This window comes from Trifolium pratense, linkage group LG2 (assembly GCF_020283565.1).
Source record: "Trifolium pratense cultivar HEN17-A07 linkage group LG2, ARS_RC_1.1, whole genome shotgun sequence".
Lineage (NCBI taxonomy): Eukaryota > Viridiplantae > Streptophyta > Magnoliopsida > Fabales > Fabaceae > Trifolium > Trifolium pratense.
The window spans coordinates 32,257,511-32,328,855 of record NC_060060.1 but is presented as its reverse complement, the minus strand read 5'-3'; the positions used below and the strand labels follow the sequence as shown (position 1 = coordinate 32,328,855).

Below are 71,345 nucleotides of genomic sequence, written 5' to 3'. Positions count from 1 at the left end.
ATTTAACCCTCCCTAAAGGCATCCTACTAGATTTTTTTTATTTTTTTCATCCGCTACTTAGGTAAAGCACAGTTTAAAATCGTCTGCTATTTAAATAGCGGATTGTCAACATATATAAGGAACTCACCACCTTCCCTATTATTCTGTCAGTTTCAAAAACACTCAAAAAAAGCTTCAAAAATCATCCCAAAACTCAAAATCAACTTCAAATCCACCCATTTTTTTTTGCCATTGTGCTTGGAATCAAGTCGAAAACAACTTCAAACAACTTAATTGAAGATTTAGTTCATTTGTTCGATTTATTTTTAGGTTTTTTGCAGCTTTTTTTTTTTAATTGGAAATCTGTTACTTATATAGCGAAGTAGCGGATTACCATGATAGATGTTCTTAATCCTTAAATTAAACTTGGCTTAATGCAGTTTTAATCCTCATATTTTGAAAATTTTGATCCCCTATTTTAAAAGTCAACTTTTTGAATTTTAATCCCCAACACATGTCGAACACCGAGGCTCTCTACTCATGTATCGCCGTATCGGCTAAAGAAAACCTTCAACTTCAACAAATTAATTTCTTGTTTACTCGTTGCACCGTTAGTATCTACAAACAACAAAATGATTAGCCTCCAAAATAGTGGCCATGCAATAAAGAAAACAATTGTAAAGAAAAAGAAAAAAAAAATCAAGCGGGACACAATTGGTGTCCCTCTACAAATTTTCTCACCATGAATGTGAAAGAATTAAAAAATTTAATCCCCAACCTAATATTTCTAATAGCTTACCATTGCCCCAAAATTTATTCAAGTTGTTTCAATTGAAATAATATAAGTTTGATTGCTTAAAAAGAAAAAAGTTAAAATTAAAAGACTTAAAAAGAAAAAAATTAAAATTAAAAGATAACCGACTAAAATAAATTTTAAGACAAAAATTATATATTAGCTAGCTTATTATTCAGAAGAAAGATATTGAAGGTTTGTGAAAATGGCGCAGCAAAGCAAAGAGCCCTGCAAGAAGGAGGCTTGCGACATTCAAGCTTGTCTCTCGAAGAACAACTTTCTCCCGCAAAAGTATGTCTGTCTGTCACCCTAACCCTCCCTATTTATCTATCTATGCACTTTCAATCGTGATAATAATATGTTTAGATTTTAATTTTTCTCATTCATGTAGAGATTGAGGAATCAATCTTTTACTAATCATTTGATGGGTCTCGTCTTAAATAAATCTTCCTTGGACTCAGTTTGTTAATTAAGGATATACGTTGTTTGTGTATTTATAATAATCACAAAAATACATCTCTTAATAACATCGACCAACCGAATCCCTAGTTAATAGCAACTATTTTTATAATCACATGTTTAACTCCTCCTCAAACTAGAGATTACTAATCTTATTTTTTTTGGTTACAATGGAGCCAGAGAGGATCAAATATAGGACCTCCTGCATACTACTCAAACCCCTCACCACTAGACCAAACCCAGTGGATTACTAATCTTAGCTTGTTAGAAAGTAGAAAAACAAAAACTCTAGCAGTGTGCACTGTAGCCGCCGTGTGGTTATACTGTAATGAATGACTAATGAGGATGGTAGGGTTTTCTAGAGGATTCCATAGATGGTTGTTGTGGTGGTGGTTGACGCGCATCAAAGTGGCCTAAACCTGTGGCTGATCCCTTTAGGGTGACAGTTTGACTTTGGGGTCCTGAGTTAAGCCTTGGCTAAACCTTGGAAATCTTTGAGGTTTGGTCAGCCGTGGCATTGCAAACGCAGTGGATCGAGATGTGAGAATAGACGGACACTGGAAAAGGGCCGCAGGAGAATAGATAGGGACACCAACAGTGTAGCGAATCACATAGAAATGTCACAAAATCAAAACTACCTTTTCATTGTTGTCAGACTGTTGTAAATCTGTTAGTTATAACTTAGAACTAATCTCTTTGTCTATAAATATTGAATTGTAACAGAGTTAGAATAACTCCACCTCCTTCCCCACCACCCCAAAACTCCGATAAACCTTCATCTCCTCTGCTTTGTGTTCTACCATCAAACTCTCACCACAAACCTATTCCAGTGTACTCTGTTCCGGCATAACTCCCGTGACTTTTTTGCACTCCATCTCAAATAAGTTGGATGAAGAAAGAAAACTTTCTTCTGAGCTGCCCTGTAACAGAGAAGTAACCTATGTTGCATAGGTATGGTACGGCACGGCTACAAGAATATGGGGATTTATAGAATATTAAGATACGGGTACGCTAGCTAGATTGGTTGGTTTGGCGATTGTATTAAATCATGACCTGCCCGACTCAGGTTCGATTGCCGGCATGAATGAATGACGCACAAAAAAAAAATGAATTTTGTTATATAATATAATATGAAAGAGCTAAATTCTTTAATTCACAACAAAAACATCACAATAAAAGTTTAAAAAAGTAAAAAATTGTGTTAGGTTACATCAACAAAGAAACTCAAACACACAAATAATATTATATTAATACTATGATAAAACCACAAATTTCACTCGTAACAATAATAAGGAGAAAAAACAGAATGCCAGACAAGTACCGTAGGCGTACCCAGTGGAACGGGTACTTCGTCTTACAAGTAGAATAGAACAAACAAAACAACTAATACCTCATTATATTACTAGTTTGTGTCGAATACTTATATAGCACAACCAGTATATGTATAAATTTAATCTAATAAGACTGCTACTGCTAAGATAACAAAGATTCCAACAAGTATCATGTAAATGGCTATGTGGAACACGATGCCAATATTAGAAACTGAAATTGTAATGCTACTAAGGTGGTATTGGGGTCCATTGATATGATTTTGATTGCGCTTCTGTATCCTCTGGACATTTACGAAATAAAACATTTGGACTGAATTGTTGTCTGAAGTTTCTTTTAACACTGCCAGGTGCCTTAAAGTAATTAAATTGCTGGACTCCTGCTGCTCAAGATGTGATTATAATTCAACTCACTGTGCTTCGCTCTCTGGACTATTGAAGCAAAATTCCAAGTAAGTGATGGGTCATACTTTCATTTTTCACTGTTTCCGATTCATATCGATGACTGGCTTGCATATTCTTGTTTCGTCTGCAGATTACAAGACTCGGCCAAGTAATTGGATAAGTAGTTGAGGATACAACGACTTATTTCTAGTCAAGACTATTGTTTCTATTTTGAGTGTGTTTTTTTTCTTTGATAATGATACAATTTAGATTAGGGAGGTACACCCTCCATGTAAATGTAGAGAGAATCACCAACCTCGAATAACAATGGAATTCACATATACTTACCAATTGTAGAATTTGAAAATCGACTGATGAAGAAGCTTCTGTTATTCTTGAAACTCAATTGGGTTCAAAAAATATGAGATACCAAGAAGCATGAGCTGATGCAGAGAATCTAGAACAATTCGCGTCTTACATCTCCAAACAACAGCTGAATAAATATAATAGCTAGAACTAGAAGTGTTGGGCAACCTTGTCACACCCATTCTAAGGGTGCCCCCTCCGAAGGTCTCTAGTGTAATCGTTTTAAATAATTGTTATGTTTCATTTCTTTCTTTGGGGTGCCTCTTGTACATTTTTTTAAAAAAATTTATATATTTATGAACTATAGTCATAGGATGGGGACATCTTGAGATGCTAACTTAGTTGGAATGTCTCGTTGTTTCCGGATGTTTAAATGCTCTTGATTCAGTAAAAAAAATAATATGTAAATTGATCTTCAAAATAAGTAACTGTCAAATCGGTTCTTCATTTTTGTGAATTGACAAATACATTATCAAAATTTGAAAATATGTTAATTCAAAATGGTCTCACTGTTTACTTCTATCAACGAAGATTTTGACGTGACATGTTAGTTGGACATGTCATCGTATATGTTGATCTCACATTAACGTTAACTCACAAAAGAATAATTTATTTTTGAAAACTTATGTCGTCTTAAAGACAAATTCATTAATATATACAACAAATTACTAGCAAAGAAAGATGATCGAAATTTTATATACTACCTCCGTTCATAATTATAAGATCTTGTTTGACCAGTGCACGTACGTCAATGCACAATTTTGATCACTAATATCTTTAATTGTCTATTAGTAAAAATTATAAAAATTTAATATTTTGAAAATACTCTTCAAAACAAATTGAACAAGATCTTATATTCTAATATTTATATTTATATATTATTAAAAAAATATGGTCAAAATACGATAAATGAATAATACATTTTTGTCAAACTGGGTCTTATAATTAGGGACTGAGGTAGTATAAAATAGTCTTTAGTGTGATGACAATCTCAAGAAGAGGGCCAAACAATTTATTTATTTTTATTTTAGCCTTCACATGACAAATTAAAAAATGGCCACGAATTAAACACATATGATCGAATACTCCACATCAATTATTAATTATCACAATTAGTCAAACATGTGTCACATATTACTTATCACATAAATGTACACATAACCTAATGCAACTCTAATGCTTCAACTTCATGAATGTCACCCTAGACATTTCTAATGCATGTGGTACCATCTTCTTTATTAGAGTATCTCACCTCTAATATCCTTCTTTATCAGATAAATATAATCCGATATACTTCTTTATTGGAATATCCAATATCCTATATAATTCATGAATGCATGTATATATATATATCATGAATTCACTCACATTTAGTTAGCATATAGCTCTTCTTCATTTATTAAGTGAATATAATTCAACTTACTTCTTTATTAAGATACCTCAATCTTAATATTCTTCCTTTATACTCATCACACAACATCGACAAATAATTGCATAAGAACACAATTAATCATACCATCAACATACATCGTTTATTACATACAATGTATTCACTTGCATTTTAACACAATACCAAAAATATAAGCTAATTGTATTAATCATGCATTATCTCACAAAACAAACTCCGGAATCGGAATCTACGCGAAAAATCGAGTAAAATGGGTTTCGGGTACATAAACCATCAAAAGTCAAAAGTCAACAGTCAACCAAAGGTCAACGCAGAAATTGACTGAGCTGAGCCAGGCTCGGAAAGAACAGAGCCAGGCGCAAGGACCAGCAAGCTCCCCAGAAAAGCTACGCCAGGCTCAGAAAAAGCTGAGCCAGGCGCAGGGACCTGCAAGCTAGCCAGAAAAGCTGCGCCAGGCTCGGAAAAAGCTGAGCCAGGCGCAGGACGCAGAGTAATTTCGAGTTTTCTTGAGCAAAGACCAAATAATCACTTATTTTCACATATAAGCACTTATTATGACCCAAAAACACACATACATCATTTACCACATTTATATATGATAAAAAACACTTAAGAACAACTTGTTACCATCTATAATCACTTATTTTATGATTCAAGACTCATTTTTTACAAAAACTCAAAAATCTACTCATAAATCCCATTTTTCTTGTTATAAATCTCAAATGAGTTTGATTCCACGTGTAACCAACATGTATAGACTCAAAAGGACGGTTCATTTTATAGATCTACATCATAAACATCGAAAAAGTAAGAATTGAACACTTTTACTCAAAAATCTCAAGAACACAAAGTTCTTGAGTTTAATCTTTCATAAAACTCGTTTTTAACCATTAAATTCGTTAATTCATCATGTTAAAAGCATATTAAGCATGTTATGAACCTTAGAATCAATTTCCATTAGGAAAATCCATTCAAGACTAAAATGAAAATGGGGTGGAGGAAGTTCGGGTGAGGAGAAATCGACATTCTCCCCTTCCTCGAGTCACCCACGATTATGAAACCTACTCTCATACCTGGATTCGAAGAAAAACTCGAAGATTGCTCTTGAATCCCTTCCTTTCTCTATGCCCTAGCTCCTCTTCTCTTCCTTCTCTCTAACTTCCCAAGAACATGAGAAAATGAAATGTTTCTCTCTTCCCCTAGGCCATATGGCGCCCCCTCACAAGTCCACAAGGCCCATTGGGCCTCAAGCCCATTAGCTTGGCCCAATTCGTGTTAACACTCACCACTCACTTAATAACTAAAGTATTCGATAAATAATTCAAGTTACTAACTTATTTAAAATGACACGTCAATAAAATATTTTAAACACACTAAAACGAATAAATAAAAAAAATTGGGTCGTTACAACTCTACCCTCCTTAAGGAATTTTCGCCCTCGAAAATTACCTGGAAATAACTCTGGATACGAACTCACCATCTTGCTCTCCAATTCCCAAGTCGCATTCTCACCGGCGGGTCCTCCCCATACCACCTTCACCGAGGTGATATCTTTGTTTCTCAACTTCTTCACTTCTCTTCCTTCGATCCGTAAAGGTATAGTCTCGACGGTTAAGTCATCCATCACTTGAACATCATCCGATTCAATCACATGTGACGGGTCTCTGACATACTTTCTCAATTGTGACACGTGAAACACATCGTGCAAATTCGCCAATGATGGCGGTAAAGCAATCCTATACGCCACCTTCCCCACTCTTTTCAAAATTTGATAAGGACCAATAAACCTCGACGTCAACTTCCTCGACTTCAAAGCACGTCCAATTCCGGTAGTCGATGTAACTCTTAAGAAAACATGATCTCCCTCTTGAAATTCAATGTCCTTCCTCCTCTTGTCATGATAACTCTTTTGACGACTTTGAGACGCTTTCATTTTCTCCCGAATCATTCTTATCTTTTCCGTAGTTTCTTGCACTATCTCCGGACCAAGAATCACACTCTCTCCGGATTCAAACCAACAAAGAGGCGTTCTACACCTCCTCCCATACAAAGCTTCAAAAGGTGCCATACCAATACTCGAATGAAAACTATTGTTGTACGTGAACTCGATCAACGGCAAACACGAATCCCAACTTACTCCTTGTTCCAAAACACAAGCTCTCAACAAATCTTCCAAAGATTGTATTGTCCTTTCCGATTGGCCATCCGTTTGAGGATGATAAGCCGAACTCAACCTCAACTTAGTCCCTAAAGCCTCTTGTAAACTTTCCCAAAATCTTGAAGTGAACCTCGGATCTCTATCCGAAACAATACTCGACGGAATACCATGCAACTTCACAATTTGCTCCACATAGATCTCGGCCAACTTAGGCACCAAAGTACCTTTCTTAATAGCAATAAAATGTGCGGCTTTCGTCAAACGATCTACTACCACCCAAATCACTTCGTAACCTTTTGTAGTCTTGGGTAAACCTCCCACAAAATCCATCGCAATACTATCCCACTTCCATTCCGGTATAAACAAAGGTTGCAACAAACCAGACGGTTTCTGATGCTCAATCTTCGACTTCTGACAAACTAGACAAGCGTAAACAAACTCGGAAATTTGTCTCTTCATTCCTGGCCACCAAAACAACTTCTTCAAATCTTGATACATCTTGGTTACTCCCGGATGAATACTCATTCCACTTCTATGACCTTCTTCCAAAATCATCTTCTTTAATTCGGGCACATCGGGCACACACACTCTTCCATGAAACCTCATAAGTCCATTCTCGTCAACTTTGAAATTAGCCTCTTTTCCTTCCTCAACTACTATTGCCAACTTCTCCATTAACTTCTTATCCGTCTTTTGAAATTCTTTGATATTCTCTAGAAAAGGATTCGTCAACTTCAACATTCCCAATTTCACACTCTTAGGAGTCACTTCACACACTAGACTCAAATCTCGAAATTCTTCGATCAACTCCAACTCTTTCACCATAAGTGATGACATGTGCAACGACTTCCTACTCAACGCATCGGCCACCACATTAGCTTTTCCGGGGTGATAACTCAACTCGAAGTCATAGTCCTTCAAAAATTCGAGTCATCTTCTTTGTCTCATATTCAACTTTTTTTGGTCGAATAGGTACTTCAAACTCTTGTGATCACTAAAGACTTCAAACTTCGATCCATACAAATAATGCCTCCACACTTTCAATGAAAACACAACTGCGGCTAGCTCAAGATCGTGTGTCGGGTAGTTCCTTTCATGAACCTTCAATTGTCTAGACGCATATGCTACAACTTGACATTTTTGCATAAGCACACCTCCTAGTCCCATCTTCGAAGCATCACAATACACAACAAAAGATTCTTTAGCATCAGGTAAAATCAACACAGGCGCAGTAGTCAACCTCTTCTTAAGCTCTTGAAAACTTTCTTCACACTTCACATTCCAAACAAACGCTTGATCCTTCCTAGTCAACTGCGTCAAAGGCAAAGCCAACTTCGAAAATCCTTCAATGAACCTTCTATAATAACCGGCCAATCCAAGAAAACTTCTTATCTCAGAAACAGACTCAGGAGTTCCCCATTGCAATACGGCATCAACTTTCGCTGGGTCAACCGCTATTCCTCCACTTGAAATCACATGACCTAGAAAACTTACTTCCTTCAACCAAAAGTCACACTTCGATAACTTGGCATACAACTTCTTCTCTTTCAAAACTTGCAAAACAATCCGCAAATGCTCTTCATGCTCTCCTTCGGATTTTGAATAAACCAAAATATCATCAATGAACACCACAACAAACTTATCCAAGAATGAATGAAAAATCCTATTCATGTACTCCATAAAAACACCAGGTGCATTGGTCACACCGAAAGGCATCACCGAATACTCATAATGACCATACCTCGTCCTAAAAGCTGTCTTTGGTATATCCTCCGTTTTCACTCTAATCTGATGGTATCCGGATCTCAAATCAATCTTACTAAACACGCAAGCACCAACCAATTGATCCATTAAATCATCTATCCTCGGAAGTGGATACTTATTCTTGATCGTCACTTTGTTCAACTGACGGTAGTCAATACACAACCTCATACTCCCTTCTTTCTTCTTAACCAACAACACAGGTGCACCCCACGGCGATACACTAGGTCGAATAAACTTCTTCTCAAGTAGTTCCTCTAGTTGCTTCTTCAACTCATTCAACTCTGACGCTGACATTCGATATGGTGCCATAGATATCGGGCTAGTACCAGGTACCAAATCAATCGTAAACTCTACTTCTCTTTTCGGAGGTACATCTGACACATCTTCCGGAAATACATCGGGAAATTCACAAACAACCGGCAAATCTTCCATTTTAACTTCACCTTCCACCTTCAAGGATGCAAACAACGCATACACCTCTACAGGTTCCTTCAAAGATTCTACTACTTCTTTCTTACTCATCAAATGCAAACTCTCCTCCGGTTTTGGAAACACAACGGTCTTCTCACAACAGTTGATATGGACTCGATTAAATATTAACCAGTTCATACCAAAGATCACATCTATACCACTAAGTTGGATACACACTAGGTCCATACCAAAGTGTCTACCAAACACGGTTACGGGACAATCACGACATACAAGACGGGTAGTTACGGAACCACTAGCAGGAGTTTCTATTTCCATACGACCAGACATTTCAGATACAGGTATACTAAGACGCTTCACACAATCAACAGATATAAAAGAATGTGTTGTCCCCGTATCAATAATCGCAATTAAAAGAGTGTTATAGATGAAACACGTACCTCTAATGAGATTATCCACTCGATCCGCACCATCTCCACTTAAAGCAAACACCTTTCCCATAGTCTTCTTCGGCTTCTTGCACATAGGACTCTTGTGACCTTCCTCACCACAATTGAAGCAAGTCACCTTCACTTGACAAACATCTGACTTGTGTCCCAATCTCCCACAATTGAAACACTTGTCCACTTTCTTTGGGCACTCATAAGACTTATGGCCCATCTCTCCACACTTATAGCATTGTCCACCACCTTTCTTCTTCCCACCACCAGTTTCGGCAACTTTCTTTCCCTTGTCTCCATAAGGCTTCCCACGGTCTTGACCTCTTCCTCTTTTGTCACTCATGGCCTTGTAGTAGTTAGTCTTGGCCTTTCCATCATCATCACAAATACGGCACTTGTCCACCAAAGTTGCAAAGTCTCGGATTTGTGAAAATCCAATAAGATGCTTGATGTCCGGGCGCAACCCACTTTCAAACTTGACACACTTGTCATTCTCAGCTTCCACGGTGTTGTAGTGTGGACTAAACGCACACAACTCCTCAAACTTCACGGAATACTCCGCCACAGACATGTTCCCTTGCTTGAGCTCCATGAACTCCACCACTTTCTTGTTCCTAATATCAGCCGGAAAGTACTTCCTCAAGAACTCTCCCTTGAACATCTCCCAAGTGATTACCACACCACCAACTCCCATCCTCAGCTTAGCATTCTTCCACCACTTGTTAGCTTCCTCACGAAGTACATAAGTACCCAAGGTTAGCTTACTCTCCTCGGTACACCTCATAGCCTCAAAGACAATCTCAACCTCCTCTATCCACTTGACAGCAGCTTCCGGAGCATAGCCCCCAATGAAAAGCTTTGGATTATGCTTCATGAATCGCTCCAACCTCATCTCATCTTCCCTCCCGGGTTGATGATCTCTAGCCACGATATTAGTCAAGGTAGCTATTGCATCTGCCATCTGATTGTGACCCCTCTCATTACCTCTTCCAGCCATGATCCTGAACAACCAACCAATCCAAGAACAGACTTAGAAAGGTAATATCAACAGTGTTATCTCTACACAAGTTGAATATAAATGGGCAACTAATCCTAATTGGTTCCATATGAACCGACCTTGCTCTGATACCACTATTGTAACACCCAAACCCCTTAACGCAAATTTATTGAATATAAATAAATAAAACACTTAAGAAATTAAGGCGTCACGATTTTAATACAAAACCACAACAGAATTAATTCATGCTAGCGCAGCGGAAATTAAAATCAAATATAGTTCATTGTGCATATCATACAATAACCATATTGTTCACACAATATCCCTAGGCTCTAGGCCATATCAACAACAAGGATATTATGTTTACAACAAAAAGTAAGGATTAGCAAGGTCAAATATGCCATCATGGGCTTAATACAATTCAAGAGAATAACCCGACACGGTAAACACCTAATCAGAGCAATTCTAAACAACCCATCAAAAGATATACAAATATCTACTCCTCACCAAAAAGTGTGCTACACTAAGCACAGCAACGCCTCTAACTCTGAGCCGGATCCTCAACCTGAGAATCTGAACCCCCAACGGTCCAGCACATAACACAAAACATGAGAGTTAGATCACATAATCAAAGTATAAGTGTAAGTAAAACGGTACTTAAACACTCCTTCATAATACATGCATAAATCACAATTATACATATACATCAACATCTATCATTCCATTATAGGTTATTAAACACATATGATCGAATACTCCACATCAATTATTAATTATCACAATTAGTCAAACATGTGTCACATATTACTTATCACATAAATGTACACATAACCTAATGCAACTCTAATGCTTCAACTTCATGAATGTCACCCTAGACATTTCTAATGCATGTGGTACCATCTTCTTTATTAGAGTATCTCACCTCTAATATCCTTCTTTATCAGATAAATATAATCCGATATACTTCTTTATTGGAATATCCAATATCCTATATAATTCATGAATGCATGTATATATATATATCATGAATTCACTCACATTTAGTTAGCATATAGCTCTTCTTCATTTATTAAGTGAATATAATTCAACTTACTTCTTTATTAAGATACCTCAATCTTAATATTCTTCCTTTATACTCATCACACAACATCGACAAATAATTGCATAAGAACACAATTAATCATACCATCAACATACATCGTTTATTACATACAATGTATTCACTTGCATTTTAACACAATACCAAAAATATAAGCTAATTGTATTAATCATGCATTATCTCACAAAACAAACTCCGGAATCGGAATCTACGCGAAAAATCGAGTAAAATGGGTTTCGGGTACATAAACCATCAAAAGTCAAAAGTCAACAGTCAACCAAAGGTCAACGCAGAAATTGACTGAGCTGAGCCAGGCTCGGAAAGAACAGAGCCAGGCGCAAGGACCAGCAAGCTCCCCAGAAAAGCTACGCCAGGCTCAGAAAAAGCTGAGCCAGGCGCAGGGACCTGCAAGCTAGCCAGAAAAGCTGCGCCAGGCTCGGAAAAAGCTGAGCCAGGCGCAGGACGCAGAGTAATTTCGAGTTTTCTTGAGCAAAGACCAAATAATCACTTATTTTCACATATAAGCACTTATTATGACCCAAAAACACACATACATCATTTACCACATTTATATATGATAAAAAACACTTAAGAACAACTTGTTACCATCTATAATCACTTATTTTATGATTCAAGACTCATTTTTTACAAAAACTCAAAAATCTACTCATAAATCCCATTTTTCTTGTTATAAATCTCAAATGAGTTTGATTCCACGTGTAACCAACATGTATAGACTCAAAAGGACGGTTCATTTTATAGATCTACATCATAAACATCGAAAAAGTAAGAATTGAACACTTTTACTCAAAAATCTCAAGAACACAAAGTTCTTGAGTTTAATCTTTCATAAAACTCGTTTTTAACCATTAAATTCGTTAATTCATCATGTTAAAAGCATATTAAGCATGTTATGAACCTTAGAATCAATTTCCATTAGGAAAATCCATTCAAGACTAAAATGAAAATGGGGTGGAGGAAGTTCGGGTGAGGAGAAATCGACATTCTCCCCTTCCTCGAGTCACCCACGATTATGAAACCTACTCTCATACCTGGATTCGAAGAAAAACTCGAAGATTGCTCTTGAATCCCTTCCTTTCTCTATGCCCTAGCTCCTCTTCTCTTCCTTCTCTCTAACTTCCCAAGAACATGAGAAAATGAAATGTTTCTCTCTTCCCCTAGGCCATATGGCGCCCCCTCACAAGTCCACAAGGCCCATTGGGCCTCAATCCCATTAGCTTGGCCCAATTCGTGTTAACACTCACCACTCACTTAATAACTAAAGTATTCGATAAATAATTCAAGTTACTAACTTATTTAAAATGCCACGTCAATAAAATATTTTAAACACACTAAAACGAATAAATAAAAAAAATTGGGTCGTTACATACTAATTTGTAAAAATAGAAATTCAATTTGACTAATTCTTACAATTTGGATATTATAAAAAAAAATCTCACAAATTCACAATTTAGAGAATCATTTTCTTTTTAAAAAAAAAGAGTATATATATTTTTTTTAAAACAAACAAACTTAAGTCATATCATTAACTAATAAATGTTCAATATATAAAGGAATAATCTCAAATCTATGAAAACTAGCCCAAACTTTGGCCGCCCTAGCAAGAGTATGAGCAACCAAATTCGCTTGTCTCTTAACAAATTTAACCTCAAAGTTTACATTTGGAGATGACATAAGAAGAATAATGTCATTAATAATTGAATTAAACTCGGAATTGCATGGTCTTCTCGAATGGATAGCGTCAATCAACAACATTGAATCGCTTTCAAATTGAACTTGCTCAAATCCACAATGAATAGTCTCTTTCATTGCATGTAATAGAGCCCATGCTTCAGCTTCCACTACTGAGTAAACAAGTTGCTGCCATTGAGTCAAATCAGCCACAAATTGGCCATTGGTATTGCGAAAACAAAGGCCCATAGAAGTCACACCGGATCCACCTACAAATGTTGCATCAACATTATATTTGATCCATCCCACTCCTGGTTTCTCCCACCGAACGTAGATAGGATCCCCAACAGGAACAGTAAACCACTTGTTCCAAACGGCAAACGCCATTCTTCAAACTTGGCTCGGTGTCTGAATATTGTCATCCCAGATCTTGTTGTTTCGATTATGCCAAATGCACCAAAATAATGATGCTACTCTCCCTACCGTCACACTGTCCTCGTTTCTGCATATTTCAAATATCATGTCTACTACTGTCCCGTGCTGGTACGCTGCATTATGAAGAACCTGTGAGAGGCCTGCTGTCGACCAACACTCACGGGCTGCTGCACATTCAAAAAACACATGAATGCCATCCTCGACCTCAATATCACACACGGGACAACTTAGTTCACAATCTACACGACGTTGGGAGACACCCTCTACACAACCACCAAAGTAAGTGACACGCTTTGTGAGAAGATTGAGCTTTCCAAATATCATTTCAATTACCCGCTACACGGTGTTTATCACTTCGAATAATACATCTCATGGTTAGATTGTATCCGGATTTAACCGAATAGCACCCATTATTTTCTCCTCCCAAACCACTTTGTCCTCTTTAACCGAACTAATAAGAGGAGTAACAATAATCGTTTTTTTTTTGTTACAATGTAGCAGAGAGAATCGAACCTAGAACCTATTGCATATTATCCAAACCCCTCACCACTAGACCAAACCTAGTTTATAATTTGTTCGGTTTTGATAGTAGGTTAAGTATGGTAACAGATTTCACCAAATAAGTATTATCATAACGTATAAGATTATCTAATTTTTTTTTAGGACAAAACTTACATGCATTTTCATACATGGATTTCTTACTTTTCCACTCACAAAGAGGTGGTTATTTGTGTTTTTTCATTTTGAAAAAATAAAAGAAAATTATTTTTTAATAAAAAAAACTACCTCTTTGTGAAAGGAAAAATAAGAAATGCATGTATGGAAATGCATGTAAATTTTGTTTTTTTTAAAATTAAAAATTATAACGTTATTTGTGCATCCTTACAAAAAAAAAAAAAAAAAGAAAGAAGAACACTTGTGCACGTTGTGCTTAAAAAAAAGGAGTTGCCAAGAGCTGGAGTGACCACTAAACTTTGATGGTGAGAAAGGATGCCGCCGAAAAGGAATCAGAAACAGAGCCGAAAGCCTCAGTCCTCATCCTCCTCCTCCGCTCCGAAGCTACAAATTTCGGCAGAAAATGAGAACCGCATCCGCCGGCTATTGCTCAACTCTGCCCGCCCTACCCCTGCGACGGACGATACCCTAACAAAGGATCAGAAAGCGAAGAAGCTGAAAACTGTTTACGAGAAACTCTCTTGCGAAGGATTCACTGATCATCACATTGAGCTTGCTCTCTCCGCTCTCAAGGTACCTACCACCAATACCAGACTCGATTGGATTTGATTGATTATTTTTGAGTTGGGAATTGGAATGGCTAGTAACTGTTTTGTGCCTATTTTGTAATTAATTTGTAGGAATGCGCTACATTTGAATCAGCTCTTGATTGGTTATGCTTGAATTTACCCGGGAATGAACTTCCACTCAAGTTTTCCAGTGGGTCTTCCTTTCATTATACTGAAGGTGCTGTGCGTATTTCTACTTCCCCTGATTATCATTATATAATAACAACACTGTCTTTGTTTGCTTTGAGTCCATAAACTATTAGAGATTGATCGTGTGCTTATATTATTATTATTATTATTATTATTATTATTATAATAATAATGCATTCACAGGGGGTTCTGTTGGTGTTATATTAAACCAACAAGACAATTCAACTCCCTCAGTGGATCCATCCATCACAACTAAGGACCAAGCTCTAGAATCTCCGGTTTTAATCAAGAGACAGTTAAACGATGATACTTTAGATTCTTGCCAATCATCTCAAGCAGATTGGATCAGGCAATATGTGGAGCAGCAGGAAGAGGTAACTTAACCATGTCATAGTAATCGGATTAACTGAGATAGTAATTTATCACTAATATATACAGCTTCTGAGTATCCTCTTCATTTGCTACTGTCAAGTGTTTGCTTATGACAATGTGTGGTAGAGAGAGGAAATGTAATGGATAGAAAGAAAAAGAATCTGTGTTTTCTGATTATTGATTGATTTGAACCTCATATATAAAGAAGTATGCTGGGAATAGATAATCTAGAAGCTAGCCATAGTGATACAACCCAATTAAAGTAGGTATCACACTCCAGAATTTAGAGGAAGAGACTAGATAATAAAAAAAGGAAGGAAATTGATTATATTTTTCATTACTTCATCATGAGGCTCTACAATGTTTATATAAGCTAGTCATACTCGTAGTAAGATAGCTATAGCAAGTTAGCAACTACACAATAGCATTACTCAGTAACTAACTAATAGAATATGCCTAAAAGATCCCGTCTAGAATAAACTAGATGAGTCATTATTCTCTTAGTCTTCATGATCCTATCATTACCAGCCCCTTCAAGATCAACCTTGTCCTCAAGTATGATACACAGGATTCCCAGTTCCAGAGATGCTATCATTGTTAGTGAGGTACTGAGGTGAAATATCATGTAAGTAGATGAAACTCTGAAGATTATTGGCATTAAGCTTCTCATTAAGCTTCTCAATTTCTTTTGAGTTGAAACGAGATCAAAGATGACAGAATAAGAAGTGATGGTGAAAATTGATGCAACAGAGAAGCATTAATCAGAATTGCGGTGTGCACTGGAGGAGGTGGTTGATTTTGATGATCGTGATTCTCCATGGATCAGTACCAGCTCGATGATACCATGTTAAAGTGAAAGAAATTGAGAGAAAGAGAGGGAAACATTATTTACTTGTACTGTCTTATAAACTTGTTTTCACATTCCATAAACAAGTAATAGTTTATCATTTATCCTGCATCATTTTCCTTTTTCAAGCACTTGATTGCATGGTGTTTGATCTTTCACTTGAACAAGGGCATTTTATAGTGAAACTGGCCGTGCTTCGTTTCTGTTGAAAATATACCAATATTAATGGCGTGGTATTTGCAGGATGATGAAAATAAGACTTGGGAAGATGACATTTTTGATGAAAGTAGTGCCACAAAGGTATTTCTCTTTTTTCTTTTGAAGATTAGTAAATATTTGGCTGTTCATTTCAACCTTAACTCTTCTCCATGATTTGCATGGTTTATGTTAATTGTGTTGTGATACTATGAAGTTCTGTTCAAGTACATGTTGCATTCTATGGGTTGCATCTGTTATGATTCTAGTGGTTTCTGTATTGTGTTAATACTTCAAGTAGCTTCTGCCTTGTCTTAATAACGTGCTGCCTGTTGCACAACATATTTTAGAGTTAAATCATTCAATGTGTTTTTGATCTTTAGAAAATTGACAAAATTTGATTTTGGTCCCTTTAAAAATTTATTCTTTTTTAGGCCTTGCATTTAGCAAAAATAGTGTGTTTTTAGCCCTCATCAAGGGCTACATGCACACATTTTTTGTTTTGTATTTTAGGTGCTAAAAACAAATGAAATTTGTGTAGGGACTAAATTCAAAATTGACCAATTTTTCATTGTCTGTTATAGTTAATTGCTAACTGTTTGAGTTACGCTTAGTAGTTAACATTTGGTAGGTAGGTAATTTTCGTCGTAGTAACAAAACTCTAGTTCACTGTATATGAACCTATACTTACATAAAGGTGCAGCTTCATTACCAAAAACTATTCTGAAATAGCGACTCAAATAATATTAACTATAAATTCCCCTCTGCACATTTCTCACCCTTTCTCACACTAACTCACCTATTAAAAATTTTAATATATTGTTTATTCAAATCTCGTTATGCCTCAAATCCTGAATACAGTTAAATTTTTGCTGCAAAAGTGAGAAAAAAATGTACAAACACCATGCTAACAACTTAAAAGGAGGTCATCCTTTTGGGAAAAACTCAAGTCTCAGATTGAAAAGAGATAAGACATGAAAATAGTTTATAAAGAGTGACATCCCTCACCTTACAAGTTGTTATTGTACGGATGAGTTAGACCCAATTCAAAACCTAAAATGATATCAAAACCTATTCATTGGGTGACCCACCACATTATCCATGCATAAAGTGGCAATAATGCTGGGCGAGAGAGGGTGTATTGGAAAAATCCAAGTTCCCACATTGAAAAGAGATAAGGCTTGAAAATAGTTTATCCAGAGTAACACCCAAGACCTTACAAGACGGTTTTGTATAAGGATGAATTGGACCCAAATCAATATCTAAGAGGCCCTAGCCACTGGCTCCCACATGTCAAAATCTAGTGTCATGTAAAGGGTCAAAATCACCTTCCCTGGTCCCTCATCCACACACTGTACTTGAAAGCGTTACATGAAATTAACTGACTATTCATTCATTCAAATGGTAGGCCCTCTCAAGGTACAAGACAGTTTTGTAAGGATGAGTTAGACCCAATTGAAAATCTAAGAGACCCTGGCAACTGACTCACACCCGTCAAAAACTAGTTTCTTGTAAAGTGACAAAATCACCATCACTGTTTTGTCAATCGTCACCCACACACTGCACTTGAAAGCGCGGCATGGAATTAATTGATTTTTTCATTCATTCGTTATGGGATCTTACACACCGTGCCCCCCGCACCACCCAGCTATTCTTATTTTTCAATAACTAACTAATTTTAATGATAAATAGCAAAACGTTACTTTGGAATCAAAATAGACCTAAAAAAGTATTAACAACAGCATGTAATAAGACATGAAGAGGAAATGGAAATGGAATTAGATTAGGAATAGGAATATAATACTTCAATAATGGGACATTCATCGGCCAAAATAAAGAACAAAGTGATATTTTCTGTTGGCGTTAACTGAGTCCATTTCTCAAAAGAAATGGAGAGTTCCTTTTGGAGAGAGATAGACACAAACAAGTTTGAATTATTTTAAAAAATATTTAACGACGATGAGACTCACTTGATGGTGGAACCGCTATCTAATTTTTGTGTCTATCTCTCTCCAAAGAAATGGAGAGGATCCTAACTTGCGTTAACTAAGAACTGTAGTTTAAAAAAATTCTCAATTCCTGAATTTCCATAAGATTCAAATTCTTTATATTTAAACACCATTTGGAGTGATTCATTTCAAAACTAAATTATGTACTTATTTTGTTAAAAAGCCCACATATCTCTCAACATATGATCTATCCAAAACGCTGAGTTTTTAAACCACTTTCTGTTGCCCATAAATACACGTCTCTCCCTTATGTGGTAAGTTTAACTACCAGCGGATATACATCCATTTCACCAACTGGTTTAAAAATCAATCAATCCAGTGAATAGTAAATGGTCTGGTTAAAAACTTAAGGTAAATATCCAGTTTTTTAAAATTGGTTTTGGTTTGCAAACTACACATGCTACAATCCCACCATTTATGATCTTCACTCCCTTTCTCGATCTTAAATAAAATATCGATTTTGACTAACGTTGTCCTAAAAGTTTATGATACATTTTTCTCTCTTATTAGCTTCGCGAACCCAGGCCTTATGATGTTATTGCCAAGGAGTATCTTGCTGCAAGGTTGGAAGCTACAAAGGCGAAGGAAAAAGGGGACAAAAAACATCAGGAGCTGGCAAGCCGTATCATACGAAAACTGAAACAGGAGCTGTCTGCTCTAGGTTAAATTGAATTTTATTTTTTTTATCTTTATTTCAATATCTTTTGTGATATTCAATTCGTCTTAGTTTATTGTAAAATATATTGAGCAGGATTATCAGATGATACTTTGGCCTTAGAATACGACCAAATCAGTACTAAACATGCATCTGAGGGAGCTTCCATGGGCCATGAGCCTTTGATAGAAAATGAGCCAAGCGATGTAGAAAGTAATTCTGCCGTTATTTTGCCATCTAATGTGGCCGCAATAAACGGTAGTGATGTGGAAAATCATAGCGCAGATGAAAATCTTGCCAAGTCTTGCTTACCAGCTGTACATGTTGAAAAAGATTCTGCACAAGGAGTGGCTGGAGACATTGAGCTTGGTGGTTTCTTCTTGGAGGATATGCCATCTAATGAAATACACCCTGATATTTTGAAAGCACAGAAACTAGAAAAAATTAAAAGATTATCCGAGAAGAACTTAGATAAGTTAGATGGCATTTGGAAGAAGGTAAGTTATTGGCTACATTTCATGACTATCTTGATGAAGTTTAATGCAATTCATGTGTCTTCCAATTATTCTCAATATCTTTTAGCTACACTGGAGTTTGAAGAAACACAATAATTACATTGGTTGGGCTTTGGACATGCAAATGCTTTGCTGAAACTAGTATACAAGTATCAAGGAAGGCGAAAGGGATGTTTTCATGAATTTGATATGACATTTCCCTTTTTACATTTTCTTATATTTATTTTCCAATATTTTCGAAATAGTAAAATAAAATGCTACATGAACCTGCACTAGAATTTAGACTTCTTGTTATGTGATAAGATTATATTTTTGCTTCTATTTGGTGTAAATCACGGGCTTTTTAATGCGGTTTCACTAACCAGATATGACGAGGGATTGGTTAGTTTTGCCCAGTGATTTTATCTTTTCATTTTGGGTTGGTTTCTGGTTTGGTGATTTGTTTGGGAGGATTCCTTATTCCCGCATGTAATTTTTTACTCTTCATCTTAATGAGCTTGTTCTTTTGTAAAGAATATAATATAAAATAATTACACATGTCGTTTTTTCTAAGCATTGGGTGGATAACAATGTATTCTATATATATAAATCTTGCCATGATCCGACAATATTCATTTCTTACTTGTTACAACTTATTTATGGACAGGGGGACCCTCAAAAGGTTCCAAAGGCTATCCTTCATCAGCTTTGCCAGAAATCAGGATGGGATGCTCCAAAATTCAATAAAATACTTGGCAGAGGAAAGAGTTTTTCCTATACTGTAAGCATATTGCGTAAAGCTAGTGGCAGGGGCAAGAATCGAAAAGCCGGGGGGCTGGTCACACTTAAGCTTCCAGATCAGAATGAGGCCTTTGAATCTGCTGAGGTGAGTGATCCATATGCACGTATTATGATTCTATGGTTGAGAAAAAGGTGAGAGAAATTTAATTGGAAACTGGATTCAATGCTCCTTAACGAATTGATAGTGTAAATAAAGCTTTTGTAGACAGGTTATGGTTTACCAGGAACAACAAAGCTGGTACAACCAATTACCCAACTTAACATCAATAGTTACAAATAGTAAAAAACAGAGTTGATCTTAATATTTTCTTAAAATATTTTGAAGAATGTGCTAGATCTTAAAACCTTTTTCTATGGTGCAACCTGGGTGCAGCCCATGCATCCCAGTTTTATCATTTATGGGAATTGTTTCCTGTAGATACAATATTTGCAGTGTTTACTTGATTGCAGGATGCACAGAATAAAGTGGCTGCATATGCTTTGTTCCAACTATTTCCTGATTTCCCAATTCATCTCCTAATTACGGAGCCTTATGCTTCAGTTGTTATGAAGTGGATGGAAGGTAAGCCTTTTTATTTTTTTTATTTTTTTTTTATGTTTTGTTGAACTTTGTTTCTACCATTTTGTAATGCGACTGTCATGTTATTGGTATAATTATTTTGATACTTAGGTTAAATGTTTTTAGTCCTAATAAATCATCTCATTTAAGTTTAGTTCTTATAATTTTTTTATCCATTTTTAGTCGCCAACTTTTACAAAAACTGAGTGGTTTTAGTCCCTAAATAAAAGCATGCAGTTTTTGTAAAATGTGAGCACTGGAAATTAATGATTTTTTGTAAGTAATAAACTTAAAAGGTGATTTTATAGAGACTAAACATATTTAACACTTTATCTCTTCAATATAAAAGTTTCTTAGAAGATATGAAATTTAAAACTTACAGGGGAATCATTGACCAAGCTAGAAGACAGTGTGGAAGATCATAAGTCTCGTTTTGTGGAGTCAATATTAAGTGGCGATGGCTCTGGTGAAACTGCATCTGCTGATGTTATAGACTATAAGTTTCCTCAAAACAACGGTAGAATTGATGAAAATAAAAGTTCAACCATTGATAGTCATCAATCATTTGCTCAGAGTAGGTTATTCCACTTATCTAAATCAATTTGGATTTGGAATCTTAGTTCCTTTTCTTTTCTGCTTATTTTTTGTGATGATGTTTTTTTAAATCAGCCTGGCCATTTTTGAAACTAAATGTTTCTTGAAGGTTGGTAATATTAACATCTACACGTGTTCAGTGTTTGAAAGAAACATCTGGATTTCATAAGTATAACTGGTTTACTTAGAGCCCGTTTGTTACGGTTTTTTTTGGTGAAAAAAATCACTTTTAGAAGTTTTTACCTGTTTCTAAAGATTTTTTAAAAAAAAATGAGAATCTGAAGAAATACAAAAAGTAAAAACTGCTTCAAACTAGAATCTGTTGAGTAGTTTCTCTAGAAAATCATTTCGATAACGTGGTTTTTAAAAAATAATTTATTCTCATATGATAAACAAACATAAAACAAGTTAAGTTTTTTTTTTGTTAAGAGTAACAATCCTCACTTTACAAACCGGTTTTGTAGGGTTGAGTTTGGTCCAACTCTCAAATCTCTAAAATCTAATCTCTATTATTGAATATCACAATCACTTTATTTAATCTTTAACCAATGGCCCTTAATTACTCTATAAACTATAACTGCTTATCAATATATTTGTGGGTATTATCCGTAGCCAACCTAACTTTTCCATCAACAATGAATACAATTAAAGGATAGGCTTTGGGGACAAATCAAGAACACCATATGGCCATTCAGGAGAATAAAAGGAATAAAAGTACAAATAGCAAGAAAATAAATGGGAATTGTGTTTTTATGAATATAATGAACTTTCTATAGATGGTCCCCTAAATCCCGGCGTAGGATTTATTGTGACATAACTCTGTCAAATTTGAAGGTGTTAGATGAAGTATATTAGAAATATATAAAGTGAAAACAAATGATAGAAAGAAGACAGAAACTGAGTTATCTCATAACCAATAATATATTATGTTTTAAGTACAATGAACACTAAGCATAGGAAGCAGAAGAATAGAGAATCTCAAAAGCTACTTAACCCAATTTCCCTGAGATTGTTATTTTGATATGTAAGTTTTATATAGCTGCTGGTTAAATATGCTATTGATACACTTATGAGACATGAAAGATCTTTTACGAGCGAAGACTTTGATACCTTTTGATTTTGATTGTAATTGAATAACATTTTACAAATACAATGCTTAAAGTTTAAGTGGGTGTCACCTTTTGATTGTCACGAATTTAGAATTATATTTTGCAGGAGGAACCTACAGTAAGGAATTGGAGAGTACTAATTTGAGACAGGCGCAATACATTAAAATGGGAACACAAAGATACCAGGTTAGCACGTGTTTTGTTTGATTTCTTATAACGACTCTGATTTTCTTATTGCTGTATTAGTACTTCATATCTGTGTTGTGGATTCAGAGGAAAAAGTGACAGAAAATATAACGACTCTGATTTTCTTATTGCTGTATTAGTACCTAGTGTGAAAAACTCAACTCTCACATTGAAAACTGATAAGGCCTGAAGGTGTATAAAGAGTAGCACCCCCACCTTAAAAGCCGTTTTTGTAAGGACAAATTAGGCCCAATATAAAACATAATATGGTATAAGTGTGTATCCATTCGGGTCACTCACCAAATTATCCACACATCAAGCCCAATACTGCTCTAGACGTGAGGGGGTTTATTGGGAAAAATCCAAGTTCCACTTTGAAAAGATACAAGGCCTGGAAAAAGATTATAAAATGTGACACCCTTCACATTACAAGCCGATTTTGTAAGGATGAGTTAGACGCAGTATAAAAACCTAATATTAGATTTGGATGGAACGTAAGATTGCAACACAAATCATAAGATCCTACCTAAAATGCAAAATTAAATGTGCACAAAAAATAACATAAAAGAAAATAACCTCGAAGTCACATCATTAAATTAAGTTTATTGAAAATTCAAAATCATAAGATTGCGATCCAAAACATAACACTATTCGACGGCACAAGTTCATAATCTCTACATCTCTAGAAACTACAATTCTATATATCTAGTCTAGTATATTAATCAATTCCCATTTGGGATATTCATGATCATCCTCCATATTATCTTCATTCTCATCAGTGACATTTCCATGTCCATCTTCATCAACATTAGGAACCTCAATTCATTTGCACCACCACCACTAGCTTCTCCAACTTCAACCAAGTCAACTACAATTGGACCATCTATCATCATGCACAACCCAATCAGCATAAGAAGAAAGCTTCTCAATATTATAGTCAATTGCTTTTCTAACTTGCTTGTGTTTATTCTTGAATTAACCATCACAGATGCCACATCATTCATGATCTTTTGCTTTAAACAGTTTTTTTTAATTTATTTATGTTTTGTTAATGTGGACCAATAATTATAAAGTCAATTGATACATAATAAACCAAGAACAAAATACAGATTATTTTATAAATTGGGGGGCTTACCATCTGAAAGGCACTCCAATTACACAACAATCAGATGAACTATATGTCAGATTCCATACTCTTATAGCAAACATTGATTTACTTTTGGAATCCTCAATCTAGAAATCAATATGACTTATTTCGTCGATGTCTTCCACCATCCTTTCTATATAATTGTATGATCCTTTCTTAACTTCATAATCATTTTCAAATCCACAAGTATTATGAAACTTGGGGTTAAAGTAATATCCTGCACCATGCAAGGGGCTATTCAGTTGGTCATCACATCTTTGACAAGGAAAAAAATTGTATTAGTTTCCAAATGAAGTCTTTAAATTATAAAACCAAACATAGAGAAGATAAGCACCTTTCGTTATAATCAACTGAGACACCATGGATCCATGCCACATTACTCTTCAATCCTATATCATTTAATTCACTCTAGTCCTAGGCCCTTCACTTCCATTACTGCACCTTCAACATTTCCATCCTCCCTAGGCACAATTGATTGACCTTTATTTGGAGAAAAATATCAATTTGTACTAACCTAGATATATTTTTCGTTCCAGGATATGTTGAAGTTTAGAGCTACACTTCCTATTGCCACACTAAAGGGTGATATATTGCAAATTCTAAAGGAAAATGATGTTCTTGTTGTTTGTGGGGAAACAGGCTCTGGAAAAACAACTCAGGTAACATTTCAGTTGTAGGTTGTGATTTTTTGACACATCATATCAAAACTTTATGTCGTCAATTGCATTCTTCTTGCTTCAGGAATTTGAGTATAGTTGATTGTAGATGGCAAATTCCCCCTTCGAGTTAGAGTGTTTGCATAATATTTTAAGATTGACTTTAATGTAGGTTCCTCAATTCATATTGGATGAGATGATTGAGTCCGGACATGGTGGACACTGTAATATTATTTGCACACAACCAAGGAGAATAGCGGTAAGTACAAAATCTTCTACGTGCATATTTGGCCAATGTATATCTTCTGCAATTTTAAACTGTAAATTGACACTGCCATTGTTGAAAATAAGATTAAGATCCATGCATTTACTGTATAGGATAGATATGTATATAGTCTCAACTAACATTCAATTAGTTGTTATATAGTGAAACAACTTGTAACTAATTTGTAACTGTTAAAACTGGTTCTGTAACAGTTTGACAACTCTGACTAAGCTTCATGTAGAAGCTTATTAGAATTTGGGTTGAGCCTAACTCAACTTTACAAAACCGGCTTGTAAGGAGAGGATTGCCTCCCTTATAAATATATCTTTAGACCATTTCTCATTCGATGTGAGACTCTTTAACATCAAGGTATAGTATATTGATTGGGGAAAACCTAATCTCCAAAAAGTAAAAAGTGAAATGTTGCAATGCCAAGTGCAAAAACATAATATTAAGCCAAGGCATTAGCGATTTGTGAGTTCATATTATTCAAACAGCTCCCTAGGAGCTTAGATTTGGGGAGGCTACACAAATGACACTTATTTGTGATAGTTAAGTTGCAATTCATATTGCCTCAAATCCAATGTTTCGTGAGAATAATCACATTGAGATATATTGCCATTTTGTTAGAGATTTTGTTTGAAGATATAATCGCTAGTTTTGTCAGTTCAAAAGATTTTATCTGGATATATCATCACTAGCTTTGTTAGTTAAAATGACCAATCGGAAAATGTTTTTACAAAGTCTTTGAGTGGTCCTCATATAAGCTATATATATATAACTTGAAGGGGAGCTTAGAAATAGTGAAACTATGATAGCCAGTATTTTAAAAAATTTAAATATGGTAACTATTATTCTTTGTGTGTTTATTAGGATTGAATATCCATATATATAATATAGCTTTTTTTTTTTTTTTTTTTTGAATCAAATATATATAACATAGCTTAGTTGTGAAATACATGGGTTTTTTTTGCTTCCCACCTCCCCCTATCTCTCTCTGTCTCAACATGCTTATAATTTAAATTTTGTGATCTCATGTTTTAACTTTCTTTTTCACATGTTAGATTGGACTTGCTTACAAGCTTATTATTTGTTGTTTATGTTTTAGGCTATTTCCGTAGCTGAAAGGGTAGCCGATGAGCGGTGCGAACCTTCACCAGGTTCTGATGGCTCCTTGATTGGTTATCAAGTTCGTCTAGATAGTGCCAGGTGTTCATTTGTCCATTCAACATTTTGTTTTAAAGTGATGGATATAATTAACAAATTGTTTGCCATTCAAAAAAAAAAAAAAAAAAATTAACAAATTGCTTATTGAACCAAATAGGCCAAGCATGAAGCCCTAGAAAAAAGCTCTGGGTACCACATAACAGTGTCTTAAAAAATGCTATAACAAAGAATACTTGCAATACTGTGTGAGATAGAAGAGATGAGAGAAGTATTATACTCACTCTTATCAACTTGTAACTGCCATTCATCAAATATTTTTATGTTATGCTACTAAATACCCCTTTCAGTCCTTTTTATAAGAACAAAAAAAAAAAAAAATCACCAAGGCCAAGAAAACACATTGTAAATAGTTGTCTTCATTTAATACTCCTATAAATTTAAAGTTATTCCCTGAATACCCCTATTTAATCACTTTTAATTCCACTAACTTACTTATTTTTAATATTCTCTCTCATAATAAATAAGGGCACAAATGAAATTAAACATCTAATACATCTAAAAATTGGTCAAAGTTTCTTATAAAAAGGACCAAAAATATTTTCACTTTTTTTTTCTTATAAAAAGGACCGGAGGGAGTACTATTTTTAGTGTTTAAAAGGTTTTAAGATTGTTTAACAATGCACATGCAGTACCTTGATCCTTTTGTATAGAAAATTCTTAATTAGTGACATAAAGAAAGTATTATGTAATGGAATGCTAATTACATTGTATATTTTTCCCCCACCCCATATGCCGAATGTGAGATGTTTTCTCTCTTTGTTATGTTATATACGACTTATAAGTAATAGTTTATTGACTGCTTATTTTCATGTCAGGAACGAAAAAACAAGGCTTCTGTTCTGTACAACAGGCATCCTTCTGAGAAAATTAATGGTACATTATTTCTTTTGAAGAGTTTAATAGGTTTATTATTATACAAAAACTATTCAATGAGAAGAAACTTGAAGAAACATTCAGTTATTCAAGAAAAGCATAGAAAACAAAGAAAGATACGATTCTTATTTATATGCTGATAATATGGAAGATTAATCAAGATTTAGTTATGGGAGAATAGTTAACCACAACTAACTACATTACTCTAATGGTAAATGTTGAAAGTACTCTATAATTTCAGAGTATATTTATTCCAATGAAAGAGTGCTCCTTTTATAGGAGATAGTACATAAAGAAATTCCACAAATTAAGAATGAATGATTTATGGAATAAAAATAAAACTCAATAAATATAAAATAAATGTTGTGACTAGTGGTATGTTCATACAAAAGTCAACGCACTCTATTTTCAATACCGAGCTATATTTGTTTTTATATATTGAATTTAAAGTTATTATTTACCTTGTTCATTTGTTAAATTTTATGTTATGATTTACCTTATTCATTTTGCAGGGGAACCGAAGCTTGACGGGCATTACTCATATCATAGTTGATGAAGTTCATGAAAGGTCTTTATTGGTCAGTTAAACCAATTAGGATGGTACACAAAAACATTTGCGTGAATCTTACACTGTGACATGGTTTCCATTATTTATGCCTTATCTGACTTGATGTGTGGTTCTTTGTAAGACATCTCTTAGAATTTTGAGTTGAGCCTAACTCAACCCTACAAAACCGGTTTGTAAGGTGATGATTGGCTCTACTTATAAACCCATGTGTTCAGGCCATCTCACATCCGATGTGGGAATCTCAACAATATCCTTGAATTCCATGCATAAGTATTTAAGTCATATATCAATCTAAGGATGCTACCATTGATAGGTGAGAAAAACTGAAATAGTTTTTGGTAGGGAACATATAAAAGAAAGAAAGAAAGCAGGCTTTTAATATTATTTTGTGTATATATAATACAACATAATCATCCAAAAGTCATATTCATACTGATATTTATGTCAAAAACTAATGTAGTATTACTAGTGTAAGCTAAGTGAAATTACCTAATTTGTAACCTTAACTTTTCCGAAATATATTTTGGTTTATAGAGGACTCGCGGTGCTTTATCTCTTCACCATCTTATGATAATAATCTATTCTTTTTCTTAGAAATATGTTAACCTCATTTTTTATTTTTTTTTTAATTTGTTACAGGGCGATTTTATTCTAATTGTGTTAAAGAATTTAATTGAGAAGCAGTCCAGTGAAAGCTCTTCAAAAGTCAAGGTCATTCTAATGTATGCTTTTAAGTATTTAAATTTGTTCCAAGAATTAGTAGTCTATTTTAGGCTTTTTTTAGCTCAACTTCCTTTTTATCTTACAACCATAATGATCAGGTCAGCAACTGTGGATTCAAGTTTATTTTCAAGATACTTCGGTCATTGCCCTGTAGTTACTGCAGAAGGCAGGACTCATCCAGTGACAACATACTTTCTTGAGGATATATATGATCAGATTAATTATCGACTTGCTTCAGATTCACCAGCTTCTTTAACATATGAAACATTTCCCGAAGGACAGGTAATCTACAGCCTCTTAAGATCATTTTTGCTGAATTGAGTTATAATTTATCTGATTTATAGTTGTTTAACCATTCCTTCTAGCTAATAGAACTAGACCAGAGAAATTGGTATCTATATTGATAAAATTAGTAGAAACAACAATTTATTTATAATAATCTTTGGACTGTTAACTCAGAACGGTGAATGAGTTCTTTTACAATACAACAAATTAGGAATTAACTCATAAACTAGGAAAAGAAATAGTTTACTGTTACAAGGGGTCTAACAATATAGCTCCCCAACATTGGATCCAGGATAAAAAGGGAAGTGTTGAGAGTCCGACATTGGATGAGACATGACTTGAAAGTGTGTTATAAGTAGGAGCTTGTTTTGCTTGCCACTAAAATTATCTCAGCCTGATGATCATTCCAGCTATCTGGCTAAGCTATTGTGAACCTTGTGAATTTGCAAAGCACCACTATATTTCTCTTTTTGTTATTTGTTCATGGTAAACCATTGTTAACTTTGTGAGAATCTCATGGATTCTGAGAGAGAACTCTAAAGTGATTCAACTGAATCTTGATCAATTTTTCATTTATGAATTCTGTTGCTATTACAATGCATGTGAGATCCATTTATAGATCCTTTGTAAGCTTTACTGCACTAACTAATTCTGTTAGTTAGTTTCTGATTTTCAGGGGATAGTTACAAGGAAATATTACTGTGTGGTGAGGGTATACATTAGATAACATAGGCACTAGCCTAGACGAGGATATCTCCACTAATTAATGTGTAGTTGGACCTATCCTTTAATAACCATCAACGTCTTTTTTTGTTATTTGTAGTAATGTTTGGGGTCTAATAAAATAAGCACATTCTACAACAAAAAATGGTTCATCACTTTTAAGGAATAGAGGGAGTGTGTGTGTGTGTGTGTTTCCCTTTCACAGCTGTGTAGTTCATTTTTGTTATTCATAGTTCAACTGTAAATCCACACAAACATCTTCAATCTTCTGTAATTCAAGTTGACTCCACACTTTGTAATAATTAGATTGCTAATAAAAATTGCATTATTGTCTGGCCCGATTTTAGAACTAAGGATATTTCTTAAAAAAATGTACAAATTTTACATTGAAGAATCAACCCAGATGTTATACAGATTACCCTTACTCAATTTAATGAAATGCTGCAATTCAGAACTTGCAGAGAGCTCATGTGACAAACAACAGGGGGAAGAAGAATCTAGTCTTATCTGCATGGGGTGATGAGTCTGTGCTTTCTGAAGAACTTTTTAATCCATATTTTGATCTTAGTTATTATCAGTCATACAGTGAACAAGCCCAAAAAAATCTGGTGAGTCTCTTTTAAAATGTGAATCTTCATACTACCTATAATGTAACCTCTAATTTGACCATTCAGAAAAATTATTCAGAAAAGAGTAAATGAGGATGTCATCGATTACGATCTTATTGAAGATCTAATATGTTACATTGATGAAAGTTGTGGTGAGGGTTCCATCCTTGTCTTCTTACCGGTAAGACTATTTGGTTTTCATTTGAGCTGGTACGCATACCTGTATTTTCTTATATAGTAATATATCTTCATTGTAATTTGACTTGTTAGGGAGTGTTTGAGATAAACCACTTACATGATAAGTTAGCAGCGTCGTACCAATTTGGTGGGCCATCTTCTGATTGGATTATTCCTTTGCATTCGTCAGTTGCGTCAACTGAACAGAAAAAGGTGTTTTTACGCCCTCCAGGAAATATACGCAAGGTGAGTTTGATCCATACAGTATATTAACTAGTACTATAAAACACTAATATTGTAGTAATCTGTTAAAACTCATTAAGGAGAACTTTGCAAATACCTTGCTCGAGGGTTATTATACCTTGGAGCATATGTATAAGAATATGCATACAATTACTTTTGTTACATATAACGTCAATCTGAGGTCATGATACCTTGGGGCATATATATAATAATATGCATCCAATTCCTTTTGTTACATATAAAATCAATCTGAGGTCCTTGTAGAGATTTCATGAAGATATCGGCCAATTGATTATTGGAGTTCACTGAAGAGGTTTAATGATGCCTGATAGGATCTTCTCTCTGATGAAGTGCAATCACTTTTATGTGTTTAGTCCACTTATGAAAGATGTGATTTGAAGAAAGATACAATGCCAACTGATTATCACACATATGTTCTATAGGTCTTAGTTCACAAAATTTCATCTCTTTTGAGTAAGTGTTTCAAACCACAAAAGTTCACAAGTAGTGTGGGACAACAGCCTGAAGTAGACCTATCACCAGTATCATCTACCCATTCTGCATCTGCATCTGCATATCCAATGATATTGGTATGACCTCAATTTATATGAATAAGCCCTTTCCTAAGTGACCTCTTAATATACCTCAACATCTAATCTACTATATTCCAAATTTCCAATGGCTATCACAAGGTGAATTTAGAAATTGACCCAAACTGACAACAAACGAGATATTTGGTCTGCTCAAAGTGTTAGATTATTCAATTTTTCCACTAATCTCCTGATTTGGCTTGGGTCAAGATGTGCCTCCTCTTGATTTTGTTGAAGTTTCACATTAGGGTCCATAGAAGTTTCACATTAGGGTCCATAGAAGTTTCACATTAGAGTCCATAGGCAGTATTTGGCGCACTTGTTTCCATCGGCAATCCAATTTCAACAAAGGATCTTCTTGATGGTCTTTTGGAAGAAAATCATGTCGTCATCATGTCAATCACTGTTAGTGTTGAAGCTCTCCATGCTCATGAAGCAACAGTCTAGAACACTGCAAACTCATGTCTTCAATTTGCAAATTGTTTACTATTTATTTTAGAAGGGTTAAATAAATTTTTGGTCCCTATAAATGTCTCAAATTTTGTTTTTAGTCCCTCTAAAAAATTTCAGCAAGTTTTGGTCATCCAAATGTTTTCCGTCACCGCTTTTGGTCCCACTTTTAAGTCAATTCATGTGTATCCTTCAAAATTTTGAAATATTTTTTGCAGTCATATTTAATACATTATAGAAATTTCTCTTTAGAATTTTTTAATAAGAGATGAATTAAATATGAATTTTGTAGTTTTTGGCGCTTAAAAAATTCATATTTAGTTCATCTTTTGTTTAAAAATTCTAAAGTTTTGTCAGACAAATTCTTATAATATTATAAATATGAATACAAAAATCATTAAAAAAATGTGAAGAGTACACATAAGTTGACTTAAAAGCCTAGACCAAAAGTCGTGATGAAAAACATTTGGATGACCAAAACTTACTGAAAGTTTTTAGAGGACTAAAAATAAAATTTGGGATATTTGTAGGGATACAAAATTTATTTAACCCTTTATAAAATATAAGAAAATATAATATATTTGATCTTATGTTAGATTATCAGATTATTTAGATAATAATAGTTATTTTCTTATACTCTAAAAACTATAATGGTTTTTGTTTATCTTTGTATATCTTAAATCATGTTTTATTGTACTTCTAGGTTGTTATAGCCACAAATATAGCAGAGACCAGCATAACAATAGATGATGTGATATATGTAATTGACTGTGGAAAACATAAGGAGAATCGTTATAATCCGCAGAAGGTATGCTCTTGTGGCGTCCTTTTAATAATTTCTTTGCTTGCTGTTTTACCTTATGAATCTTTACACTCTCTGGATCAAAATCTAATGCGCTAAAAGACAGACAGTTTTATTTTATTTTTTTATTTTTAAAAAAGAGGAGTAGCAAAGAATTACTACCTCAAAATATATATAACCATGAAAGACAAGAGATATACAAAAAAAGGAGGGGGACTAGAAAACAAGGCTTACCCAATCTATTGTCAACAAAAAAGGAAGAAATTTGAGGGGGAAGCTCATTCCAAAAAGTAAAGCTATTCAAGCCTAAACCAATGTTAGCCAGTCTATCTGCACATTGGTTTCCCTCCCTGTAAACATGAGACACCACAAAAGACAGACAGTGTATACATGAATAAATTATTTAGAAATCAGAGTCACTAAAACATAGTATGATACTGATATCGTACAATACGGATACAATTATTGGGAAAAAATTAAAAATTATAAGTCCTGATATAACTATAGTGCAAACACATAAATTTTTTGTAAAATTAATATTAATTTGAAAACACATCGTAAGATACCAATAGGGTACAATAATTAATATTAAAACACAAATATTAAATTAAAAGAGAGAATCAATAATTTTTTGGGTGGCAAGAGTCATTGTTGAGATGATAAGTTTTTCTCATGTATTTATTTTTATGGTACTGGTATACAAGTTCACTGAATGGAAGTAAGAACATGTGAAATACAACTGGAAGTATCCGAAGGGTCGGGGAAGTATTATACATGAATATAATACAAATTAAATCATAGATTCCTAATCTAAGGTCTTACACCTGTTGCAGTACTTGGGATGCAATGGATCACCTAAAGGAAATAAGTCTTGAAATGTTCCCATCCTCATTGTTATTTTTTAGTTATTTTGCTGGTCTAAATAAATAAATAGTTGAAATGGAAGTGATCTGTTCTATTCTACTATTTTTATTGTTTACCGATTTCACTTTCTTTTGCAGAGCTAGAATTACAACAAAAAAATTAGTATTAAACTCTTAACCAGGGCTGGTCCCGATTATTTGGAGGTCCAGCTCTGAATATTAAAAATGTACCTCTTAATAAAAAAAAAAACGCAAAAAATTCGAAAAGAATAATTCTCATTTAAATTGTAACTAGCATTAATAACTAGCAGTTTTTGCAGCAAATTCATCAATCAAATTTTCATATTGTATATTATTCAAGTGATCATTCTCAATTGCTATCAATGCGAAGTCATTAAGTCTTTCTTGTAACATGGTAGACTGCAAGTAAGACTTCAAATTGAGGCCTACTACCATTTTTATTTTTTAAATCAACCTTTCAATTTTTTCTAGAGGCCTACTACCATATACTTTTTTTTAGGCCCCAAAAAAATGGAGTCCGGGCTCCATAGGACACCTTGCACATGTTACAGGCCGGTCTTACTCTTAACATGCGTGGAATGAGAAAATAGAACACCTTACTATCTGGTTTGATTTTATGGTTGATATTAGAAATTGTCTAGCATGGTTGAAGATTGGATTTCTCAAGCAAATGCAAGGCAGCGTCAGGGTAGAGCTGGACGTGTAAAACCTGGAATTTGCTTTCGCTTGTACACCCGTTATAGATTTGAAAAACTCATGCGTCCTTATCAGGTATACATTTTGAAAGAAAATGCTTAAAAGAATACTTACTAACAGAATTCTTTTACTGATAGCTTTAACTGCTTATGACAGTTACAACTATTTTTGTGACTTACTCACTGATGTAACCTCTCACATTAGAATGAACATTATTCAGATTATATATTTCAGATTCTCTTGATTACTATGTTTCTTTGTACCGTGAATTCTAAAAATATAGATTCTTTAATTTGAATTTAGTTTGCTTTTATGTTTTCATTTACTGTTGCTATGTTTTTGTTGTAAATATGGTTTTTTTTTTTTTTAATTATTTGTAACAATTGTCTTTTTCCATTAATCAGGCCAATTAGATTTAGAATTGTCTGTTTGAACAAATTTGTGTTTGTATCCTAATAAAATCTTTTGAAATAATTTTTACAATATTATTCCTTAATTCTACAGTTTTCGCTAATAATTTTAAAAAATGATTCCTTATTTACATTTTGTTTCCCCGTTTCATAATTTTGCAACAGAAAAGAAAGCAAAATGCAAATCACGGCTTTTAACTTTTAAAATTTATAATTCTAAAAATACCCAGTCTCCCTCTTTTTTAAGATTTTGAGAATGAATTGCCAAAACAATTGTCTTTTGTTTTGTATTTCCATCATTCTAATATCCTTTATTTTCCTTGTGTGTCCATGTTATATTGTTCTTATCCAGGTTCCAGAGATGCTTCGGATGCCATTAGTTGAATTGTGTCTGCAGATTAAGTTACTATCTCTTGGATATATCAAGCCATTTTTGTCTATGGTAAGCAATTTTTTTTAGAATTTAAAAAAATTATGTGATCAGTTTATCTGGACAACTCTTTACAATATATTTCCATTAACAGGCTTTAGAACCTCCAAAAATTGAAGCAATGGATTCGGCAATGTCTCTATTGTATGAGGTACTCTGATCTTTTTTATTTTCACTGATTTTGATGTGTTAGAATTAAGTAAATCTGTGGATTTTCCTTTAAATGTAAACTTCCTAGATTGATTGTTAATGTTTCTATAGTATACAACTTCCTAGGTTACTGCTTACTCATTAAGCATTAAATGTATTCGATGTAAACACCATTATAAATTAAATGTTATGTGCTCTGACCTCTGAGTATAGGCACAGAAAATTACACGAAGGAATTATTTTGAGTTTTTATTTTTCTATAAATTTTGTTTCCGATGCCTTTTTTTACAAGGTTTAATATGTTGGAGGGATTAATCTAGGGTTTGCCCCTTGTAAAGGGGTAGTTGCCTAAAGTTTTTGGGTGGGCGTGTAGTAGTGAAATCATAAACCCTAAATTTTAACCGCAGAAATGCAACTGCGACGGGAAAAGCGGTTGTGCTTTACTTGCAACGATAAATTCTCGTGGAAGATATAATATATCTTATCAAGATTAGCCCCTACAAAGATTTGCATCAACGTTTAATCCTTAATTTGGTGTTTTTAGATTCTAAAATGTGAAAACTGAATATTATTATATTTCAAGTTATGAATAATGTACAATCACTAATGTGTTTATATAGGCTATTCCAACCTAATGGGCTCATGAGCCGAATACATATTACTAAAAAATTGTTATTCAGCCCCTTAGTTAGTTGATCTGCAAGGTTGCCTTGGGAAGAGACATATGGAGTCCAAATTATACCACTATCTAATTTTTCTTTTGATAGAGACCCGAGTATGAGGGATAAAGGAAAAGGGTTATTATTGTAATAAAGAGTATGGTGAGGTTATATGGTAAATAAAGAGTGGATTAAAAGATGCTTAGTTGGCAAGTTTGTTATGCCTTAGTAGTATATAGTGTGGGATTATGGAAGATTTTAGTTGGAAACATTATGGTTAGGCAAAGAAAGAGTGTTGTCTTTCTTTGAGGAGCTTCGCTCCAAGGGTAGATTGAAATTCATTTCCTTCTGCATTTTTCTTTCATTTTACTACAGTATTTTTTATTGTTCCATTTTCAGTCAATAAACACATTATTTGATATACTTGCATTTCCGGGTTCCAACAATGAATTCCAATCTACCCTTGGAGCTAAGCTCCTCAAAGAAAGAGAGCACTCTTTCTTTGAAATCTTCCGTAATCCCACACTTCCCTTACTCACTATATATATATATATAGTATACTACTAAGGCATAACAAACTTGCCATCTAAGCATCTTTAATCCACTCTTTATTTACCATGTAACCTCACCATACTCCTTATTACAATAATAACCCTTTTACTTTATCGCTCATATTTGGGTCTCTATCAATTATGATGTCATGAATGGCTGAATGTTTATCTTTCTCCTCCAACTCCCTAATTCCTATTTGATCTATAGAGACAAGGAATTTTGAAAATCCTCATTAACTTTGGATATAATTGTTCTTTTGATAGGTCTTTGGTTTCTTAATGTGGTTTTCTTTATCTGTTTATTAATAAACCAAAGAATTCAAATGTGGTTTTCTTTTTCTGTTTATCAATAACCTAAAGAATTCAATTGAACTCAGTTCCTTTTGTTTTTCTGAGAAATTTTCAAACTCCACATCAATATCTTTTCTCATCCATGTAGTTTTTTTTCACCAGAAACAAATATTCCATTTCCAATTAGCCGTGTGTGTGGAAATATGTTTATAAATAGTCATAACATGTTTGCAAAACTATGTAATATGATAGATAAAATGTTTCCTGATTTTTGTATATGTTTTCTTATGATGAAACCAAAATGTTGTAGGTCGGTGCTCTTGAAGGGGATGAAGAGCTGACACCTCTTGGGTATCATCTGGCGAAACTACCTGTTGATGTATTAATTGGGAAGGTGTGCACAAATTATTATTTCCTCTTATCTTCAAAGGATTAAAAAGTTTTTTTTTTTATTTTCCTGTTTTCAACGCAGCCATATCTCTCTATAATACATTGATTTTTATATGATGTTTGTCTTTTTGTTTAACTTTTCAAGTTTCTTCACCTAAATTAAAACTATTGGAAATTAAAACATATTAATACTCCATTTTTCAATTAGCTAAGGTTCACTGTATAGCGAGTAGATTAAGTTCAATGTATCTTAGAAAATAGTGTTGGATTAATTACTCTCGTAAATTGCTTTTTCGTTTATTATCTTTATAATTACCAGGGTTATAAACATGCTGCTAAGTGTAAAGTAATTCAAGCACATTCAGAAAAATTATTCTTTCTATTTTTCTCCCTTCTATCCAAACATTTCTACCACTAACAATCTTGCATCAAGGGTCTTTGGGTCTTTTCAATGTGAGATTTGAGTGTTTTTTTTTTTCAATAAACCCCTCATGCCCTGTACTATTGGGCTTGATGTGTGGATAATTTGGTGGGTGGCTCGAATCGATAGGTTCTAATACCATATTAGGTTTTTATTTTGGGCTTAACTCATCCTTACCATAATAAGCAGATTTGGTTCTCGTTATTATTGTATAGATTTGTCTCCTTAGTTTCCTATAATTAGAATGGATTTGATTTATTCTAATTTTAGTAAAATCCTTTTCCTTATTTAGGGTAGACTCGATAGCCTATATATTATTTACACCTTAGGTACTTGAAAATTGGAAAAATAAATTTAGACCTTATGCCTACTATTATTCTTCTCTTTTCAAGTGATATAAGGTTGCTATGCCAGCCACTAATGATGGTGTTTCTGTGACTGCAGATGATGGTGTACGGTGCAATTTTTGGTTGCTTGTCACCTATTCTTTCAGTTTCCGCATTTTTAAGTTACAAGTCTCCATTTGTGTATCCCAAAGATGAGGTCTTCTATCTTATTAGTTCTTTGATAAATATTTAGTCTGGTTAACTATGTATTTGACTTTGAATTAAATGTTGCTGGTCTATCTTCAGAGGCAGAATGTCGAAAGAGCAAAACTAACATTGTTGAATGATAAGCAACATGGGCCCGGTGACGGGAATGATATTGATAGGCAATCAGATCATTTGCTTATGATGATAGCATACAAAAGATGGGAGACTATTTTTAATGAGGTCAGTATGTTATTCTGATTTGTTTTTTAGGCACGACCTCGGTAATTAATTTTAAGATCACCTTGGTTGAGGCATGTACTATCTTACGTATATTGCCTTCTCACTATTACTAATGCTCTAAAAAATGGGATTGCATATGAAGCAGCCTTATAAGTAGAAAAGACTACCATGCATCTTACCAATAAGTAGTGTCCTTGTGAGGGAAAATAAGTACTCCCTCTGTCCCTAATTATAAGACCTTTTTACAAAAAAAAGTTTGTCCCTAAATATAAGACCCTCTATAAATTTCTAGATGCATTTATTACTCTTTTTCCAAATACTACCCTTATTAATACCACCAATTTGCATTGGAATTTGAAAAATCAACTTTAAATACATTTTCCACATAGTAATATAGTAATACCCGCACATATTTTCTTAATACCCGTGATTTTTGTTAGGGTTCTTATAATAAGGGACAGATAAAATAAGTAAATAAATAGAGAAACTGACCTTGCTTATCATAATCATCATGAGACTTAGCTGTGGATATACTTAATTGTTAGCCGTAAGAATGCATATGAATCTATGCATAAGAGCTTGTTGAGAAGTCACATTGGATGAGATATGGCCTGAAAATTTGTTATAAATGGAGGTAGACCTCACCTTACAAGCTGGTTTTGTAAGTTGAGTTAAGCCCAACCCAAATTCTAAGACCATCTCTAATGGGGAGTTCCTATTTTTTAAGCATTGATACCTATTAGGTACGCCCATTGGAGGAAAACAAAATTGAGTATATAATAGGTACAACTTCTACAATAAGCATTTTATCTCTCCTCATTAAGATATATCTTCGTGGGACCCATTTATAATGATGTAGAGTTATTGGTGGGACCCATTTAGAGGGTGTTGGGTTGGAGGGATTGAATACTTTTTTTTTTTTGAAAACTTGATATCCGGCCTAAGGACCGACTAATCTGAGGGGTCCAATCCTACTCTCCACTTGCGGGGTTCCCATTTAAAGGTAGAGCAAAATTTTGTATGGACTAGGCCACCAAAATTGGCATAAGGGGAAATCGAAACTGAGACCTTGAGAGGAGCAAACTCCAAGGTCCCAAGCCAACATCATTAGGCCAGCCCAAGTGGGTGGATTGAGTACTTATTAAGTACTATTATTAAAAAATTATAAATAAGTGATGTATACACGTGAGACAAGTACCAAAAAATGGAGAGCTCCATTGTGGATGCTCTAAGAGAATTATCATATTTGCAAGACATATATTTCATCATAGTATTGCCTTCTTTCAAAAAATACTTTATTACATTGACATTTGCAGAAAGGACCTAAAGCTGCACAGCAATTCTGCGGTTCATATTTTCTGAGCAGCTCTGTAATGTTTATGATAAGGTATATGGTATTCTATTTTATTACTGCATCTTATTCAAGAGACTAAACTCCAAAAAAGTCTTTTGTTTATTATATGTTTACTCTTGCATCTAACCATTTTACTATTTTTCATTTAAGACATCTCTCGGCTACCTCTTAGTATTCTTTCTTCTCTCGTTCCTTAACAATTCTTCTTTATCTGCCCTCCATTATATTATTTGATTAGTAATGTTATGTTTCCTATAAAAAAAACGTCCTCCACCATAAAATAAATGGTATATGTAACAAATAAGCAAAAAGGAGAAATGTTGAATTGTTAGTTTCATCAACACCAAAGGTTGAATTTACATACAATGGACATATAAATATTACAATACAATTTGTGATCCTTGTTTCCTGGTTAGAATAATTATATATTTTAGGATTGGAGAAAATGTATTATTTCTTAATGAAATCAGGATGGAGATACAATAGGTATTGCTACTCCTTGATGCACCATGCAACAGAATTACCCCCAAAATATTACAGTTATGTAATCATTAAAGGAAAGACAAACTGAGAGAAAGTGAGAACCCACCTTGTGTGCCCCACAGATTCTTTGACGGAGATTAGTCACCGTGAAATGGTGGTAGAAACTTTGTACCTATAATAACATGGCAACCCTAAAATAAAAATCGACAAAAAATTCTCTATTACTTAAAAACATCAGTTAAATCTTACAAATACTTGCACCTTGATTTTATTCAATTTAGAACAAAAACATCATAAAGCTACAACAATTAACATAAAAGATGGAAAACGAAACAACATGAAAGCTGGTGCACGACACGGGTTTTACACCCTATACTTATATACGCTGTTTACTTAAAGGTGTATGCTCTATAATGTTAATATAAGTACATGTGTAGGGGTCCCATAACATGCACCTTATTTTTAATATGATGTGATTTATCAGTAGCAATTAAGAGGTGGCTTTTTCTTTGACAAAATCTAATGTGGACTATAAACTCATCTTTAATGTGTCTAATAAGTATGGAAACTTGCCAATTTATTCTTCTATTATACCATGATACACTCAAAGAAATTTACTCAAGTATATTGAAATGGTGATTTAATGTATAATTTATTTGGGTCTCTGGAACCTCAACATTAATGTATGTCAAGGACATGCCAAAGCTTATATTTTTAAATTGTATTTTCTTTAGCAACACTTCATAAATACATGATTTATATGTATGTCAGGGAGATGAGGATACAGTTTGGAACTTTGCTAGCAGACATTGGTCTCATCACTCTTCCAAAATTTAATCAGGTTTGTTGCCTTTTCTTACTAAGTATTGTCTATGAAGTAGGATGGGTAACCAAGACTCCAAGAGTGCTCCACTTGGCAGGTACTCCCCACAAACCTGGGGTACTCCTCTAGGTCTCGGGTGGAGTGATTCTACTCATGTCTCAATACACTTTCTATTAAAGGAAATATTGATTTCATATCATTATTAATCAAGAGTCTTATATGCTTACACTGATGGTATATTTGTAATCACCCAACAAAGCCAAACATGCAAATAAGATATTCCGATTCCTATATAGAAATAATCCCAAATTTTAAAATTGAAATACTTTCGACAACCTTTTAAGAATAACGAATAGATACAATTCCGCTATATGTTTGTGCTCTATCCTAATCCTCTCTATGATGTATGACTGTTTATCTTCATCCTATGTCTCTGCTTTGGATGTACTCCTAAGTCTACATGTAAAGCCATGGCTGATCCCAGCTGGCGCTAGGCAATGCTGGCTGAAATGGTCGCATTACAGTCCAATGGCACTTATGAGTTATGACCATGTTCCCTTACCTTGTGACAAGACTATCTTTGGTTTAGATTATGGAGATAGCCATGGTTGTCAGGATCGGGATCCCACTAAAGATCGTTGGGGTACAGAAAGATCGTAAATCATAGGATCGTAACAAGGATCGTAAGATCCCACAAATTTTCATAAACATAAAAAGTTTATTAATATTGAACATAATCAAAATATAAAAACTTCATTAATCTTTAACATAACTAAAATAGCTTAACTCTACTTCCAAAAAAAATAAAAAAATAGCTTAGACTTTTAAATGATGATTATGAATAACTATGAATAATTAATGGAATTATGAATAATTAACGAAAATAGCATAGAATTGAATGATAATTATGAATAATTAATTGGATTAGGTAGCAGGTGAGTGAATTAGGGAGAGAGGAATGCATTAAACCCACCGATTCCCCATGTGAAATAATGCGTATTCCTATTTCGCTGCAAAACGAGAAGTTTCCGAGTTGAAGCGGGTCGTTTTCGGGTTGGCTGGTGGTTTTAGACCCGGGTCAGAAACGAGTCAACCGGATCGGGTCGGTGCGAAATGGGTCGCGCCTTTGACAGAACTGATCGGAACGACACGAGGAAGATCGCTGTGCCCACGATTTTACGCTCTTCCTCGGCGATCCCACCGCTCCGGCGTTTCTTCCGATCTCTGGACCGCTCCGGCACGGTGGACTGTGTTTGTCGCGTAAAATCGTACGATCTCACGATCTATAGCATGCGTTTAACAACCATGGAGATAGCATTAGCCTCTTCACCAACTAGATACTAAAAGTGCCTTCTTGTATGATACTCCGCCGGAATTATATAAGAAAAAATTGATCAAATCACGCATATATAGAAAAATAGTTTATCACATTTAGTTCATGCAATCTCAATAAAAAAAAATTAAGTTCATTGCCTAAGTTACCCTCCATAAGTAATACTCCAGTTCATTGGAAATACAAAAGGTTAAATTAAATGCGGTGTATTTTAGAGATACTATCATTAAATAGGATAGTAGTTAATTTTTGCTGATGATTCATTAAAGAACGAGTAAATTATAGGAAGTAGTTGATATGGACCAACCTCTAGGTTTTATTGTCTTCGGTGACTCTCTCCTTGCATGTCCGCTTTATCGATCATTCTATGGTTTGAAGCAGTCTCCTTGTGTCTAGTTTGAATGTTTTAGCTTGCTTCAATACAGTTTGGCACGACCAAGTGTGGCTGATCACTCTGTTTTCTTCATTTGTTTTCCTTCCGTTAGAATTCGTTTACCATTCCCTACAAAAACAGAAAGATTTCCCTCTACTTTCCTCCCCCAAAAGCCCTCACTTCCGCTCCCCTCCCCTCCAAACTCGCAAACAAAGTTGTAAAACCCAGAAGCCAACGAGGCCAAAACAGAAAGAAGAAGCCAACAAGCACAATGGAGGCCTTGATGCCAGCACATGGACGTCATGGGCTAGGCCGGCAAGCATCTGTGCTTGTGGAAACATGTGTGGCAGCAACACTTTGGCAGCCGACCGGTCAGTGGTATTCAAAACGTTTGGCAGTTCTACTTCTCACATCAGAGATTGGATATACAAGTGTCCAACGCTCAGATCTACTAAAGCCCTAAAAACAAAAATTGTGAAGAACCAAAGATCTCTGGTACCAACATAAATGTGAACATTTTCCACTCATCATTCACATTGTATTTACTAGTATATATGCAAGAAAGCAAATAGAAACGTGATTCAGCCTAGGCTATCTAAGGAAACTATGAAGGCCTGATGAACGGAAAGAATAACAATGTAATAAATAACAAATATTAAATACAAAATATATTTACTGTCGACAGTACTTAGAAAGTTGTATTAGAGTGTTTACATTAATACAAATATTCCTATACATGTCTTCTACGTTAAGTGTTGTCAAAATTTTGATAAGACTATAAGTGAGAATGCTTTGTTTGTAATTTTCTCTGATTTATAATCTGGACGACCACTTCAGATGGATGGAAAAAAGATAGGGATTCTTGACAGGTGGCTTTCTGACGCATCACAACCATTTAATATGCATGCACATCACTCGTCAATTCTGAAGGTATGGTTTGGATATATTTAGTTGTAACTTTTAGGCAATGCTTGCTTCTTTTTCACCAAAGCTCTAATGTAAAATAACTACAAATGTTACTATTTACAGTCTAATATTTACAACATATATCAGAGATTATTTGTCACTTTGTCCCTTGAGATTGGAAGTATATTTCCTTTTTTACCATTCCAAATATCCCTAATTTAAATCTCAGCTTTAATTGTTATTAGTTTGCAGCATGCATTGAAAGGAAAGTAACAATTAAATTGAGGGATTGATATAAGTAATCATTTTACCGCTTAAGTGAAAGGCTTGTTACATTATCCAATTGTTATTGGGTCTTTCCATGATAATCTGAATATTTATATCTTTGTTTGGATTTCACTTTGTTTGTCCCTGAAACTATTTTTTATGCAATCTGTCTTCCATATCTAGAATACTAATAGTAGTTCTTACTACATATCATTTGAAAGAGTAATCCATTTGTCCTTTATGGGAAATGCTTGTTGGGCATCACTTATGTGTTACATCATTTATATTATTTTCTGAGACAAGGGTCAGTCCTTGTGCTAGGCCACTCATTCTGTAGACCCTCTTATTTCCTGACCTATCATATACAGAAGTTAGTAGTGATATTGAAGTAATGATAAGCAAATATAACCATCAGATATTCTTTCAAGCAAAGATCTCTAAGTGTACCCTTGCAGGCTATACTATGTGCAGGTTTATACCCCAATGTAGCAGCTGGTGAACAAGGTATTGTTGCGGCAGCTCTCAGCAGCCTTAAGCGGTCTCCTAGCTCTGCGAATTCCAGCCGTACAGTCTGGTTTGATGGAAGAAGAGAAGTTCATCTCCACCCATCTTCTATCAACAGTAACACAAATGTATTCAAGTACCCGTTTCTTGTCTTCCTTGAAAAGGTTTGTGAAGTTTTTGCAGAACTTTGTTAAGTTTCCTTTTTAGCTTAAAATATTTCTTCTCATAATTTAGAAATGTATTATCTCTTTAGGTTTGTTCATTTATTTGTTGCTTTGAAATCAATGTCATGTGATAATATGTATATGGTATTAAGCTTAATTGCATATTTGGTCCCATACGTTTATTTTAGGTTTCAAGTTGGTCCTCTGTGTTTAAAAAGTTCCAAGTTGGTCCCTTACGTTATTGATGTCAACATAAGTTCGTCCTTTCCGTCAAATCTTGAGTTAATTTCGTTTAAAACTTCCACGTGGCACCCTCCTAAGTTGTCCATGTATGCAACTTTATTAGCCACGTGGACGATTTAAATAGAAATTGGACTAAAAGGACTAACTTACTGTAACGTAAGGGACCAACTTGAAACTTTTTAAATGTAAGGGACCAAATTGAAACCTAAAGTAAACACAAGGGACCAGATATGCAATTAAGTCATGATATTATAAGAAAATATCTTATAAAATGTTAGATATTATATTAGAGAATCTTAGTTTATTTCTTAGGATTTGTTTATAACCATATAAATAGGAAACTTAACCATTGTTTATAATCTTAGTTTATTTCTTATTATGTTAGAGAGACCTAATTTCTCTATTTATTTAGGATTGAGTCTATGTATCCTTATAAATAGGGATTTAGCGTTTAGTCTTTTGTATCTAGTTATTAAGTATAAATACGGATTAGTGTTCACCCTTTTATATCAAGTATATTTAATTTAGATTTTTTTTTATCAAGTTATTAACTATTATATTCAATGTTCTTATGTTTTCTTTCCTCCTTTTGTCTAAAACTCATAATTTCATCATGATATTTAGAGCTTGGTTCTATCCTCCGTTACTTGTCTTGTCACTAATTCTCTTCCCGAATTTTTGAAAGTTTGTGAATGTAGTAACAGTTGTATTTAAAATTTACTCAATTGAACCCTCTTCCTTTTTTTGTTATTTCAACCGGTCATCCTTTTTTCCCGGCGTGTTTCATGCCTCCTCCAATGCCATCAGTCATTGTCCGCCGCTGCCAAAGAATTTTCCAGCAACTGATACCACCACTTGCAAGAATTATTTTCAGTGCGTTCAATGCACGCACCACCCTCCGAAGCTCCGTTTGCAATACCGTGGTGCCATTCAACTTGCTAGTGCTTCCTCGGTTCATTTGGGGGTCGTTTATCTAATTCATCCACTCGATCAGTGTGGTTCTGCTGCCTCCTGATCAGCGTGTTACTGTTTGTGCCTCTCTATTTTTGGTGTTTCTGTTGCTGCTCGGTTTTCTAAACCTCAGCCTGGTGCTTATTTGGTGCTATCGTTCTGATTTGGTTCAAAGGCGTGATGTCTTCGACATTACCATCAGGTTTAATTTTTCGTTAGGCTAGCTCTGGTATAGTTAGCACTGATCCAGTATTGTTTTAGTTTGCTTTTAAGATATTGCACCTTCTAGTTGGACCTTCAGCTGCGGTTAACCCTAGCCCAATATCATTTTAGGTTTGGTTTGAAGGATTGGCATCTTCTAGGTTAGGCTTTAGCTGCTTGTAAGGATTTGCCTAGTATAATTTCGGTTTGGTTTGTCTGCTATTCACGAAAGTTGGTAGTGGTTTCTTTAATTGATTTTTCGGTGTTTTTTTTGCACGCCTTTTGTCTATAACACACAACAGTATGTATTTACAATTCTAAAATTATTGAAAATAAACCCTTAACTACTTTGGATGTTCCTTCTAGAGAAATTTATGTGCATGGGTAACTTTTCTTATAATCTCAAATTTGATATGTTGTGAAAGTGAATTTCTGTCTCAATTGCATATATCAATTACACGCAAGAGAATGTATAAAGAGACATAAATACAAGGATTTATTTTTTCCCCTAATTACTGGAATTGCATCATTACCCTATTTACACTAATTCCAAAACTCCCCCTCAAACAACATATAAAATATATGTGTCAATCTTGTTACATTTATAATCAATCCGATTACCTGTCAGTGACGTAAAGTTAAAATTGTCAGGTTGAAACGAACAAAGTATTTCTACGAGATACTTCAGTCATTTCTCCATACTCAATTTTGCTCTTTGGAGGGTCAATCAATGTTCAGCATCAGGTACATGTTCTGTTACTCTATTCCTAATAAATGATGCTTATGGCAATGCTAAGATGGACCCCTTATACCTCAATTGGTGGTCCACCAGGAACTACATTATTATATCAGTTTTGTTATTATTTTGAACTTTAGTTTTCTAAATTTATATAGGGCCCGTTTGGATTGACTTAGTTTTGAGCTTATGCGAAATAACTTATGCAAATAAATAAGCTTTTATGTATTATTATAAGTTTTTTAAGGTAGTTTATGATAAAACAGCTTATAAAGATACAATTTTTGTTAGTGAAAACTTATGAATTAACATAAAACTTTATTTATTTGTATAAGCTATTTTCATAAGCTAAAAAATAAGCCAAATCCAAGCGGGCCCATAGTCTTCCTAAAAATAAACAGGAAAAAGTATCTTTTATATATTGCTGGTCCACCATGCTGCTCTTTCAAGAGTGCAATTCTCGTTTGTTTTTAACTTTCTTTCCTTTACGCAATAGACTGGACTGGTCATCATCGATGGATGGTTAAAATTGAATGCACCCGCCCAAATAGCTGTGTTGTTCAAGGAGCTACGATTGACTCTACATTCCATTCTAAAGGAGCTTATTAGGAAACCGGAGGTACCATTTTATAGCTACATTCCATTTCTAATGATATTTTGAATTGTCTTGAAGCCTTCCCATTGCCCACACTGTTTCTCTTATCCATGTTGTTGGATGCATCAAAGTCTACCTTAATCTTATTATTGTTTCGGTTGAATTAACTTCAAGATTATATTCTTCTGTCACATGTGCAGTATGGTAACATAATGCTGTTTGTTTTGTTGTAGTAACAATACCATTATTTTGTTTACTTTCAGAATGTGATCGTTCTAAATGATGAGATCATCAAGTCTATCATCAATCTGCTTTTAGAAGAAGGCAGTGTGCCTAAATGATTGTGTGTCAGAGTCACGTGGAAGAAAGCTGTATCTGCTCTGAACAAGTTTTTGCTAGGTGAAGCATGGGTGAAGATCTGTTTAGTATCTTGTAAAACCCTATAACTGATGATAAATATATAAACTAACTATATTATAATATTAATAATTTAATTACTATGCGACAACTATATAATAGTTTATTCAACACAAAAAACAAACATATAACAGTTTTATACAGACATTTAGTTTTAGTCCATGTAGATATTTGTGCAGAAACTTTAAGCAGTTGTAATGTGACATATTAGTGCAATGTGATAGGTTGTTTTTGTGAAAACCATCCATTAAAATTGGATCAGATTGATCAGTCATACTGGCTTGATCGGAAATCAAATCTATAGTGGGTTTGGTCATTATAATGGACGGATTGTGTTAGCAAACTCCTTATTGTTTGGTTAATCTTTATTTAAAAAAATCATATGATTCATGGTGGGAAAAGTGGTCAACCTTAGAAAACTCCATGTATATATGCTAACTTAGAAATATTTTGAAAGTTTATTTAAGCACAATATATATTTTTATTACAAAATATGATGTTTTAGAAAAGAAAAGAAATTGACATGTGGTATGGTGATAAGTCTAAAATGAAGTGAAAAGTATATAAAATTGAGTTTGGTAAGGCTACTGCTTGGTAGATAAAATCTGTAGAATTATTTCAAATTCCAATTGCATCGAGCAGCTGGGAATGCTGAGACACTGAAACTAGTGAATTAGCTACAATTGCGCCACTGGCAGCAACAGCAGGGACTCCAATGCCAGGAAAAGTGGAGTCACCACAACAATAAAGGTGTGGGATTGGGGTTGAATGTCCGGGAAAGGTATCTTTACCAGCTTGCATAGCTGGTCCATATGTTCCTCTGTTCCTCCGAAGAAATCTTTGATGTGTGAGTGGACTTCCAACTAATTTCACTTCACATTTTTCCCTGCTGAAACCTGTTCCCACTGCTCTCTCCACTGCTCTCCACATTATCTATAAATTTGTTGTTTGCAATAATTAATTAATAATCATTAATAATTAAAAACACAACTCAAATTTCGTCTTCATTCGTTCAATTTCATATACACACCTCTGATCTTTGATCTTTAAGATTTTTGTATTCAGAACTCCTACGATCAAGTCCTTCCCACAACTCAAATGGTTCGGTTCCTGGTAGATAAGCATGTAACACATGTTTCCCAATAGGTGCCAGATTAGGACTAAGTACACTAGGCACTGATATCAACACAACATTCTGATCTGCATCAACTCCTCTTTCCCAATCATTTACAACTATATGATGAATTCCCAGATCACTGCGTATACCCTGCTCACTCAATCTTGAATACTTCAAACATATGCCAACTGAAATATATAAGTAAATAAATAAAAGCAGTCACCAAAACCTCACCTCAGCATCAAATCCCAAATGGAGATGCATGAATGATTCACACTGACGAGTTGTGTTAATCCTATCTGAGTAAGATTTTGAAATAACTTCTTGAGGTAGCAATTTTAAAGTATCCCACATTGATGCATTGCTCACAACAGCCTTCTTAGCACGTATAAACTGCAGCATGCATAATTTGAACATAAAATTCATCTTTTCACATTTTCTCATCAATATTCATATTCAAAATTAATATACTGCTGCACTCACTTGACCACTTCTCAGCTTCACTCCAATGGCTCTTTCATTTTCGACAACAATCTTTTCCACGTGACTTTGAAGATAAATCCGTCCACCAAATTTCTTTAGTCCTCGTACGAGAGCATCAACAATACCTGCAGCTCCATCAAGGGGGTACTCAAGACAGCCACCTGGTTTGTACCATTCTGCAAACATGTAAACCTGGGGGAAGTGGGAACAATTGTTTTGTCGTCAATGCAATATTAGCAACAATGTTTCCCTAATGCTTCAACCAGCACTCTTTCATTAAATTTTTATTCTATTTTACTGCTACTTTTAGGAGATTTTTTTAAAAATGAAATTGATCAATCAATCTTCTACTGTCTGTTAAGTTAACAAAAATCCCTTTAGAGATTTATGTGCTATGCATGCTGTTAATAATCTATTTGTATGAAAAATGAGAAGAGAGAAACTTGTTATTATGGTCATAAATAATATAATCCTCATTTATAATAAAAAAAATTTAAATTGACAAGCTACTGGTTAGATCATAAGAACAGGGTTGCTCAAGAATTAATCATGGTAATGATGATTTGAAATGTGTGAAATATATATATATATAGTACCATCTCTGCAGAGAGTATACTATCGGATTTGACCCCAGCAAGCAAGAAAGAGAGTAGATCAATCCAATTGCGTATAAAAGGGTGTTTGAGTTCCAAAGAGTCAAGTATTTGGGAGAAAGGTGAGAGAAGCTGTGTGGATCGAAGAGCAGCCTGAGGACCCATTTGGAAAAAGGTGTTGAAAAGAGAAGGCGCATATCTAGCAGCAGCTGTGTAAAGAACACCGAAATCTCCTCGAACAGATAGAGGGGGAAGAGCCATTGCAGCTGTAGACATGGGAAGTACAGCATCCTGTGGAAGCACATATAGATAGATACATAGGTAACAATATTATTACATTATATACCTAGACTAATTAGCAGGAGGTAGTAAGAGAGAAAGGAAAAGTACTAGTACTGACTAAAAGCTTTTGCCATTCTCGAACAGCTTCAGGACCGGCATAGTTTTGAAGGTCCTTTAAAAACTCAGTAGGGCCAATGCGGGACAAGAAATCAGCCTCAGGTACATAGACCATCCATGAATCATAAGTAGCGCATGGAACAGACTCTCCCAATGCATCAAGAACTTGAGCAAGAGGGTTAGCCTGAGGACCTCTTGACTGCAAACCAGAGAATAATGATGGACCTGAATCAAACTTATAGCCTTTGACATCAAAAGAATGAGCAGCACCTCCTGCAACGTCGTGACTTTCCAAAAGGACAACATCTTGTTCATATCTTGCTAACATTGCTGCACAACTCAGTCCACCAATACCACTCCCAATCACAATTACATCTGCTTCTGCATCATCATCACCATCATCTAATTTGCTGCTACTGTTTCGCACCACAAAGCATTTCCTCATTGTTCTCCCATTATTATTATTGTGAAAAGAAGAAGAATGATGATGAATTCTTGAACACTGTCTTCTCACTCTCACAACATTACAAGGAAACACGCCAACACCCCTCATCGTATTCATGGCAGGGCACATGAACCACCAAACCAAATCATCAATCTTGTATTGTATTGTATTGTTGTTATTTCTTCTTTTCAAGTTGTAAACTCCTGTCTTCAGTTTAGCCACGTCACTACCCAATTTCCTTTGTTACAATATCCTCTCACAATCATGAAACCATTTAGTGTATGAGTTTCTTATTTTGACATCAAGTAGACCACACAAAAATACAACATCATCAACTTTTTTACTCATAACACGGATACCAATACAAGCAAATAATATTAAAAAAAAAGTAAAAACCCCGTAACTTTGTTGTATTTTTGTTTGAAAATTGTGTTTAAATAACATTTGTGTTAGTTTATATTCACTAAATATAAAATCCACTCTAATATGATAGAATAATGTTTTAACAATTAAATAATAATGAAAATTGCTAACTAGTTAAGCAAACTCAATATAGTCAAATTTTATCAAAAATTGTGTAGTCAATATTTTATATAATATAAAAAAAATGTTATTTTTAATGTAAAATTAGCCTTTTTGTATCATGACTCTAAATAATTTATCTGTTAAAAAAATAATAAAAAATTATTATTATATTAGCTAATACATTGATATTTGTGTTGTGATAAAATAATGAAATATAAATTCGTGTATGAGTAAAACATATTTATATTACGTTATTTAAACTAAGTGTGTTAAACCTTCTTATAAAATGTGCGACAATTATCATTTCATCTTACATTACCCATAAACAAAGGTTAGCTCGATTGATAGGAATATTGCACTATATATATATATATATATATATATATATATATATATATATATATATATATATATATATATATATATAAAGACTATGGTTTGAATTCCGAACTCCCACATATCCATTTTAAGAATGAGATTTCTAGTCATCAGTCTACTTGACAAAAAAAAATATGCATGTACTTAGGAAATATCATTGTGATTCACCGAATTGTTTGTACTTTGTTATTATTAAGAAATGTTTGATGACTCATTAGGCAAATTTTTAATTTTGATGAATCATTAGGCCAATTGTTTGATCTATATGTCATAGACATATAACTATTTTGGCTAAATATAAATAGTAATGGTTTATTAATTTTCCATATTTGAGTTATTGATTTTTTTTATACAAAAAGAGGGCAAAGTTCAAAGACAAAAACTACGAAATTAAACGAACATTTCTAGGAATAAGACTTTGAAATAAATTCTTTGTTAGACTATATGAATGAAGCTAACTAATCAAGAGTAGCCCCATTAGTCTTACAATTATTTGTAACCATGTCCACTAGAAATTGGGAGTCACTTTCCACAAAAAGATGCGAAAACTATGGCGTCTAGCTATCTTTAATCTCTCATGCATTCTCCACATTTCAGCTTGAAGAGCATCACATGTTCCGATCTTTCGAGCATAACCTGCTAGCCATTGATCGTCAAAGTCTCAAATAAGGCCCCCCATATTACCTACAAGGTCCAATGACTTCTTATAAGCTTCGTCACAATTAAGTTTAATGCAACCTCCTTATGGTTTCTTCTAGTCAACGGAGACAGTCTCAAAATGTATCGACCCTCCTCTTAGGTGCAGATGATCGCCCATATCAATGACTCGAACCAAATCAAGAATGTCACGAATAGAATCAATAGGCCGATAAAAGATCTCCTCAAAAATAGAGTATTTTTTTTTACTTTAAAAAATAAAAGAAGCATGGGAAAGTAGTGTTTAATTAGTCCAACTTTTTTTATCATGAAAGTTACTTTGAACTTAAGTTAAAATTGTTTGGTGATTTTAGTTTTTTTATTTTTGACAATTTGTTTTATTTTATTTTAGAATCTGTTTTTTTTTAAACAAAATGTTGACCCTTCTTCTTACCCTTTTAAGAAGCAATTAAAAAAGGCAGGACAAACAAACACGGCGGGATTGTGCTTGCAGTTTTGGCGCTAATTGTGGCAGTAGCAAGACACAGTGAAAACAGTGAGTGAGTGAGTGAGTGGGTGAGTGGGTGGATACAGCAAAGGATTTTTCACAAATTCAATTCATCACATAAATAAATAAGGTGAGAAGATCTCAAAGTAAGGTGAGTGGTAAACTGAGAAGAAGGATCCGAAATAAACGGTTACCCACAAAGTTTGAAATAATAATTATTTGTAATAATAATACATAAAAATAAGAAGAAGAAGAAGAAGAAAAAGGAAACTAATCCTGTCCGTAAGGTTGCAGTATGCCACGCCTTACTTCCCGGTCTCTGTTGATAGACCCTTTCTTTCCATCATTCATTCTTTCTTCATTCATCTTTCTTTCTGCTAATGCTAATTCTATTTTTCAGTTTCTCTTTCTCTATTTTTTTCAATAAACACAATAATAATAATAATAATAATAATAATAATAATTACCGAAGAAAACTATCATGATGGGAGATGACCGTATTGAAGACGATGAGAAGGAGTCGTTGGCCGGTTTGAGCTCCGTTCCACCTCACCGGAAAGCCCATTCTTATAGCCAACAGCTACGTGGCCCATCCACTCACAAACGCCACCATCAAGTCCGCAAGCACAGTCTCGACGACAGCCGTATATCCAACAACATCATTGAGTCTTTCTATGAGGAGTCTGATTCTGATGACGACTTTTTCCCACATTCAAATCCTTCTGCTGCCGATGAATACATGGAAGGTGGTGGCGGAATTTCTGATGATTTGTCACAGTTTCAGCCACTTCAAGAATTTATTGGCAGTGGTGGCGGTACTGGTGTCTTTAAGGCTCCCATTAGAGCTGCCGTTCATCCCGGTAGACCCACATGCCTTGAGTTAAGGCCTCATCCTTTGAGGGAGACTCAGGTTGGTAAATTTCTCAGAAACATTGCATGTACCGAAACACAGTTGTGGTCTGGACAGGAATGTGGTGTTAGGGTGTGGGAGTTTAAAAATGCCTACGAACACGGCTGCGGTCTTGGTGGAAGGGTTAGAAGGGGAGACGAAGATGCCGCCCCTTTTTATGAATCTAATGATACCTCTCCTACATTATGTCTCACCGTCGACAATGGTAATAGGTTGATCTGGAGCGGCCATAAGGATGGCAAGATTAGGTCTTGGAAAATGGATCAACAATTTTCTACCCCTTTTAAGGAAGGTCTTTCTTGGCAGGCACATAGAGGTCCCGTTCTTGCCATGGTCATAAGTTGCTATGGCGATCTCTGGTCAGGTTCTGACGGTGGTGTTATTAAGATCTGGCCATGGGAATCAGTTGAAAAATCTCTTTCCCTTTCTCCAGAAGAAAGGCACATGGCAGCCTTACTTGTTGAGAGATCATTCATTGACCTCAGAGCTCAGGTCACCGTCAATGGTGTCTGCAGTATATCTTCTCAAGAGGTTAAGTGTTTTCTGTCTGATCATATTAGAGCTCGCGTCTGGTGTGCTAGCCCTCAATCCTTTTCACTCTGGTTAGTATGTTTCTTCCTGTTCTCTTATATTGTTTCAGTTTTTTATGTGCTAATAATTGCATCTCCATTCTGTTGCATCAACTCATTGCTGTTACTACTGTAGTGTTTGTGTTTCATTCTACTCGCATTGACTTCGAATTAATTTGAATAACAACTTGGAATGCATCATTTTATAGGGATGCTCGCACAAAGGACCTTTTGAAAGTATTTAACATTGATGGTCAGGCAGAAAATCGAGTTGACATGTCATCAGTGCAGCAGGATCAAGCAGTAGAAGACGAAGTGAAGGTAAAGTCCGTTTCCAACTCAAAAAAGGACAAGTCCCAGAGTACTAGCTTTCTGCAGAGGTCACGTAATGCAATCATGGGAGCTGCAGATGCTGTCCGTCGAGTTGCAACCAAGGGAGCTGGAGCATTCGTTGATGATACTAAAAGAACAGAAGCCCTTGTGCAAACAAACGATGGGATAATTTGGAGTGGATGCACAAATGGCTTACTTGTGCAATGGGATGGCAGTGGAACCCGTTTGCAGGATTTTAATCGCCACCCTTGTGCCGTCCAATGCTTCTGCACTTTTGGAACACGGATATATGTAGGCTATGTGAGCGGTATTATCCAAATACTGGACTTAGAAGGCAATATAATTGCAGGGTGGGTTGCTCATAATAGTCCTGTGCTTAAATTGGCTGTTGGCAATGGTTCTGTTTATAGCTTGGCAACTCACGGTGGCATACGCGGATGGAATATTGCATCTCCAGGTCCCATTGACAACATAATAAGATCAGAGCTAGCCGCAAAGGAACTTACTTATACAAGACGACACAGTATCAGAATTTTGATTGGCACATGGAATGTTGGTCAAGGTAGAGCTTCTCAAGATGCACTTTTGTCGTGGTTGGGGTCTGTTGTATCAGATGTTGGCATTGTTGTGGTTGGTTTGCAAGAAGTGGACATGGGTGCTGGTTTTCTTGCACTGTCGGCGGCAAAAGAAACTGTAAGACTTTACTCACATTCTTAATTATGCATTTGGACATTAAATATTTTGTAAAGCCTTCTTTGCTTTATATGTTAAACTACCTTATTGATGGACGATTTTGTCTTGGAAACATGGTTTAGACTTGTACTTATTTCTTATATTCTGATTAATTTATTGACCTGTGTTATCTCATTTTATCATCACAAATTCGTTTCCCTTATTTATTTATTTATGTCAAACTAAATTAATCCTTACTCTTATTGTACACAAGGTTTATGTCTGTTTGTTTGTTTGTTTGTTTGTTTAAGTCTATGGTTCCTCTATGATTAATGTGCACCTGATAAATAGCCATTTACCTGATTTATCCCTGATGGAGAATGGTGGGAGGAAAAGTTTGTTTCTGTAAGTAAGCAATCACTTGGTAGAGCTATTTTCCATACTGCCCAAAATATGTGGATTCACCAACAGGATTGGAAGGTTAATAATCTTGCAGCAACCAAACAATTGTTTTACATAATAATGTTTTAAAAATAAGAGGTAAATTGGAAGAAATAAATTATAACTCATTTCATTCCATCTACTATCCCATGGTCATCTACCTCTACCGTTATTTCGTATGATGAATTCAAGGCACTTGAAATGTCAGACTTGTGGTATTGCATGTTCTCCAATCTTCACCCCTAAGCTAAGACTTGTGCCTCTCTTGCTAAACTTACATTCCCCATACTCTGTTTACTTCTACTTATTCGAAACGGTGGTTCCAATGTTTGTCTGCATGTCCCTAACTATGATATATTTCTACTCTTTACTCCGCAACTAAAGCTGTATTGTTTGGAAAAGGCATGCATTGCTCTTGTGTATGTTCAGTAAACAAGTTGATATTTGATGCATATTTATAGTTACATGAAAATAAGAAAATCTTCTGTATCTTCAACTTGTCTTGTCTTGTCTTCTCGTCGATAGAAATTAAAAAGAAAATACATTCTTTAATTTTGAAAATTATTTAGATAAATGAAAGATTGCCGTGTATACTTATGAACACGTGCAGATCATGTGACGAATGATTTTGTTCAGTTGGTGGACAAAATCGTCTGTAGGCAGGTTCAAAAAGTTTAAGGACCTCTCAGACTCTCACCGGTTTAAAATATTTATGCTGGCCATTTTAAGATGAGGTAAAATTTAGAGTGTTGTATATTTTCCCTTGTGCTTATACCCTATAACCGTGCCATATTATGTTTGCAGATTTTGATTGTAAAACAGTTTTGTTGAAGTTGAAATCATAAGAAGGAATTTGGTCTAGTAATATGTTTGTTTATCTTAGCATTCTCATTAAAGATAGCACTGTATACTGCTACTGTCCAAGTGGTTGCAGCTGTAGCCAATAACAATTTTACCGTCTCTGTTCCTTTCTTATGATAATTGAAAACTATGTGTAAATCTCAGTAAGAATCTTGTGTAGTGTGTATATTCTACCCATGCATTTACTGCTTATATCACAATTGTAGGTAGGTCTAGAAGGAAGTGCAATGGGGCAGTGGTGGCTGGATACAATAGGAAAGGCCTTGGAAGAAGGAAAAGCTTTTGAGCGTATGGGTTCTAGGCAGCTTGCTGGCTTGCTTATATCTCTTTGGTGAGTGAGTGTAAACCAACTGGTGTGATAAACCTCCTGCTTCTATTCTCTTCTTTATGGAAAGGCTTCTTAGTTCTACCTATAATGTACTCTGCATTTCTATCTTTGATAATGTTTCCATGCTTATATTATGAGTTGATGTTCCTCAATTAGGGTACGAAAGAATCTTAGAAAACATGTTGGGGATATTGATGCTGGAGCAGTCCCATGTGGTTTTGGACGGGCAATCGGTAACAAGGTTTGTTTCAATTTCCCTGACTTCTTGATATTTGTTTGATGAAAACATAGTGCTCTAATTCTGCCATTGAAATCCAGTACTTGCCTGTTAAATATTCTCAGTCATTATCACTCCAGCCCTTTCTTCCAATGAACGTCAATAATTCAACTGGTAATATTTAAATATATTTGCAACATTATACAGTATATCTAATGATAAGTTAAACACAGAATGTAAGGAAAACAAGTCAAGTCAAAATTTAAATTAACATGCAATAGTTGTATTTTAAGTCTTGTAAACATTTATAGTTGTATAAATAATAATTATAATAGTTCACATCTATAGATCTTTGTAATTTGGCATTGTAGTTTTATTTGGCCTAAAAATCATAATTAAATAGAAAATACCAAAAAATTAAAAATAGAAACTGACCGGTCCAAATTGGTTCTTCACCAGTTTTCAGCTAGTTTTGGTCTGATTTTGAACTGGTTCAACCAGTTCTCACTGTTATAAAATCAGCTAGTTTATTTTGGACTAAACGGTTCGTGATTCAATCGACAGGTCTGGCCCAATTTTAATAACAATGACAAACACATATTGCTTTTTCTGTTTATTCCACAATGCTGGATGGAATGTTTGTGCAGTTTTTCTTAAATCTTTGTTATTGCAATAATAATTACCTCCCTTTGTAGTGCTTTAAAAAAGTATTTGTTTGTATGCAAGTATAATTTGGATGATTTTTTCCCTTCCCTTTTTGGGCTAAATTTAACCTACTTTATTGATATAGTAATAGTCATGTTGATGTTATTTGTCCTTACTCTAGGTTGAGATAAAAATACAAAAAAAATGCATTGATAAACTTCTTTAATTATGAACTTTTTTCCTCTTCATTGAAATGAACACTTACATGGCAAAAATTGATCAAACAGGGAGGAGTGGGTTTGAGAATCAGAGTCTACGATAGGATAATGTGCTTTGTGAATTGTCACTTGGCTGCACATTTGGAAGCTGTTAATCGGCGAAATGCCGATTTTGATCACATTTATCGGAATATGGTTTTCAGCCGATCATCCAATCTACTTAATACTGCAGCTGGTATGGTACCATACCTGTTCTTGTCTTGCTCTCTTGCCTTCTCCACATATTTATTTTGGCTACTTTACTCTTGTGGCTTGCCATTCGTCCTGTCTGTTACAGCAGGTGTCTCTACTTCTGCCCATATGCTTCGTGGTACAAATGTGAGTCCATCCTTAGTTGCTTACAGCTTTTGACAATCTCCTTGCCTCTCCATCAATTTGATTACCAAACAGTTACATCGTCTTCATTGTATCATAGGCTATGGGTGTCAGCTCTGAAGAAGCAAAACCTGAGTTATCTGATGCAGACATGGTGGTATTTTTTGGTGATTTCAACTACCGCCTTTTTGGTATATCATATGATGAAGCCAGGGACTTTGTTTCTCAAAGATGCTTTGATTGGCTTAGAGAAAAGGACCAGCTCAGGGCGGAGATGAAAGCTGGAAAAGTTTTCCAGGGAATGCGGGAGGCAATAATCAAATTTCCTCCAACGTATAAGTTTGAGAGGCACCAAGCAGGTTTAGGAGGTAAATATATGGGCATTGTCAAGACTAGTGGTTCCCATTTGTTACATGTTGATTTGAATATGGTTCCTCAGTATCAAAATGTATTAAAAATTGGCAACACAATGAATATGACAGTTTCAATTTTGCCTTCTGTCAATATGGATTTAACAGATTGTTTCTTGGTTAAAGTGACTAGTATTTTGCATAAGAAACATGACAATTGGGTAACTTCCATACATTCTTGCAGGGTATGATTCTGGGGAGAAAAAGCGAATTCCTGCTTGGTGTGACAGAATAATATATCGTGATACTCGGCCAGCTGCAGTTTCTGATTGCAATTTAGACTGCCCTGTTGTGTCGTCAATTTTACAGTATGTTGCATGGTCAAAATAGGTTTTTATTTTCTTTTTCTTTACTATATTAGGTACAATTTGTTATCATTGAAACCATTTAACAGGTATGATGCTTGCATGGATGTGACTGATAGCGATCACAAACCTGTTCGATGTAAGTTCAATGTGAAAATTTCTCATGCTGATAGATCAATCAGGAGAAAAGAATTCGGGGACATTATGACATCAAATGAGAAAATCAGATCTATGCTTGAAGAATCACGTTATGTTCCAGAATGCAATGTCAGCCCTGACAATATGGTCCTTGAAAACCAGGAGGCTTCGTTGTTGCTTATTACAAACAGAAGTACAAAGGATAAGGCTGTATACAAGATCACCTGTGATGGCCAGTCTGTAGTAAAAAATGACGGAGAAGCGCCTGCTTATATCCCAAGAGGTGCCTTTGGCTTTCCTAGATGGCTTGAGGTACTGTACCTTTACTTAATTTAATACTCATGTTATTTGTTTTAATTTTGAGGGTTTCCAAGAAATATTAGTTAGATGCAAATCTTACTGCATGTGCAAAGTTTTGGTGGCTTATCTTATTCTTTTAAAATGAAGTCAACAATTTTCAAAATAGATAGTGCCTTACATTGTATTACTATCACAGAATGCATGATTTTTAACCTATTCAATTTTACATTATAACTATTGATGTGAATAATATAGGATTGTTAAACTAGGATGCTTTTTCTGAATGTTAAAACGAAAATGACCTACTATTTGTTAAAAGTTCTGAGAATAGTTTTATGTCCTTTGTAAATTCAGTGTCTGCTTCATCCTTATTCAGATAGTATGTATCATTTTTTTGTTTGAGATCAATTTTGTATTTATATACACCTTTTCAAATAAAATAGGATTTTTTTATTATAGATCCTTTTTTGTGACTGTTAAAATTAAGTTTACCAGTTTTAGGCTCAATATATGCCAAGTTCTTTGACAAGAATTCATAGGTAAATAGCCATTTTTCTTCTCATCTTGTAAATGTGATATGCCGGTTGACAATGGGAAGGAGGAGCACAGATCAAGGGGTTTTTCTTATTTAGTGAAGGGAGATGGGTTTTAGGATTCATAATTTATCTAAACTTCTAGGATTTTACCTACACGTACTGATGCCAATTTTAAAATGTCTTAAATTAGGTTTCTCCATCCATCGGTATAATTAAACCCGAGCAAACTGTAGAGGTTTCAGTACGTCATGAAGATCTGCATGCCTCTGAAGAATCAGTAGATGGGATACCACAAAACCGGTCAAGTGAAGACACCAGAGACAAGGAAGTGATTCTGGTTGTTCATGTTCAAGGCAGTTCCTCCGTCCAAACTCACAGTCAGAAGATCCATGTGCGTCATTGCTTCTCAGCAAAGCCGGTTCGAAATGACTCAAAATCCAACAGTGCAAGAAGAAATCAAGTAAGCTAACTGCATAGAATAGATTAAGATTTAGTAGTTTCACTTATGTGATTGATGACTTTGGAATTCAAACAAAAAAAATGCCTACATCGGAGGGAAATGTCAATAGCATATATGCAAAATATTTGTTGTTTTACAAGTCTCGGTACAAGTTAGTTAGACTGTCATATTTATCTTATTGTTTTGCTGTTTCAAAGTCGAAAATATCTCTACCAATGGAAGCCTGCTTTCCTAATAAGGTTTACTGATATTACTCTTTCTACTTGAGTTTTAGTTTAAAAAAATATGTTAACTTCCTAAATAGTTTTTTTTTTTTTAAAGTAAAAGAATGATTCTGTTAACAAACTCGCAACATTCAAGTTACTAGCATACAACGGCACATTGCCTACTACAAATAATATGATAAAGTTAAAGTGACCGGAATATCCATGCTTTCGGATATGCAACGTTGATGTTCAAATCATTGATTGAATCTGCAATTGACTGAAGTTGACTTTTCAATAGGAATAAGCGAACACCGCAACAATACGAGAAATCAAATAGTGTCGCACAAGACGACGGCCAACACAACGCCGCACTTAGACGCCGAAATCACAAAAAAAAACTTGATATACGTGAAAAATCACTTATTTATATGGAAAAAAAAAGGTGTAGAGGGATGATTCTAAACCAAAAATGACTTAAAACCGCCCTTCTATGATGAACATTGAACAAAAAAACAAAGAGAACTTCCTAAATAGTATTAAATACTACACTTCTTTTCTTGTCCTAGCAATAATTGTAGTATTTTTTTTAGAATTAGTGATGTTTATAGATGAGTGTTTAAAGTCAATACAATTCACTGCCTTTGTGTTATTTGTTTGAGTGTTTCATAATAACAGCCTTTGATATTGTTTTATGGTGTGTTTCATTTGCTAAAATAAGGGAAAGGGATTAAAGAAGACAAGAATTACAAGAATTGGGTGCCCTTGCCACACACTCCATAATTTATTTATTTTTGACGCTACTCCATAAATTTATTTACAAGAAAGGGATTATATGAAACAATGTCATGATTCACTCTTGTCATTAAAAGGTTCCAAGACTAAATCAAAAGACACTTTATTTAAAACTAATCATTGCATCCTTTCAAGTATTTTGGAAATTCTCTCACAATTCCCCACCATTTTCAAAAATATCTAAATTCATTATTCTGAAAATCTCATGATTTCAGATAAAGATATCTTACAATTTGAATCATTACTTAGTAAGTTAAGTTTCCACTCATCCCTGAATAGATTGATAGACACGCTTTGAACCGATTATTCATCATAACAAGTGTGCATAACCTACACATAATATCTCAGTATCATTGATCGAATTATAAATATGACACATTTGTTAAGACATTGTGTCTTATATCCTTTTCAAGAGAATTTAAGAATCAAGCCTTGAAATCTATGAAGCGGCCCCACTTCATTCTCATACAGGTAAACTATATCATAAATGTACACCCGTAATTATGCATTTAAGCACATATATGTCTATTAAGAGGAAAACTTCATCCTACCACTTTATTCTCTTATGGTCCAAGTACTTTTATCCCTTGGGATGTATTTATTATTGTCAAGTACTTCAATCACTCTTATAATGTACTTTCATCATTGAACTAAGACTTGATGTTATTCAAGTGTGAGATGAGTTTTCACCATTGATGATTAATTATATATGGGCTTGTATCACATCCCTAATGACATCTTCAATGACCTAACCATTTTATCCGAAAACATCATATCCTTGTCAATCATTTCGTCAAATAATTGCAAGATTTTCCAACTTTTATAACTTTGAATGTCCAATCAACCACATAGCTATGTTTTTTAGGCACTTTGAATATTCTTTATACATTATTAACACTTTGTCATTTGATTGTCATTGTGTCATATGCACAGACTTTATGTCGTTCTTCTCTTGATATTACATATTTAATAAGGGTCATGTTAACATGTGCACCAAGGGCACATGTTAAGATTCTAAATATAGAAAATTACATTTAATGTTAGAAAAAAATTTAATGTTTAAAAAGTTAAATGCACAAATTTCAATATATTATTTCTACTTTTACTTCTTTAACATGTACCTTTGATGCACATGTTAACATTTTCCATTTAATAATCATCTCAATTTGAAAGTTTACTTCCTCTTAAATGTATCCAAGATACCATACATTCAATGCATTAAATATTTATTGGGTCGTACTAACATGTGCCTTAGGGCACATGTTAATGTTACTTTGAATAATTATTTGTCTTGAAAAAATAAATTTTTGACTTCTAAAATCATTTCAATTTTATTAAAAGGAACCTTTTCATATTGGTTATCACATAACTATGTATCATCATAAATATAATTTTAAATGTCGAAATCAAATTTTATGTATAAATATGTTTTATGGTAATTTCAAATAATCGTCACAATAGAAAAATAAATAATGATTCAAAATCATTAACATTTTATATAACTTAATTTCTTCCATGAACAATTACCAACTTATAATAATTCAAAACATACCAAAATTATTTCTAATATCAAGATAATTATTAAACAAGAAATTAACAATAACTTTAGCTTTCATATAATCAATACACATATAGTATTATGAGATCATCAATTCTAAATTTAATAACTTTTTGCACAAAACAATAATATCACTAAAATATGCATATTTATGACAAGTCATATACACTACTTCTATGTTAAAATAAGATAAGATAACATAAACACATGCATGTCTCATAAACCAAACTTATTCATACTTGTCAAAATTCACATAAATCATCCATATTATAAGTCAAGATAAATTACTTGTGTACCTTTCACCATAATCATAAGTATTTACTTTTGTCATCATACTCATTTTCTCACGTATCCTACGAATTTACCAAAATATCTCTGTCTGCTACTTAGGTAGCGGACCCCCCCTCCTTTACCCCCAAAATTATCATTTTTATAACTTTCACTGCTTAAATAGCGAAAGGATAAAACGAGAAAATTGTAGGACGTGCAAAAAACTGATAAGATGACAAAAGTAAATCTCTAAATATATGTGTTCATGTTAAAACCAACACCTAAATTATATCTCTGAAAAAGGCTAGGTGTTCGGTTCCAACCAACCAATGTGATTCTTCTTAAACTGAACTTTTATATACACATATTCCTTGCGTACCAAAATTTCTTAAACAACAAAAGAATTTTAGAAACAAATTCCTAATATGATATTGGCTGCCGCAACATACACACATTAAACAAATTTGATTTCAAAAGGTATGTAAATGAGTAACTTAATATTGTACACGAAAGCCCAAACGTTTATATATACATGCACGCCATGTTCTGACGAGATTTATTATATGTTCATTAATGATACAGTTCTGAACATAAAAATCATCTTTGGATTGTCTAATGAGTATCAAATTCCTAATGATAAAGATCAGTATAATGTATTAGAACAACTAATTAGAAATTTACTTGTTCTACGCAAAAAGTAAAACCAAAACATATTATACATGCATGAAATTATAACTCTTAATATTTAATTTGCATTTAACCATGTATAATCACAATGTTCAAACTTATGAAAGAAAGGGTATTGATACTTATCTCTTGAAGTTAATATCTCTCAAAGTGAAAAATCTCCAAATTGCATCCATTAATTTATCCACAAATAATCATAAATCGAACTTAAAGATTGTGAAAACATTTATTGGGGTCTGCTCTGCTGCAAATACATGAACAAAAATAAGATGAAAAAGAACAACGTAATGTTTAATGGTTGCACATAAATTCCAAAGCGTGTGTGAACATACTAAGCTTTAGGTTCGATTCGTCCCCACCAGTTTATACAAACCGAATGCAAATGAGATAACCAGCGAATCCCCTTCAAGATACTTTGAAAAATATGATATGAATTGCACACTCATCAAATATATCGATTAATAATTGTCTTTTTTTAAAATATTATAAGTCATATCGATCGGTTAACTTTGGCGGTGATAGCTCACAACACAAATATTATCACTGATAAAAATATTTAAAAAAACACCATAATTTTTTAAAAAATGGTAAATATTTGTTTTTTTTTTGGTACATACTAATAAATATTTGTTAATGAAGAATAATATTAATTTGGTTCAAATGTAAAAAAAAATAAAAAATTGGAGTGAAAGAACCATTATTATATTTTTAAATGTTTTTTTGTCAAAAATATTTTTAAAATGTTTTTTTTTACAATATATTTTTAAATGTTGCTAATGGATAAAAGAGTGGCAAAAAATGCTTCAAAAAAAAAAAAAAGAGTGGCAAAAAACTGAACCAAAAAAAAAAGAGTGGCAAAAAAATCCCACTTATAAGTTATTAAAATATTATCATATTAATTTTATATATCAATTATTTAAATTTGTATTTCGTGTTTTTATTGAAATTCATATTGAACTAATTAAACTTAGAAATCTCAATTGTTAATAATTTAAATCCCAAATTTTCATAGTGATAACTAAACTTACTCAAATGGTCTAATAATAAAAAGTTTAAATAATATGTTAGAGTTAGAGGTGGATTCCATTCTCAACTATGTTAAAAACCAAACTTAAATCATTTCATTCATAATAATAGGAGTAATACAACTTAAAATTACATAAAAAATAATGCGTGAAGCGTGAGATAAATATGTTTTGTTAGAGTATGAACACTCCTATTTATTTTACGTCCGGTAAATACAACTTTGTAGTTGTGATTTCCAAGAAAAGTCTTGCAATTTTGCACAATAGCAATTTAATTTGTTTATCCATTGAAGGCCTTTTAATAAACATTTAAAAAGTGGCAAAGTAATAAACATTTAAAAATTAAAATCCAACTCACTTGTTAAATTAATTAAAATAAATAAATCCGACTCATAAATTGTCGGAAATATCCCCGACGACACTTCTCGCTTTGTTACTGTCAGTGACAGAGAGATAGAAGCTCTGTTCTTTCTCTTCCGAAGCTCTGAATCTGTAAGTTTCCACCGTTTCACGTTTCAAAGTTTGCATGTTTGGATTTTGTAGAGTCAATTGTTTTGTTGGGTGGAGAGATTTGAGGTGTGGATTTTTTAGGGCTTTAAATTCTCGAGATAAATTCCCAAAAAAATTGAAATTTATTTTGGTTTAATTTGATTATGTAGGTTTAATTTGGAATATTTGGTCTGTTTAGGCTGTAGATATGAAGTATTATGATGTTTTGAAGCTAGTTTCTTGCCATGGTTGCTGTTGAGAATTTTGTTTTGAAGTTATTTTTTAGGGGTGCTGTGTTTTTTCTCTGAAATTAAGGGGCCGTTGCGAGGTGATTGATGATTTCAATTTTAGTGTTGCAGAGTAAGAGTAGAGTGAGATAAGACAGTGAGTGGACGTTGGAGATGGATTCAACAACAGGAAACCCTAATTACACGGTGCAATCCTCCCCGGTGGTTGATCCTCTGTCGTCAACTAATCATATTCATAATCGGCCCATCTTCTCATTTCCAAGTAGGCCTGCCCTCAGAATTACCACCGAGTTTGACAGTGAAAGCGCAGTCTTCTTCCACAAAATTTCTTGTAAGATTTTGGACAGCCTTGCCAAGTTCAAGTTATCTTTCCATAATAACAGTAAAGGTGATGTCTCCGAACCTCAGATCAGTTTTGTATCCAAGCACCTTAGCCTCCACTACGACCTTGAAGACCATAGTGCTCTCATTAAGAGTTCCATTGACGTTGGTCCCAGATTGAAACTCACAGGTGTCCATGATGTCAAGGTCAGTCATGTCACTCATATCATATCTCCGCATGTTGCTCTATTTTTTATTATATATATATTCTGACTTTCTTGACCTAATAAGGCTCAACAAGGAGAGGTTACAATGGTTGCAAATGTCGCTGATCCTGGATATACACTTCAACTATCAACAGCACTTCCATCCGCTGGACTGGTGTGTTGCTTTGGACGTTCATTTTCTTTGCCTCCATGATCATTTCCATAAGTTTTAATTCCATGCCCTCATTTTGCAGCCAAAAGCAACCTTCAGATTTCCTCTAGGTGAAGTTTCATTGCAAGAGAAAGAGGAGGAGGAGGACGAACAAGTCAAGAATTTGTTGTCAGTGAGTGGGATTCTTAAAGGTCAATTTTTGAAGGGTGTCTGCACTGCCCATTACAATGATGAAGAATTGAAGTTAAGATACCGCTACAAGGTACTTTGTTGTTGTTGGTAGTAGTAGTATTAATGTGTTCAGTATATTATTGCTCATTTCTCTCGTATTCCCAATTTTTTTTTTTTTGACACTATGGTCTTCCTCATGGCCTTTTTGTTTGACCCTCGCATGAGATTAGTGTTGAATGTTTCAAATAAATGCAGGACGACGAAATGTCATTTCTTCCAACACTTTCACTCCCTTCAAATGCTTTGTCATTTGCTTTCAAGCGTAGGTTTGGTCTTTCTGACAAGTTAAGGTTAGAACTTACCTTAAGAACACCATCTTAATCCCCCCCTTTTTTTTTACGTGCAATAATCTGTGATCTATCTAAAAATATCATCATTAGTTGAGTGATTTTGAAATTTGATGTGAAAATTGTTTTGTCAAGTGGTGGCGACGCTTTGGTTCAAATCTGATACGAACTAAATTTAATTTACTGATAACGAAAGTGGAGAGTACTCAGACTAGCTGCTTACTGAAGAGCATTCTGGATTTCTTGAAATACAAACAGCATAGAGAAGAAAGAAAATACAGCCTTAGGAACAGCCAGTCCCATCCAAAACCACTCTACACAATTTTGTTTTTCATGCCTTGTGCAGTTGTGCCCTTTCTCTGCTTTTAACATTTTCTCTAACAATTCTCTTGTTGAAGAAAAGAATATTACAAGAAAGCAAATGGAAGAGAAAAAATAGTAAGAAAGTGAGTGATTTTTCTATTGTTTTAATGAAAGAAATAAAAAAGATAACAAAGAGAAATGAAAATTGAGATCTCTCTCCACATGTTTGGTTAGATGGGAAAGCAGAAAGTGGGAAAATAGAAAATCTATTCTAAAATCCACATGTTTACTTTTCCATGAAATTAAGTTTCCTCCAATCAAAACACAACAAACGGAAGTAGACCTTTCATCATTCACATCACTTGCCCAAACTGCATCTGATTATCCAACAATATCGGTATGACCTCGGTCTAAATAAACAAGTCCATTTCGAGGTGACCCTTTAGTATACCTTCAAACTACAATATTCCAATGGCTATCACAAGGTGAATTTAGAAATTTACTCACAACACTATTACACTAATAACAAACGAGATATCTGGTCTTGTCATAGTGAGATAATTCAGTTTCCCAACTAACCTTCTATATCCGCTTGGGTTAGGATATGGCCCCCTTTGATTGATCAGCTAGGAGCGGTATCTGGAAGTCGAACACATTTACGCTCGTACTCCAATCATTTAATTCAGTCCTGATTACAAGAAAAAGTTTGTTTTTTAGATTCATTGAATGATTGATAGACTAGATACATCAATCATTTAATCAATCTAAAAAGCAATTTTTTTTTAATAATTAGGACTAGAGGGAGTAGGTAATACCATAACATTGAAACTCGGGGGACCAATTTGCGACCGTGGAGGTCTGTGAGTAGAGACAAATGCTTCAATGCATAACATATGTTATTGACTCTAATGCATCTGGTGTTGCAAAGAAAGGCATATTCTCAAATAAGGTAACATCTGCAGAGACAAAACAATATGTAGATGGACAATAACACTGATACCTTTTTTGAACTATGGAATACCCCAAAAACACACTTAATAACTTGTGCAGACAATTTATCATGACCGATGAAAGATGATGAACAAAACAAGTGTAGCCAAACTCTCAGAGAGGGACACAATATAGAGAGTCCTTAGGAAACAAGAGAGAATGTGGAATCTCATTATTCAATACCGACGGTGACATGTAATTGATCAAATAACAAGCAGTTAGAACATGGTCACCCCAAAAATTTGAAGGCACAAAATGATCGATAAGGTCTGAGGGATGTTTCCGCTCAGCGATACCTTTATGTTGTGGTGTGTGTGAACAACTAGACTGATGTATGATATCATGAGAAGCCAATAAGGAGTTAAATGATGTGGAAAAATATTCTTTGGCATTGTCACTTTGCAAAATTCGAATTGTTTTCCCAAATTGAGTCTTTATCTCTGATAAAAAAGTTTGAAATGCACCAAATTCAAAAACAAGGTAATTTGGCCAAAGACAATGTCTGAAGCCCTTATTTTGGCGTTTTCTTTGCAAAGTGGGGGGAAGGAATTTTCTCAAGGGTCCACTTACTTTTCTAACTAGTTGAAAGCATTTAATGTAACACATTTATAGTTACTTATCGGATGGTCTTAGAGTATATTTGTTAACAAGACCCTTAAAATTATGAGTAGTGTTATTGGAACAACTTTATGGGACAACTTTATATTTTCTTCTTCTTCTTTTGCAACAAAAACCATAAAGTGAGAGGAGGAGAGAGAGAGAGTAAAAATATAATGACTGTATGAGAGAGTTGTCCAAAAAGTTGTTCCAATAACATTAGTGTAAAATTATATGCTTGTCTCCTTGCTGACATGGCTCTTAAAATGGTTTTTGGTTAGTTACTGGTACAATTGTGATTCCAACTATTGGAGTGCTGTCTACAAGCATACCTACGGTGAAGATTTCAAATTTAAAGCTGGTTATGATTCAGATGTTCGTCTTGGCTGGGCATCCCTTTGGGTATGTGTCTCATTTCACAATTTTGTATTTCATTGCATTCCTAATTGAAGCCATACATTACAATTTACAACTGTCTGTTGACTTTGAACTCCTATTTTTTGGGGTTTTACAGTTTTAGACATAACATGATACTGCTTCCTGCATATAAAAAGGATGCATCACTAATATACTCTTTTTGAACCATTGCATATTATCTAGGTAAAATCACTTAAGCTTGATGCATTTTTTCTCCCTCTATTTTAAAAAATATATATGAAGTTTTGGTCACCTTTATTTTAAAAATCAGCATTTTGGTCCTCTAGTTTTAATTTCTGAGTTTTGGTCCCCCAAATAGACTCAGCTATAAGTTGACAAAGTTATTATTCATGTCATTACTGATTTTTTTTAATTGAATAATATTTTATTTTATAAAAAATAATAAACATTTAATTAACTCAAAAATATGTTCATCATCAATAATCAATAAAACCCATAAATTTCAAGAACACCTTATTTAAGATGATTTGGATCTGTGAGTTTATTTATTTTGTTGAAAGTGTTTTGGAAATTAATGGATTTATTGATGAAGATGATGAACATATTTTTGGGTTAAATGTTTATTATTTAAAAAAAATATTATTCAATTAAAAAAGTTAGTAATAAATAACATGTATAATAAACCATTCCACCGGTGTTGCCATGTCATTAGTGACAAGGGCACATCAGCGAAATTGACTCCAAAATGGAGTGGGGACCAAAACTCAAGGAAAAATAAAACTAAGGGACTAGAAAGCTGATTTTAAAAATTAGGGGATCGAAACTTTATTTATTTTTTGAAAATAGAGTACCAAAAGTGCATTTAAGCTAATGAGTTTGTTTCAATATAACATTATGGTGACTACTTTGTGTTTATCTGCTTTTTACTTGGAATTTTGTTGTAATTTCAAAACTCTACTAACTTAATCTCTCAAAACTATTAAATTAGAATAATTTTTCACTTGTATACTAAGAAATTATTCAGAATGACAGTGAGTAGATTGAAAAGTATAAGCTTGGTGTTTGTAATTCTTAGCTTCATTCTTCAGGTTGGAGATGAAGGCGGGAAAGCAAAAACAGCTCCGATGAAGATGAAAGTTCAATTCATGCTTCAAGTGCCACAGGATGACATAAAATCTTCAGTTTTGATGTTTCGGGTTAAGAAGAGATGGGACATTTAACTGTCTCCTGGAGAATTTTCGTAAAATTTATTACTCATTTCAGTCCTTAATATAAGAAAAAGTTTACTTTTTAGATACATTAAAAGATTGATGTATTTAGACTATATCATTATCCAAAAAGTGAACTCTTTCTTTATATTAAAGACTGGAGGAGTATATGTTAAAAGTTGGGTACTTCAATACTTGTTATTGGGCAGTTTTATGGGTACTTGCAAAGGTGATACTGACTATTTGACTGGTCGGTGCTTCTCCAATTTCATCAAATTCCTTACTGGTGTGACAAGATTACAATCGAGTTACCATAAGATAAGTAACAATTATCAATCTTACAAAATTTGTAAAGATGGTTTTTGTTTTGTATTAACCCTCTGATTTTTGGGAAAGGGACCCGGTAATTCATAGTTCATCAGCGAGGTAAATAAATAAAAGAAGTGTTATTTATGCTTTTTGTTGCCATATGAGTGAATTTTAGTTATCACACGTGAAAAGGCACACTGTACTGTATTAGACTTCTTCTTTTCGCGCCCATAGCAATTCTCATGTAGGGCGTTAGGTCACCTTCAAAATGTAGTCATCTCCCTTGGGAATTTTAAAAAAAATGTCCGCTATGCATAATGTGATCTCCTAGACGTCTGCATTCTACGTAGCAAATGGTGTCTATATATATGCATGAACCGTCAGACATGAATAGCACATAGCTTCACCAACTTTTTTTCCCTCCAAACCCTAAAAAAAACGCTCGTTTTAGGCGAAATTGTGAAATATTCCTTATTCGATTTCTTAAGAATTTTGTTTAAGTCACCACGGGAGGGTTTGCACCCTGTTTAACGAACCACATGGGAGTGTTTGCACCCTATTTAGCGAACCACCATGGTACATTTCGCACCCTAGTGTGCGAACTACCATGGGAGTGTTTGCACTCTGTTTGGCGAACCACTTTGGGACTGAAATTCTTGTTTTTTTTTTTCTTTCTTTTTTGAATTTTAAGAATTGTTATGGATGATACAAATACAAGCAAAGAGGATAGGCATAAGGTTGATATTAAGTTGGGCGAACAAAACCAAGGTCGAAGAACAACGTAATGTTGATGCATAGCCAACCGACGAACCACCTAAGGTTGATTTCCGCATCGAATTCACAATGGAAATGAAGTTTGATTACCGCGAACATATGATTTCATGGGTTCTTGATTTAGCATACAAATTAGGATTTGTTACTGTGATTGTAAAGTCTGAT

The 71,345-nt window shown here is 34.2% G+C and overlaps 6 protein-coding genes across 12 annotated transcripts; 4 read left to right on the top strand and 2 right to left on the bottom strand.

Moving 5' to 3' along the window:
• Window positions 1-934: 934 nt before the first annotated feature.
• Window positions 935-3,015, top strand: LOC123910525 (cx9C motif-containing protein 4-like). The gene is made up of 2 exons (XM_045961665.1): window positions 935-1,063; window positions 2,910-3,015. Exons 1-2 carry the CDS (start codon window positions 978-980, stop codon window positions 3,013-3,015), a joined length of 192 nt encoding a protein of 63 aa, XP_045817621.1. The 5' UTR covers window positions 935-977.
• A 5,834-nt stretch (window positions 3,016-8,849) lies between these two features.
• On the bottom strand, window positions 8,850-13,683 carry LOC123904566 (the record flags this gene model as incomplete). Its single annotated transcript, XM_045954215.1, has 3 exons — window positions 13,379-13,683; window positions 10,314-10,509; window positions 8,850-10,049 (listed from the first exon to the last, which is right to left on the bottom strand). Coding segments are annotated over exons 1-3 (1,701 nt in total), but the record flags the coding sequence as incomplete, so codon positions are not given.
• A 955-nt stretch (window positions 13,684-14,638) lies between these two features.
• Window positions 14,639-47,567, top strand: LOC123910522 (DExH-box ATP-dependent RNA helicase DExH7, chloroplastic-like). Of its 4 annotated transcripts, none has more exons than XM_045961663.1 (34): window positions 14,639-14,979; window positions 15,087-15,192; window positions 15,348-15,538; window positions 16,627-16,683; window positions 19,098-19,248; window positions 19,339-19,739; window positions 20,404-20,622; window positions 20,988-21,099; window positions 21,479-21,670; window positions 22,906-22,985; window positions 24,669-24,791; window positions 24,961-25,047; window positions 26,162-26,262; window positions 27,096-27,153; window positions 27,666-27,731; window positions 28,361-28,443; window positions 28,543-28,726; window positions 29,914-30,060; window positions 30,140-30,241; window positions 30,331-30,483; window positions 32,224-32,328; window positions 33,837-33,977; window positions 34,665-34,754; window positions 34,837-34,893; window positions 36,704-36,787; window positions 37,649-37,747; window positions 37,837-37,977; window positions 39,294-39,364; window positions 40,586-40,655; window positions 43,181-43,273; window positions 43,972-44,184; window positions 46,231-46,323; window positions 46,812-46,934; window positions 47,174-47,567. In XM_045961663.1, exons 1-34 carry the CDS (start codon window positions 14,722-14,724, stop codon window positions 47,249-47,251), a joined length of 4,329 nt encoding a protein of 1,442 aa, XP_045817619.1. In that variant the 5' UTR covers window positions 14,639-14,721; the 3' UTR covers window positions 47,252-47,567. The 4 variants fall into 4 exon arrangements, with proteins under 4 accessions (XP_045817619.1, XP_045817618.1, XP_045817617.1 ...); XM_045961662.1 differs by having other exon boundaries at window positions 29,905-30,060; XM_045961661.1 differs by having other exon boundaries at window positions 22,891-22,985.
• A 291-nt stretch (window positions 47,568-47,858) lies between these two features.
• On the bottom strand, window positions 47,859-50,619 carry LOC123910524 (prolycopene isomerase, chloroplastic-like). Its single transcript, XM_045961664.1, has 6 exons — window positions 49,921-50,619; window positions 49,524-49,811; window positions 48,928-49,119; window positions 48,679-48,837; window positions 48,358-48,594; window positions 47,859-48,260 (listed from the first exon to the last, which is right to left on the bottom strand). Exons 1-6 carry the CDS (start codon window positions 50,491-50,493, stop codon window positions 47,946-47,948), a joined length of 1,764 nt encoding a protein of 587 aa, XP_045817620.1. The 5' UTR covers window positions 50,494-50,619; the 3' UTR covers window positions 47,859-47,945.
• A 2,004-nt stretch (window positions 50,620-52,623) lies between these two features.
• On the top strand, window positions 52,624-60,474 carry LOC123910521 (type I inositol polyphosphate 5-phosphatase 12-like). Of its 3 annotated transcripts, none has more exons than XM_045961659.1 (10): window positions 52,624-53,923; window positions 54,100-54,916; window positions 56,404-56,528; window positions 56,682-56,766; window positions 57,675-57,840; window positions 57,946-57,983; window positions 58,081-58,348; window positions 58,575-58,698; window positions 58,785-59,145; window positions 59,860-60,377. In XM_045961659.1, the coding sequence occupies exons 1-10, from the start codon at window positions 52,893-52,895 to the stop codon at window positions 60,136-60,138; spliced, it is 3,294 nt and encodes a 1,097-aa protein (XP_045817615.1). In that variant the 5' UTR covers window positions 52,624-52,892; the 3' UTR covers window positions 60,139-60,377. The 3 variants fall into 3 exon arrangements, with proteins under 3 accessions (XP_045817615.1, XP_045817613.1, XP_045817614.1); XM_045961658.1 differs by having other exon boundaries at window positions 52,890-53,923; window positions 57,943-57,983; window positions 59,860-60,474; XM_045961657.1 differs by having other exon boundaries at window positions 52,864-53,923; window positions 57,675-57,983; window positions 59,860-60,362.
• A 4,511-nt stretch (window positions 60,475-64,985) lies between these two features.
• On the top strand, window positions 64,986-70,565 carry LOC123910520 (outer envelope pore protein 37, chloroplastic-like). 2 transcript variants are annotated; one of them, XM_045961656.1, is made up of 7 exons: window positions 64,986-65,159; window positions 65,516-65,932; window positions 66,017-66,106; window positions 66,186-66,365; window positions 66,530-66,624; window positions 68,793-68,913; window positions 69,978-70,565. In XM_045961656.1, exons 2-7 carry the CDS (start codon window positions 65,558-65,560, stop codon window positions 70,107-70,109), a joined length of 993 nt encoding a protein of 330 aa, XP_045817612.1. In that variant the 5' UTR covers window positions 64,986-65,159; window positions 65,516-65,557; the 3' UTR covers window positions 70,110-70,565. The 2 variants fall into 2 exon arrangements, with proteins under 2 accessions (XP_045817612.1, XP_045817611.1); XM_045961655.1 differs by having other exon boundaries at window positions 65,023-65,159; window positions 65,508-65,932.
• Window positions 70,566-71,345: the final 780 nt, after the last annotated feature.

What these genes read in the sequence shown, in the direction of transcription:
- LOC123910525 (XM_045961665.1), top strand. Translation starts at nt 978, where the DNA reads ATGGCGCAGCAAAGCAAAGAGCCCTGCAAGAAGGAGGCTTGCGACATT. An exon ending in AACAACTTTCTCCCGCAAAA is followed by an intron (nt 1,064 to 2,909) that starts GTATGTCTGTCT and finishes TAACACTGCCAG; the next exon opens with GTGCCTTAAAGTAATTAAAT.
- LOC123910522 (XM_045961660.1), top strand. Translation starts at nt 14,722, where the DNA reads ATGCCGCCGAAAAGGAATCAGAAACAGAGCCGAAAGCCTCAGTCCTCA. An exon ending in GCTCTGGAAAAACAACTCAG is followed by an intron (nt 24,792 to 24,960) that starts GTAACATTTCAG and finishes ACTTTAATGTAG; the next exon opens with GTTCCTCAATTCATATTGGA. An exon ending in TCCTTCTGAGAAAATTAATG is followed by an intron (nt 27,154 to 27,665) that starts GTACATTATTTC and finishes TTCATTTTGCAG; the next exon opens with GGGAACCGAAGCTTGACGGG.
- LOC123910524 (XM_045961664.1), bottom strand. Translation starts at nt 50,493, where the DNA reads ATGTGCCCTGCCATGAATACGATGAGGGGTGTTGGCGTGTTTCCTTGT. An exon ending in ATTTGGGATTTGATGCTGAG is followed by an intron (nt 48,595 to 48,678) that starts GTGAGGTTTTGG and finishes TTGAGTGAGCAG; the next exon opens with GGTATACGCAGTGATCTGGG. An exon ending in TTAAAGATCAAAGATCAGAG is followed by an intron (nt 48,261 to 48,357) that starts GTGTGTATATGA and finishes ACAAATTTATAG; the next exon opens with ATAATGTGGAGAGCAGTGGA.
- LOC123910521 (XM_045961657.1), top strand. Translation starts at nt 52,893, where the DNA reads ATGATGGGAGATGACCGTATTGAAGACGATGAGAAGGAGTCGTTGGCC. An exon ending in GGCTTGCTTATATCTCTTTG is followed by an intron (nt 56,529 to 56,681) that starts GTGAGTGAGTGT and finishes TTCCTCAATTAG; the next exon opens with GGTACGAAAGAATCTTAGAA. An exon ending in GCTTTCCTAGATGGCTTGAG is followed by an intron (nt 59,146 to 59,859) that starts GTACTGTACCTT and finishes GTCTTAAATTAG; the next exon opens with GTTTCTCCATCCATCGGTAT.
- LOC123910520 (XM_045961656.1), top strand. Translation starts at nt 65,558, where the DNA reads ATGGATTCAACAACAGGAAACCCTAATTACACGGTGCAATCCTCCCCG. An exon ending in CAGGTGTCCATGATGTCAAG is followed by an intron (nt 65,933 to 66,016) that starts GTCAGTCATGTC and finishes TGACCTAATAAG; the next exon opens with GCTCAACAAGGAGAGGTTAC. An exon ending in GGTCTTTCTGACAAGTTAAG is followed by an intron (nt 66,625 to 68,792) that starts GTTAGAACTTAC and finishes GTTTTTGGTTAG; the next exon opens with TTACTGGTACAATTGTGATT.